Source organism: Chionomys nivalis, chromosome 5 (genome assembly GCF_950005125.1).
Source record: "Chionomys nivalis chromosome 5, mChiNiv1.1, whole genome shotgun sequence".
NCBI classification, from domain to species: Eukaryota; Metazoa; Chordata; class Mammalia; order Rodentia; family Cricetidae; genus Chionomys; species Chionomys nivalis.
The window spans coordinates 56,202,219-56,274,307 of NC_080090.1; the positions used below are offsets into that span (position 1 = coordinate 56,202,219).

The window sequence follows — 72,089 nt, forward strand, 5'->3', positions numbered from 1 at the left end:
GTGAAGTTAAAAGGAAATATACAGACATAAGAATTATAAAAGTCAATTTTATATTTTGTATATGTCTTTTATTTACTTTTCAACTCCCATCCTAAGATGGCATTTTATATATTGTATTTTCCTGTTCTTTCCCCTTCTCCAAATGTTGTGAAGTCACAGTTCTTTATCTTCTCCCTGTTGGGCATTTTTAACTCTTTGTCTTTGGTTGTGAAAGCCACTTTCTTAAAACAAAAGGCTCATTTAGTCACTCCACAGCTTGAGAATCTTTAATAATTTACTTGCTAGGAGCAGCGTGTGTTAGGGTTTATGATCATGAAATTTGGAGAAATGATTCAAGTGTTTTGAAGTATCAGATAAATCATTTGCCCCTCTCCTCTTCACAGCCCCTTGTATGGAATGGAGATGCCAAACTTACTTCTATGGTAAGAATTTGGCAAGTTTATAATAAATAGTGAGTAACCGAAGGTCATTGTCTCCATTAGGTGTTGCTTATAGGACCTGATCCTTTTTGTGCATTACTTTTCAGGGAGACAGATTTCTTGCTGGGTCAGAGACGGTCTAGACGCTTTCGAAATCGCCTTGTAATTTAAGATTTTCAAGATCTTTGGCCTTTCTGGTCTTAAATTTGTCATGTAGTTGTGAGATGGTAGTGTTCAAAGTGTAAATTATTGGTATTGGCGAAGGTTAAAATAATCCTTGACTCGTCTTTCAAGGCCACAGTGCAGCAGCAGGAGAGGAGCTGTGTCTTTTGCAAACTGCTAAGGTTGGCCAGAGGCCAGGCAGTGAGGTGAAGGGCTTGGTGGCTGGATGGCAACTTTCCCAGGGCATTAAGCTCTGCGGTCCTCCCCCCTGAGTGACTGTTATTAATAGTCCAAGTTTCTGGAGCGTCTGAGTGACTCACCTCAAAGAAACTTCTCAAAGAAAAGTGTGAAGCCGCAAGGTAATATTTGCTAGTGTAAGGTTTAGACATATCCTTGGGAGTTTGAACAAGACCACTTGAAAATTATACATTGAAAGTGATTATACCTTCATTTTACTTCTGAATAATGGACTGTCACTTTCTAAAAATTGGAAATAGCATTCCTTGTGCTACCTTTGTTTACAAAAATTTTCTCCATTCGTGTAAGGAGCTGACTTTACACCAAAGGCTGGTAACCTGATGGTTTCAAAACTGTCTTTGATGTGTATAGCTTCCTTCAAATGTCTTTTCTATTCATTTTCTTCTCTCAAAGAGAGACAGGAGAGGAAAAGCTGATAGTGATGATAATGATCACGATGGACTTGGATCAGAAGAAAAGGACATGAAGAGCTTTGCATGCCCTTCCTGGACTGTCTTTCATGTACAGTAAATTCTCACTCACAAGAGGATGAATGTTTAATGTAACACCTCCTCCTTATTAGAGGGTGTGGGGTGGTGGTCACATTTGATGGCTAGAGGAGACGTTATTTATACGCACTATGGCAGGAGCCAGCCTGAGTGGTTTATAGGCCGCTATGAGCAAACCCAAACAAATAACAAGACTAGATGAAAATAAAGCACAGACGAAGTCTATTCCACAGCTCCTTCTTGATTTTTTTGATAAAATCTCATGAAAAATGGAGCTGTTTTGAAAATTTTAAGTTAGTTGAGATTAGATGAGTGTATTTATGGTAGTGAGTGGTGCATATACAAAGTTAGGGTCGGGTGGGTAAGAATTACTTTACTTGATAAACATTACATGTGGATAATGTATTTAGGACCCCACAGATAGTGTGTGGACACATGCATCAGTGATGAGGTCAATTGTCATGAGGCATAACCTAAATCTCACAGATAAAATACACAATGTCATCTTCCTAGTTAGGATAGAGATGACTTTACTATAGTTAAAAACAAGCCCAAAGTCTCCTGTGCTTACCCAGAAGGCTTGGTTTTTGCTCATGGCATGAGTTTTTCACAGATTTGATAGATGCCTGTGTTCCATATTGTTGTACTTTGGGACCCAAAGCAACCCCTGTCTGAGACGTGGTTATGCTGTTTCAGCAGATAAAGACTAGCGAGGGACTTGGTAGATACCTGTTCCTGCCTAGAAGTGACATTTAGCAACTGAAACTATTGGTCAGTGGATTATATGCCCAAAAGGGCGTGCTGTGATGGCTACTTTGATATTAAAAGAAATGATTGGTTCATAGGCTGATGTGAGCCAATCATTTTATTTTGATAAATGGATATTCTGGTTTTGCAAATTGATTTTGTATAAGCTTACTTAGCTTTACAGTAAGCTTCCTAAGTTAAAATAGTTCTAGGGCACTGGAGAGATAACGATGAAACATAATTAATAAAAACTCAGAGACTGAAATTGGGGTTCAACCTGAAGACCTGAAAAGCAAAGCATCTGGCCACTCGCTTGTACCTCGACCTCAGTCTAAAATGACAATCCTGCCTCCAGGAATCTTGGAATGAGACTGAGACTGAGAGCTGTTTCCTCTCATTTTATAATCCTCTCTAGGGTTGGGATTAAAGGGATGCACTGCCCGGTTTCTATGTCAACTAGTGTGGCTACTGGGACTAAAGATGTGTGTCATTGTGGTCTGGTCTGTAAGGCTGGCCAGTGTGGCTGTTTTACTCTCTGAACTTCAGGACAGCTTTATTTATTAAAATACAAATAAAATGCCACTACATAGTATCTCTGAGCCGATCAGCTGAAGTCAACTCTGGAGTTCAGAGGACTCACCAAGGGCAGTGGGTTTTTTTTAGCTATGTCATCAGAAGATGCTAGCTGTGTGATAAATGGCCCTTTTAAACATGACCTTCCGATATAGTCTCTATTACTGCACACTTAAGTATATCAAGAGCCTGTATGTAGCCAATACATTCTATGTTGGGTTGATAAGAAAATTAAAAATTAGACTTAGTAGGAAAACTCAAGTAAAACTATTTAAAGAAAATTGCATACTAAATAAAAGTGTCAGCTCAGTTCTTTAAACTTTCTCACAGGACTATAGTGAAAATGTCCTGAAACAGTCAGTCAGTACAGTACTTCTCAGCACAACTTGAGAAATCCAGACATGTCTGCTCTGCATTGTGAATTCAGGTTTGAAGGAATGTTATACTCTTCTAAGAAGCGATGCTGAGGATATGTCATTTAGCTGTGCACCAGCTCAAGAAGTCTGAAGGGCAAAACTATGAGCCTCTTTCTCACTTAAAGTTCTTTCAACTAATTACTGGTTATTCAAAGAAGCAGTGCAAGGCAGTAAGTAGTAATTTTTGATGCAATATATTATTTTATGAACAAAATCATGAAATATTCACTTCCATGCCTATGTATGTATGTATATATGTATGTATGGTATGTTTTCTAGCTGATGTGGTAGTTCTAGTAGTTTGGGTGAGAGGGGTCTGTATAGGCTCATCTATTTGAATACTTGGTACCCAAATGCTAGAACTATTTGGGAAGGATTAGGAGGTGTGGCTTGTTGTAGGAGATGTGTCAATAGGAGTGGAGAAGGGACAGCCTTTGAAGTTTTAAAAACCTTGTCTCATTCTCAGTGTACCTTTCTACCTCCTGCTTGCAGATCAAGATGTAAGCTCTTAGTTGTTCCTGCCACCATGCCTTTACTCTACCATCATGGACTCTATGCCTCTGGAGCCATAAGCTCAATTAAACAATTAAATGCCGTCTTCTATGTGTTCCAAGTCATGGTGTTTTCTTCACAGAAATAGAAAAGTAAAGTAACTAAGACAGAAGTCAAAAAGATTATTTTGTAAACCAATAGTTTTATATTATCAAAGTTTCCCACCAGAGAGAATGAATTAGTTCAATTTAAGTGAAATTTTCTCCTCAAATCCAGGCAGTGGTGGTGCACGCCTTTAATTCTAACACTCAGGAGGCAGAGGCAGGCAGATCTCTGTGAGTTTGAGGCTAGTCTGATCTACAAGATCTAGTTCCAGGATAGGCTCCAAAACTACAGAGAATCCCTGTATTGAAAAAAAAAATCTCCTCAATAATCTGGGTGGGACTCATATAATCAATGCAAAGACCTTAAAAAAAATGAAATTTATCAAAGTAGAAGACATTTTGCCTGAAGACTAGAGAGTCAGCTCCAGTTCAAAAGTTTTTAATGCCTTGGCTGCCCCCACAATCACATAAGAAAATCTCTAAAACAAATTTCAATATCCCTTTGAAACTATTCTGTTTCCCATTGCAGAACTGACATGGATAATTTCTTTTAATACCAGGAAGCAAAGTGCTGCTATGATAGATATCAAAAAATTTAGATGTGGCTCTGGAATTAGGTAATAAGTAGAGACCAGAATAATTTTAGAAGCATGATAGAAATATCTGTTATTGGGTTTTCATAGTACTGGAAGGTGCTATTGAGTTGATGTGGGCAGAGAGGAGTCACCATCAGCCTTACCCAGCTGTGAATCCTGTGAGCTACAATAATGAATGACCTCTTAAGATATACCTATGGGTACAATAGTGGCATGAATATTGTGGAAATAATCAACCACTTTTTAAAATTAGACTTAAAGCCCACTCTACAGCAGGAAACACATGCCTTGTACTATATAAATTTGGCCAAGAGTCCATGATTGGGGATCTCAAAGGCACCAAGGGATGAACCTACTACTATTGTTCTGCTAAATAAATGTAGTATCAAGCTGCCTTTGACATTTATAGCTTTCTCCCCACAGACTAGTGCAACGCTCAGACCTTAGAGAAGTTTCTTTGTACAGCAGACAGTGGTTAACACAGACACTCATAGCTGGTTCAAGTGTATAGAATATGTGCCAGTGAAGTACCCAACACAAATGGAACACATATAACACACCCTACCAAAGACTCAGGGTCCATTGTTGAAGAGGGGCTAGAAGGAATGAAAGAGCCACATGCCACGGAGGACTGGAGCCAAACAGTGTCGCCTGGACATGTCACTGCGTTCATGAACTGATAGATCCCATGGTTGTCTGCAGGGTCCCTAGACAAGACCAAGCCTGTCAGCATTCCAGCGTGCAGTGGGAAGGGGTTCCTGAGCCTCCAATCACAAGTGAGGAACAGTTGATGGTGTCTTGGGGAAGAAGACATTTTCTTTAGGAGTATGGTCCCTAGGAGATTGATCACATTCTAGTGGACGACTTCCCATCTATGAGTACATGGTTAGCACAAACTAAACCCAATCAGTTAATCTTTTGAAAAGAGAATTTGGGGGTAGTAGGGATGTGGTAGTGGATCTGGATGGATTTGGGTGAAGAGGGGGATGATTATAACCAAAACATATTGTATGAAATTCTCAAAGAATGAATAAAAAACATTTTCAAGAGGCAAAAGAAGTGTTTGATATTGTCTTGAAGAGTTAGAAATATGAAGGAATCTTAGGTCTGATCCCAGAAGGAAATGGGGAAATCCTATTGGAAGTGGAGAAGGGCACCGTTTTTTGATAAGGAGGTAAACTTATCAAAACTTGGCTAAGATGTGTCTCATTGGGTACAAACTGTAAATGATGAAACACTTAATAGAGAAGATTTCCAATCGAAGTGTGGGAGGTTCAGTCATTCTGGCTTCTCTTTGCTGGGCATATTAAATAAGAGGGGCAGGAGAGAATAAGGAAGAAAACGTCTAGCAACAAGAGCCAGCCCCTGATGACTTAAGAGGTTTACACATTATCCAGATTGCAAAGAAGCCTGAAAAGAAGAAATGCACTGTGAAGCAAATGCGCTCTGGAGAGAAGGCCAAGGGCACATGAGGACACTCTTGGAAGAGATTAGGCATTCAACTCATCACTATCCTACCCATGTTGGGAGAAGCCAGAAATAGAGAAGGACTGCTCTAGAGAAATGTATGTGGGAAACTATTGTCTAGTTGAGTGACTCTTCTTGGTATATATAGGCAACCCATCATCTCTTGGAGAATTATTATACCTCAGAAACATTGGCATTTTGGTCTGAAATTGAACAGAGACTGGACAAAATAAAAAAGTGTTTTCATATTCTCCTAATTACATAGGCATGAAATGAGATGCTGGACTTTGCAGCTGCACACATGGACCAGCCTTCAGGAACAGAGTGACTCACTGTAGGAGCTGTGAAGCCAGGAGCTAAGGATGATAAAGCAGCTGCTAAGGGCACAGGTCCTGTAGTTGTGGGCCCAGATGATGGGTCTAAGAACCAAAAGGGGGCATTCATGGGCACTGAAACCCAAAGGGATTTTTCTTGCTTGGTTTTGAATGTGTGTGAGACCAAAGGCTGCTTAATTTCTTTGATTTTCTTCCCTCTGAGATAAAAACATTTATGTTTTACTTGTGTATTGTGGAATAATCTTTTTGTGCAATGTGAAGATGTGTTGCTCTCATTGATTTAATAAGGTGCTAAATAGCCAATAGACAGGCAGGAAAAGGTTAGGTGGGACTTGCAGACAAGGGACAGAACTCTGGGATAAAGAAGGGCGGAGTCACCAGGAGATGTGGGAAGGAGCAAGATGAGCATGCTCTACCTAGCAGCTTGGTAAAACATAGATTAAAAATATGGGTTAATTTAAGTTGTAAGAGCTAGTTAGTAACAAGCCTAAGCTATCGGCTGAGCATTTGTAATTAATAATAAGGCTCAGTGTGTACTTGGGAACTGGCTGGTGGGATAGAAAATTACACCTCGACTTGTGTGTTTTAGAAGCAAACAACTTATTTTCTGGTTCACCAGTCAATTATGGCAGAATTGTCCCTCTGTTCAATGTGGACCATACCCAGTGCCTCATCTATATTTATTTAGTGATATAGATGATCTAGGTGGTTACAGCAAGGAATTTTTAGATATTATTTAGAGAAAATTTCATATTTATAACTTGTAGTGGATTAAAAATTGGGGGATTTTGCTGGCTACTTTGATGTCAACTTGACACAAGCTAGAGTCATCTGAAAGGAGGGACCCTCAACTGAGAAAATATCTGCATACGATCCATCTGTAGGAAATTTTCTTAATTAGTGGTTGAAGTCTTTGGGGAGAGCTCAGCCCATTATGGGTGAGGTCTTCCCCAGCCTGGTGGTCCTTGGTTCTGAAAATAATTAGGCTGAGCAAGCCATGATTGGCAAGTCAGTAATCAGCATCCTCCATGTTCACTGCATCAGCTCCTACCTCCTGGATCCTGCCCTGTTTGAGTTCCTGCCCTGACTTCCTTCAATGATTGACAATGATGTGAAAAATAAATGATATGAACCTTTTCCATCTCAGTTTGCTTTTGATCATGGTATTTCATCACAGCAATAGTAACCCTAACTAAGACAGGGATGTTGTGATAGAAAGAATACATTTTTCATGAGGTATGACTTAGGAAGCAAGAGGACAGAATATAGTGGGTTGGTCAGTGTTTCTTCATAGCCTCAGGATGTGGACTTAATAATAACATGTATATTTGCAAAGGTAATAAGAATCTTATGGTTGGGGGGTATAGACCCTGAAAATAGTGGCAAGTGCCTTTGTAAGTGATGTAAAAGAAAATACATGGAGAAGTTGGTATGTGAAACACAGAATTAGGCTGCTAGCAGCCAAGGAAAGCCACAGACACTGCTATTACACTTTCTTCACCAGCTTCTTCCACCTTTCCCTCAGTCTATATCTGCTTATGTTACCTGCGGTGATTGCCACCCTTCTCCACTTGTCACTCCCACTCTTGTTGCAGGCACATAATTGATGGGTGACATTAGAGCATAACATCTCTCCACCCAGTTGAGTGAGAGGTTAAATTTTTCCCAATAGGCTCATTTTCCTAGGGCCATCTCCATCTGACAGGCCTTGCCTACCAACACAGAAACAAGAAAACTAAATGAAGACTTTTGTGAATGATAATTTCTATAGAACCACTAGTCTCACAGAGGAAAATGACTGCCCCCATGGCCGTCTATCTGTATGACCCCATTGCTCACATATAATTATATTCCTTAGCAATACCAAAAGGTTTGGCAAAGTTGCAAATCCTCACACCAGCAGAAAACAAACCTAAACAATGTGCTCACACTTTCTTTTTTTTTTTTATTAATTAATTAATTTAATTATTAAAGATTTCTGCCTCTTCCCCGCCACCACCTCCCATTCCCTCCCCCTCCCCCAATCAAGTCTTCCTTCCTCCTCAGCCCAAAGAGCAAGCAGGTTTCTCTGCCCTGTGGGAGGTCCAAGGACCACCCACCTCCATCCAGGTCTATTAAGGTGAGCATCCAAACTACCTGGGCTCCCACAAAGCCATTACATGCAATAGGATCAAGAACCCATTGCCATTGTTCTTCAGTTCTCAGTAGTCCTCATTGTCCATTATGTTCAGCGAGACCGGTTTTGTCCCATGCTTTTTCAGTCCCCGGCCAGCTGGCCTTGGTGAGTTCCCGATAGATCATCCCCATTGCCTCAGTGTGTGGGTGCACCCCTCGCCGTCCTGAGTTCCTTGCTCGTGCTCACTCTCCTTCTGCTCCTCCTTTGGATCGTGAGACTTCAGTCCAGTGCTCCAATGTTGGTCTCTGTCTCTGTCTTCTTTCATCGCCTGATGAAGGTTAATATTCAGGGGGATGCTTATATGTTTTTCTTTGGGTTCACCTTCTTATTTAGCTTCTCTAGAGTCACGAATTATAGTCTCAATGTCCTTTATTTATGGCTAGAAACCAAATATGAGTGAGTACATCCCATGTTCCTCTTTTTGGGTCTGGCTTACCTCACTCAGGATAGTGTTTTCAATTTCCGTCCATTTGTATGCAAAATTCAAGAAGTCATTGTTTTTTACTGCTGAGTAGTACTCTAATATGTATATATTCCATAGTTTCTTCATCCATTCTTCCATTGAAGGACATCTAGGTTGTTTCCAGGTTCTGGCAATTACAAACAATGCTGCTATGAACATAGTTGAGCATATACTTTTGTTGTATGTTTGGGCATCTCTTGGGTATATTCCCAATAGTGGTATTGCTGGGTCAAGAGGTAGGTTGAACCCGATTTTCCTGAGAAACCGCCACACTGCTTTCCAAAGTGGTTGCACAAGTTTGCATTCCCACCAGCAATGGATGAGAGTGCCCCTTTCTCCACAACCTCTCCAGCAGAGGCTATCATTGGTGTTTTTGATGACGTATACTGCAGCCATACTTCAGTGTGCCATAACCTGTGGACAGTGAAAAAGAGTCTGGGTCAAGTCAAGAGAAAAGGTCATGTAGCAGGCGCGTGTGTCATAACATCCTCGGTTAGACAGGCTGCCTAGCTAATTCAGTCTGTACACAGCCTTCTGAAAGAGGAAGAGCTGCTGTGGGAAGGCCTTGGGAGACTCTCAGTTTGGTGGTAAAACCAGGGGCAGGAATATCTTGAACTATCAGCTGAAACTCTGGGCAATTTTAAAATCTTTTATTTGTTTTAAGTTTAGGATTGTTAAAGCCACTTTTTATCCAGATGTCTTTGACAGTGACAAGACTTACAAAACCAACCATCCTTTACTCGGTGTTATCTAGGATTCTAGCCCTTCGCCTTGCTGAATACTGGAGAAAGTCATTCAATTCACTGCCAGCAATGTTCTCTGAGGCAAACAAGGGTCCTTGCCTCTTCCTTGCTTCAGATTTTTTATTTGTTTAGCTGTGGTTTGCAAACCAAGTTCTACAGAGCAATGTTCCATGCTTCATAACTAGAATGTTTAGTGCTAACATGTTTCACCACTATAACAGAATAATGAGAGATAAACTCCAATTCACAGAGAAAACACAATTGCAAAGTGAAGTAGATAGAGATTCCAGATGCTTTCATAAATGTTTGCAGCTCATCAACCTCTAAGTGAATGATTAGTTCATAAGAATAATAAAAATGTGAAATATTAATTAAGGTGATTGGAAATATACCTTTTAGATTCCTAAAACTGCCACTTACATGGGCAATTTAATCCATTGCTGTCTGAGTCCAGCTTTATCGTTCATAAGATGTGTATATAAAAGTGTTTAGCTGGGTAGTGGTGGCACAGACCTTTAATCAGGAGGCGGAGGCAATTAGATCTAGGAATTCAAGGACAGTCTGCTCTACAGAGCGAGTCTCAGACAGTTGGGCCTACACAGAGAAACACTGCCTTGAAAAACCAACAAAACAAAATAAAAACAATACTTAACATTGAATAGTTTTATTGAATAATATAATCTGTGTGAATATTTTAGTAGTAATTTGCATGTTACACACTCAAAAAGTCCATCATTTTAAACAATATAGATACTTCAAGACATAAGGCAGGAGAAAGAAATAAAAGGAATCCAAATAGAATAGAGTCAAATTATCTACTGCAGACAAAAACAATCCTGTGCTTAGGTTCTAAAGACTCCATTAGGACACTCTTAGATCTGAGAAACACACTTATCGAAGTATCAGAATATAAAAATCAGCACATAAAAGTCAGTAGTGGGTCAACAAGATGGCTTAGCTTGTAAAAGTGCTTACCACCACGCCTAACCTAAACTTGATTCCTATTCTCACAGAGAGGAAGGAAAGAATTAGCTCCTGACCTCCACATGTGTCCTGGAATGGCTCAATAAGTAAATAATAAATATATAAACAGACAAATAAATGGTAAAGCAGGTAGATTGTCTACATACCATTAGTAGATGTGCTGTGAGAGAGATCATGGGGTAACTCTCACACATGACAACCACAAAGTAAAACAAGCAAGGAAACAAAAACCCTCTAGAAGAAATCTGATGAAGGAGGTAAAGGATCTCTACAATGAAAGATGTCAACATAGAAAGACTTACCACGTTTATGAAGCAGAAGAATTAACATTGTGGAATGACTATCCCCCACCAAAATTCCAACAGCATGCTTCATGGAAATAGAAAAACAGAAGTTCACATGGATGCACAAAAAACTCCAAAGAAGAAAAGCACCCTTGAGCAAAAAAAGCTAATCAATTAACCAACTAACAAATAAACAAATAAAACCATTATTGGAGGTATTATAATACCTGATTTCAAATTATACTGCCGATCTGTATAACAAAAGAATTATGGTATTGATAGAAAAAAAAACAGATGCAGTGGTTTGAATGCAATTGGCCCCCTTAAGCTCCTAGGGAGTGGCCCTATTAGGAGGTCTGACCTTGTTGAAGTAGGTGTGACCTTGTTGGAGTATGTGTGGGGGAGGTCTCTGAGGTCTCCTATGCTCAAGCTATGCCTAGTTCAGACCACTTCCTGTTGCTTGCCAGTCAAGATGTAGGACTCTGAGCTTCTTCTCTAGCACCATGTCTGCCTGCATGACACCATGTTGCACCATCGTAATAATGGACTAACCCTCTGAAAATGTAAGCCACCCCAATTGAAAGTTTTTCCTTTATAAGAGTTACAGTGGTCATGGTGTCCCTTCGTAGTAATAGAAATCCTAACTAGACATCAGACATGAGTCATTTAGCAATCTGATTTTCAACAAAGGGGTCAAAAATCTGTGCTGGAAAAATAAAACAGACTCTTCCACAAATGGTACAGAGAAATTAGCTGTCCAGTTAGAGAAGAATAAAATTAGATCCCTGTCTTTTACTCACACAAAAATGTTTCAAAGACTTAATGCAATGACCAAAGTCTTGGATTGAGAGACAGTTGTGGGCAGCAACCCCATGCTGGGCATGTGGGAGGCGGAGTCTTTCTGCCCTGCCTGGCCAAGTGAATCAGTTCTCATGAGCAGGCTGAGAAATAAAGGTAACTATGACCATTTCTCCACACCCCACTGACTGCTGAGGCGCAAGTGACTATGATAAAGCACGGTATCAGTTCCATATGCTGACTTGTTGGTTGTTGGTAACTCCATGTTCTTACTTGCCATTTTGATGGCCTCTGTAAAGCTCAAGTTCCTTCAGCTTTGATCTTTGAGGAGTTTGTAAGCAAGTGTCTCTGCACACCGAGTGTGCAGGTGCTTTCAAGGTTGGCTATAAATAAGGAAAAAAATACATGTGATGTTTCTATCTTTAAAGACATCATAATCTAGCTGCACAGAAGACACTGGTGCAAATTAATCAAATTTTCGGAAAATACAAAACAATGTAAAGAATTTGGGACCAATCAGGGGAAACTATTGTCTGAATTTGTACAGATATAAAGGGACACAGATTGCATACACACACTGTTGTTAATAGATGTTAAATAAAGAAAATCACTCATTCCTTATTGGGCCATTACTGTGTTGAGACTGAAAAGATGATAAAATAAAATGAAACAAATAAAATGTCTAAATTTAAGTCAATGCAAAAACCCTTTTCTTTGTAAAAAAGGCAGAAATGTTGACAAGCATAAGAGGAAACACTTTAAATTTGACTACAAGATTAACTAAGAAAACTCCGAGAGTCTTCACTGGTTTGGTTAAGAGAAGGACAGCAATGGATGGACACCAACTCAATGAGACATTCACACGTGCAACTCCATCACACAAATTAGGAGGAGGAATTGGATAAATTAACCAAATTGTTTCTGCAGGTCAAAATTTTCAATTGCAATAATTTCCTATAGTTGAAGCTCAAGTTTTTAAGTAGTTACCTTCTGAGAAAAATCATTGCAGCTCTCCCTGAAGAGAATCTCTTCCATCACAAAATTCACTTTCCTGAAAGAGTGGCTTCATTTTGTTCTTATGGAGACCATAATGGCAACAGTGATTATGATTGCTGAGATTTCACATCTGCTGTGATGAATGTCCTCGGTTACCAACCTGAAGCGTGCACAAGATCTTCGCTACTTGCCGATCCCTGGCTGCTGTTCTCCCTATGCCTCGTTACCCCTTTTGCAATGTGCAGTTCAGTCTGGCTTTACCATTCACTCAGATTCAAGGGCGATGTGTAGTAGCAGTCAGCTCCTTGTTTTCTGGCCTGCTCAGATGAACTACATGATCCTAATGGCAATTTCATGTTACTTCTTGGCATATATATCCAAACATATTAGAGTCCTGGAACAAGCCAGAAGGAAAGGGAGAGGCCATGAGAGGAGTCCACTGTGACACTCTGAACTCATGTCCGACAACACTTTCCATTTCTTTCTTCTGCATGTAGTAGAGCAGTTTCCTATTAACTAATTGGAGCTTTGGCTTTAGGTGTTAGTGTGATTTGGGACACATATCCAGGGATGAATTCTTCAGTTGAATACATCAGAGAGACAAATACAAACTGTTTACCTTATCCAAAGTTTCTCTCTCTCTCTTTCTCTGTCTGTCTTTCTCTCTCTTTCTGCTTTCGTGGAATAACAAAATTTTTATGACTTGTAATTCTAATTAGGGTAAGCTGTTTGCATTTTAAAATACCAGTAATGCTTTCTTCATAATATTTGCATTGGGTTATAGCAATTTTATCATAAGTCAAGGCTTAGAAGGCAGGTCAAGGTGGAAAGCAGCCGGCAGAAGCAGGTGAGCTTTGTGATAACAATATCCCAGCAATGACTTAAGGACAAAGAACATGATGGCATCTGTGGGTCGCATGCTGGGTGTCATAGGAGGTCTGTCTTGCTGTGATACTTTTAAACTATTCTCATGAACAATATTTTGAGAAACTAAGCTATAGTCCTCGTCTTCTAAGGACACCACAGGAGGCATAGGAACTGAATAAAAGTTGAAATTTTGCCTCCAACAGCTTCCAGGAGTCTTTGAAAAAATTCTCTTCATAGTGATTCGGGTTAGATACAATTAGTGCTGTATGAAAGTGGAGAACTCTATGGCTATTTAAGGGGCATGATACTCAAATCATAGCAAAAACACTACACCTAGTAATACAATATAAATGAAAAAAATATTGTATATGAGTATGGACATATAAAGGAAGCTGGAAAAGACTCATGAATATCTTTGAGTCATATAAACAAATTTAATTAGGACATCTGATGGGCAAAATGCAGTTTTAATGAGGACATAATGTTTGCAATCAGGAATCCAACATTTTAAATATGATAACACTAGGGATGAGGTAATGTAAGCTAAGCTAAGACTCTGGCTTTGTCTCACTCCTAGTAGCCTAACTAATGTGTTTAAATCCTCTGATTAAATAAATCAGTTACATCATCTGTATCCTTATTGTTCTGATATGTATGGCTTGATGGAAGAAGTCAGCCATAGCTGGATTGATGGTACCAGCAGAAACCAGAGAGGGTGGTAGGTAGCCTTTCCATATTAGAAGAGGTGTTATGGATTTTCTAGTCAGTTCCCAACCAATTGTGTCTTAACTGAGGTAGTCTATAGAATTCCTTATGGAGGGAATTTAGAAGGATTAATAGTTTGGAGGAAAGTGATATTGCTTGTTTAAAGGCATTAGGGAGCTTTGATTTTAGTTCCCAAAGGCTTGAGTTCGAGTCTTGCTCCAATGTCATAAAGCTTTGTAAATCTGAGCACCAGAATTTCCAGGTATCTTGTTTGTAAAGTGGGTTGACAACAGACACCACAGAAGTCTGTGGAGGAATCATATGACTGCTGTGTCTGGGTTCATTGCTAATAATAATGTACAGAAACCAAATTGGCTTTCGGAGATGGGGATGAGTTTGCACTAATCTCTTCAATTTTAATTTAATTTAATTTTTGATTTTTCAGGACAGGACTTCTCTGTGAAACAGCTCTGGCTGTCCTGGGACCTCGCTCTGTAGATCAGACTGGCCTCATACTCACAGATATCCACCTGCCTCTGCTTTCCAAGTGCTGGGATTAAAGGAATGTGCCACCACTGCCTGGCCAAACTCTCAATTTGAATGCGTATTTGGCAAACGAGTAAAGTCACCAGTGAACCAAACATACCTCAGTAAAATCCATCTATTGCCAGCTCTTCAAGTCCTTTCCTGAGCCCCACCTTCTCCGTTTACCTTCCTCTTGTCAGACGTCTGTGTCATTAGTTTCTGAGCTTTCTATTTAAATATTATCTTTTACTGTCCTTGATTATCTCTTTGCTCTGCCTAAATAGATTGTGAGCTGTTTGAGAGTCAAAAATCTCATTTCATTATTTCCCTACTGTAGTTAATATTACAGTGTCCTCCTAAGATGAGTTTAATAAGTATTATTGATCAGGGACTGAAGCTTTTCCAGTCAATAGAAGCACTGTGTGGCCGGGCGATGGTGGCGCACGCCTTTAATCCCAGCACTCGGGAGGCAGAGGCAGGCGGATCTCTGTGAGTTCGAGACCAGCCTGGTCTACAGAGCTAGTTCCAGGACAGGCTCCAAAGCCACAGAGAAACCCTGTCTCGAAAAACCAAAAAAAAAAAAAAAAAAAAAAAAAAAAAAAAAAAAAAAAAAAAAAAAAAAAAAGAAGCACTGTGTGGTGGCTGATGTATTGGACTGCACTGAGTTGCTGTGTGCTATACTGATAAATGCAATGATATCAGTGTTGCATATCCTTCACTCAGGAAAGTATACTGAGAAATTGCTTTGTGAAATTAGGTGCATCTATGAAATCTTTACGGTTTTTATTATTATCTTTCATGATATCATCAGATTTGGGGTTATACAAAACAGTCTTCTTCAGTTGAGAACTTCTTTCTGTTTTTCACTCATACAATACATCCTGATTTCAGCTTCCCCTTCCTCCACTCCTCATACTCCCCCACCACCTCCTCTTCCCCCCAGATAAACTCCTTCTCTGTTCCCCTTCAGAAAAGAGCAAGCCTCTCAGGGCGATCAACTAAACATGGCGTAAGAAGTTATAATAAAGCCAGGCACTAAACCCATATCAAGGCTGAACGAGGCAACCCTGTAGGAGGAAAAGGTTCCTAAGAGCAGGTGAAACAGAGACATCCCCCACTTCCACTGTTAGGAGTCCCACAAAAACACCAAGCTACACAACCATAACACATATGCAGAGGACCTAGCTCAGACCCTTACAGGCTCCGTGATTGTCGCTTCAGTCTCTGTTAGCCTGTATGCGTCCTGCTTAGTTGATTCTATGGGCCACGTTCTCCTAGTGTCCTTGACTCCTCTGACTCCTACAATCCTTCCTCACTCTCTTCTGCAGGGTTCCCCGAACTCCACCTAATGTTTGGCCATGGGTCTCAGCATCTCTTCCCATCAATTGTTGGATGACAGTTGGGAACTTCTAAGGAGAAATGGCAAGATGAGCTAGGTCAACAAGCCCGATAACCCGAGTGTGATTCTTACAACCTGCGTGGAAGAAGAGAACCAACTCCAACAAGTCTATAGCACACCATGGCATGTACACACACACACACATACACACTGTAAAACAAATAAATACAAAAATAAAATGCTAAGTGCCTTAACATTCTGGAATACATTGAGCCTAAAGTCTGCTGCTGAAGGGTTTGATTTTTATCTGAAAGTCTGCTATCCTTGGCAACACTTTGAAATATTGCTTTCATGCCTACCCAGTATTATATTGTCAGATAATATTAGTTTAGTGGGTATTAAAGGAGCATTTATTGGGAATTATGTAGACTATCAGGGGTACAAAGGTAAGTCTGACACGCTATTTCTCCACAATAAACTCCTCGTCTAGTGATTAGATTGAAAGACATTAGCAAGAATGGAGATAGAAGTCTAGACAGAAAGCTGTTGCCATTGTCTGGGGCACAAAGGTGATGGTCCTTACTTTCCTTATTTTCCATGATTCTGTAGGTGCTCATTGCTAATTCTTTAAATATTTTTTAGTTAATGAGTATCCACTATATTCTGTGCACTGGGTACAGAGGGACAAACAAAGAGACTGTCTAATCCCTCTCCAAACAGGACAATGAAGAGGTGTGACAAGAGCTAGGAAGCTGATATAACCAGGTGTCCGGCAGCACAGGTGAGGGACTGTGAATTTGCCTCAGGAACCAGGAAGTATAGCCCCGAGAATAATGCAGGAAAGGTATGGGAGGAGAGGCAGCCAGGCATGCAGAACAAATAGCACATGGTTCTTTCTCCAGCATGTGGCTAGATTTCTTGCAGACGAGAACTGAGGCGCCTGGGCTACTATGGCAGACAGTGAAAGGCTCCACCGAAGGAATTCCTCAGCAGGTGAGGATGGTAACTCCTGACACCACAGCACAGGAACATACACAGATGCATACAGGATGTACTCCAGAGGGCTCCACGGCAAGGCAGCCTTCTGCTCCAGTGAGGAGGTTAAGCACGAGTCTCTGAAAAGATGGAAGATGAGTGGCTACTTGTTTTCCTTTGAGTCCTGTGATAAAAGCTATAAGGGTACAGGTGATATCAATGCTTGGGAACATGAGGATAAAAACCACAGTGTAAGATTACAGACTGGAAGAATATAAATAAAGAGAATGAGAAATACTAGACTAGTAAAGTGGCTACACCCTAGAGTTCAATCAGTTAGGTGACTCATTCCTCAATAGGATTGTGTGTGTGTGTGTGTGTGTGTGTGTGTCCAGAGAAGAAGTAATAGCTCTCAAGTTTTAAATGAGCTTTGAAGCTGAATTGATTTGATGTTCATATGGTTGAGCCAGAGGCGGGGAGAGACTCAGTCACCAAGCAGTCCATGGCATGACTTAAAGAAGGCGACAGGCCACAGTCTATACTGGAGTGTGAGGACAGAACAGGATAAACTAGAATATTGTGTCCTGTACTCATCCTGAGTCTGAATTTTGCTTCAGTATATAGGGTATATATTCCTGAGAAAGAAACTATCGTTCTTGGTTTCCTCATTTATAAAATGGGTGATAATAGCCATCTTTAAGGTCTGAGTTTCTAGACGAGACTCATCTAAGTGCAAAATTAATTCATTATTGTCATCGTTATTATTTGTTACATATATCTAGAGCCACAGGGGAGACCTGCTCTGAGCCCACTGAGGCCAGTGTGTATGAAGCTGCCCATGAAGTCAGGGTAACATCGTCAGTGGCCACAGAGAATGGCTCCAGCGGAAAGGATCTCAAGGATGCACTATTGTAAATATTCCCTTACCTTTTCATAGTTAGGAAGAGAATTGATCACAGGGACTAATGGAACAGAATGTGCTATTTCCCTTCTTTAGGTTAGGTATTCAAGTTCTTCTGCTGAAGAGTAAAGATAATAAGAAAAACTTACATGTTTGGAATCTGTTATACTATCAAACACAAGAGATCAACGCAGCTTATGTTGTAGCTAAACTGCACCCTCAAGATAAGCTTGAACACGTTGCAGAATGAGATGAGGTGGAGCTTTGATGGTCAGGATAGCACATTTCTGCCAATGGACTGAATGGGTTATCAGGATAGCACATTTCTGCCGACGGACTGAGTGTCCCGGGGTCTCCTCAGCTGAGAGGACAGTGGAGTCTACTGAGGGTGCACCTTCTCTAAGCAGAAAGCTTCACAGAGCATGCACTGCAAAGATGAACAGGCCATGAGTCTGCATGGAGAGCCCCGGAGTCAAGCAAAGGCAATTATTGTCTTGGTTGTCACGGTCGTTCTGCTTGCTTGATTTATACCGAGTTTCTCAGAAATCCTTCTAGAAGACAAACCATCAGAGCATTGCCACTGAAGACATTGAATTGTCTAGGTGTTGTTGTGCTGGGCAAGGTCCATGAGAATGTGAGAAAATGGAATAGCATCCCCAGGACTTGCAGGCCACCCAGGTGGCTCTGCAGACCTTCAGCCGCATCCTCCAGATGATCGCACCACACCAGTTCCTTTTGTTCAGGGGCAACATTTACACTATTAGAATAAACAAGTCAAACATTTCATCCTGTTGTGTATTTGGCTGTAGAAGCAAGCACAAAGCAGTTGAGACAGTACTTCTCTTTCCTTCCAGAGGAAACCCTCAACTCCAAGCTGGTGCAGCAGAAACAGCTGAACTATGGGTAACTAGAAGGCTTGAGTTCAAGTCCACTCCTACTGGTGTGCTCGGGCAGCTTACCTCCTGCTTCAGGGAGCTGAGTCCATTTCTAAAACGGTAGTACACCTACCTGTCTGCAGAGGCTGTATTAGACAGAGTAGGCTATTTCTCTTCTTTAGGTTAGGTATACAAGTTATTTTGTGGAAAATTTAAAGTAATAAAAATAACCTGTTTAGAATCTGTTATAACTACCAAATACAAGGGATAGGTCAAGGGCACAAGTACCTACTATGCATGTGATTTTTTTTCTCCCTGCCACTCACTGAACCACCAGATAGGGACTTGATGAATTATGTTGCCATGTAGGAGGAAGGATTGCTTATTGGTTCCCAGCCACCCAGCTAGCTTAGATCTGAAATAATTGCACAGAAACTATATTAACCAAAACACCACTTGTCCTATTAGCTCTAACTTCTTATTGGCTAACTCTTACATTTTAATTTAATCCATTTCTATTAATTTGTGTATCAACACAAGGTCGTGGCCTACCAGCAAAATTTCAGCATGTCTATCTCCGGTGGTGGATCCATGGTGTTCCCTGACTCCACCCTTCTTTCTCCCAGCATTCAGTCCAGTCCTCTCCGCCTACCTAAATTCTGTCTTATCAACAGGCCAAGGCAGTTCCTTTATTCATTAATGGTAATCACAGCACACAGAGGGGACTCCCACATCATTGTCATGCTCAGATCCTAGAACCACTTATTTATTTATTTATTTATTTATTCATTCATTCATTCATTCATTTATTTATGAAACAGGGCCTAGGTACACAACCTAGGCTGGCTTCAAACTTATAATCCTCTTGTCTCAGCCTCCTGGGTGTGAGATTGCAGATGTGTGTTCTCACACCTGACATCCTAAATCTGTCACTGTGTTTTTTACTGGGTTATTTTCCTTACTCGTCTCCCACCTGAAAGCTGGAGTCGGGAGTCGGGTCTCCCCATGAGTGGGAGAATACCCTCCCTTCCCTAGCTTGCTCAAGCAGCTCAGCTACTGGCACGGCCCTTCAGACCCTTCTTCCTTCACCTGTAGTGCTGTGTTACCGTTTGTTCGCCAGCCTGTGGAAATCTATCCACCTTGGAAACAGCACACTGTCCCCTGTGTTTCATGCCTGTGCGCTTGACGGCCCGCAGCCTTCTGTCATTCATTAACGTTCCTGGGTTTTAGTTCTTGTCTCCTTGTTGAGATTTTTAAAAAAAAATTCTCAGAGAGAAAAGAAAAAGAGTGCGATGTGCTTTTTGGTTTCTCTTGGTTGGAGCCTGCAACATGGACAGGATCAGTGACGTCTTGCTGCTGTTTGCCACATGAAGACACATCCACATTCAGTTATCAGCTTACTACTAACAATGGTTGTCAGTCTGGGAACGGCTGAGTCCACAGTTTCTCTGTCTGCCTTTTCTGCTTTTTCTGGCCCCTTCTGCAAGGCACTGTGAATTTTCTCAAGGTTTATTCCTTCCTCGTGCTGGAGAATTAAGAGCCCGCCTTCCCCTGGTGAATTCCTGTGAAGGTTTTCTCCAGCACAGGCTGTACTGTTTATACTGAGAGGCTTCAGCTTCCTCCTGGAAGCTGTGAGCAGAACCAATCCGCATGACGTGTTCTCTTGTGGCAGGGAACAGACAGGTGTGACACGGGCATGTTTGGCTTCCAAGAACATCTTTCTGTGGGGTACGGGCTAATGAGTTCACCTGTAAGCCTGCCAACAAAAGAGGCCCACAAACACAAAAAAAAATGGGTTGATTAATGTGGCTCTTGTACCGGCTGAAATCTTCAGCCACGAAGCACATCTCAGATGTGGAATGAAGCCCATGCCTGGTAGAGGGGTAACACGCAGTTTTGAGTCAGAGATCCCTCAGAGAACACGGACACCTAGCCAAGCACTTCACTCTTTAGATGTGTGAAATCAAGGGACCATTTCCTTGGAGTCTGCAGAGTTAACTTAATTCACATGTAGGTCTACCTAGCAATTCTGGGCCTACTGTATAGGCATAGCAACGGTGCCCATTGAGGCTGATGATTTTGGGAGGGGGGCCTGTGAGTGGGAATTGTTTCCTTTATTTCTCCTCTGTGGAAAAAGTTGCTCTATAGCAGTCGGGGGTGGCGATGTACCCCTGTAACCCCAGCCTGAAGGAACTGGGAGCAGGGGAGTCTCAAGTTCAAGGGCAGCTCGAGGGATGAATGAGAACCTGTCTTGACAAACTACACGAAGTGAAACAAAACAGTAATTATAACACCATGAAGTAAACAAAAGAAAAGACCATCTCTGACCAGCTGGGACCAGCCGGGACCTGCCGGGACCAGCCGGGACCAGCCGGGACCAGCCGGGACCAGCGTACTAGTGTTCCATTCTCTGTAAGCATCCTCTCCGAGTTCCTCCATCTCTTCCTCTAGTCTCCCGATACACTTTGTTCATACTTCTATGGCGTCATCCCCGCCCCACACCCCATGTGCGCACACACTTGCAGTTAATTTTAGAAGTCTTTCCACATGTGTCAATTATTCGTCAGCCTGAGCCCCTTTGTCCTTCTGTCTGCAGACTATTTGGGGATTACTCAATGCGGTTTGATCTCATTTGCACCAAAGGTTGCTTAGATTCTCATTTCAATATGACTTTTCATTCATAAAAGAAAAACGGCACTCAGTTTTCTAGGATGGTGACATATGCTTTCCAAGTCTGTGACAACCTGACTGCCATGTTTTCCAGCTCACCTATCACTAGTGAATAGCTTTTAAAGTGGGGAAGTGAGTAATCATCACTATTTAATGATGTTGGGAAAGAGTGAGAGGTGGGCATTGAACTCCCAGAACTACTGCACATCACAATGCCTTACCTCTTAATGAAGCCTCAGAACTGCCAGACCGTGGCCACACCAGTTTTCAGAGACTGATTGTTTAGGACTCTGATAGGTCTCAGAAAACACGGGGAACAACTGCTTTCTAACCGTTGTCCTTCACAGAGGTAACTAGGCTCCTTCTGAGAGTGTAGGCTTGTGTTCCAGAGGAAGAGGCAGGAGGTCACACAAAGGCAGAGTCGAGAACTTGACAGGGCTCAGTGGCCTCTCACATGAACAATTTAAAGTTAAGCGTTTTAATTGGATTTCAGTGTTTCGGGTTATTTTGTTTGGTGAAAAGAGCTAGGCTGTGTGGAAGCTACTCTACCTTTGAGGTTCAGGGGCTATCCCAGGTAAAGAGAGGTGGAGAGGGAGGTCCAAAAGGAGAGCTTAGGGAGGGACTTCAGATCTGGAAGAGCTAGAAAAGCGACCTAAGAGAGCTGAGTCTGTGCTTGAGAATTAAACTTGGGCAACGCAGAGAGCAGATTTCTAGTTACTGCCTTAGATGCTAGTTTCTCAGTGGCCACGTGACGGGCTGAGCATGTGTACCGCTCTCTCTGGGGAGAGTGAGAATCTGGAAAGAGCAGGTAATTCTGCATAATAAATGACAGCCTACGAGGCGGCCAGTTAGATGAAAGGATCTGGTTTTTATAATCTCATTCTTTCCACGAAGCAAACAGATGGTCACCTTTCAGCTGGAACACTGGCCTAGGGCTGAACCGCTTGGCAGCCGGCTGTAGCTTTTGTTTCGTGGGATTTAGAATGACTTTTATTTTGATGGGAAACACAATGCTAAGTGTTGGAACTGGGGAAGGAGGAAAGATATAAAGAAAAACAAGGCAGGACAGGAAAGCTACATTCCAAGGAATGTCATAATTTATGCTTTCCATATTGTATGTATGGTGTGTATGCATGCATGCATGCATGTTTGCAGCTGTGTAGGCTCGCATGCGTGTGGAGGCCTTGAATAGATCTTTTGTGTCTTCCTCAACTGTTGTCTACTCCAGGGTGGCATGGTCTCTTGCTGAACCTGGACTGTGTAATGCCAACTACCGTAGCCAGCTGGTTTCCTCCAGAAATCCCCTTTCTGCCACCCAAGTGCTGGGATTAAAGGTAGGCAGCCATACCCGCCTCGTATTTGCATGGGTTCTAGGAATCTGAGCCCTTGTCCTCCTACTCATTGGACAAGCACTTTATCCACTGGGTCATGCAGCCCTGCATTTTGAGAAACTTTTTTTCAGCTTTGATTACTGGTAGTCAGTCATTCATGTGTATAATTTACCAAGCTGAGCAAGTAGGCATGTACTCTGGTGACCGAAGCAAGGAGGCCCCAAGACAAGGGGTGTGAATAGCTAGCCAGCACAGTGGCTAGTCTTCTAAGTGCTTTTAAAAATTGATAGAGTTTTGGTTGGTTTTCTGTTCTTTTTGAATATTTACGCTTTATTTCATGGACATTGGTGTTTTGCCTGCATGTATGTCTGTGTCAGACCCCGGAGGTACAGACAGTTGTGAGCTGACATGTGGGGGCTGGAATCGAACGTGGGTCCTCTGGAAAAGCAGTCAGTGCTCTTAATAGCTGAGCTGTCTCTCTAGCCCCTGGTTTTCAGTTTTTAAGATAAAAAAAGAAAAACAAAAACAAAATCTGTAAGTCTCATGACAATCTTGGCTGTGTGAATAGATTATTATTCTTACAATGACTTGAACTCATTACCATGGTGGTAATGCAGAGACCATGGAGGAGTGAGGCTTATTGGCTTGCTCCCCATGACTTACTTAGCCTGCTTTCCTATAGACTACAGGACCACCAGCCCACAATGGGCTGGGCCCTCCTCCATCAATCACTAATTAAGAAAATGCCCTACAGGCTAAGCTACAGCCTGATCTTACCGAGGTGGTTTCTCAGTTGAGGCTCGCTCAGCTCGGGTCAAGTTGACCCCAAACTAGCCAGCACACACAGGTTCTGCAAATGCTCCACTTACTCCTCCTCACTGACTGGATTCCAGGAAGATACTCAAGTCCTTAACAGTGTGGCTTCCATAAACAACTGAGCAGAACGAATTTAACTAAAGCACAGAGAGGCTTTGTAAGGAAGGCAGATACAGCTGATCTTATGGCCGCTGTGATGTGAATAACTGCTTCAGTGTGGCCTTCACTGGGCAATGCTTTGTCTGGTGAATAGGAGAGAAGACTCTGTAGGCGTGGTGTTAGAGAGGCCCGGGCAGGCAGTAAAAATCCATAAACAGCGTGTCTAGAATTTTAAGTCTTCTTCCTTCTTTTTATTTCCTTTCTATTTGTGCATTCTTCTGGAGGCACGAAAGAGATGTTGGTGCTCAATATTTGCTTCCATCATTGTTCTGTTGTTTATTAACGAACAGATAATGAGTTACACTGTGACATTTCAGGCCTGCATGTTGAATTCTTTGATCACCTTCAATCCCCTATTAGTATATCCTGCTCCCTGGTGCACGGTTTTCCCTTCCTTTATAGCCAAACCCTCCTACTTTTTTTTAAATCTCTATCGCTTTCTTCTTTTTTGTCTAATTATTCTTGTTCCATTTATACATGCACATAAACGTATAAATACAGCCTGCTGTACTAAGTCCGCTTAGTGTTGTTCATATGGATATGTTTTCAGGGTTGAGCACTTAGTACTGGATAAATAATTAGTGGCTCCCTCTCATCTGTCACAGACATCTTTTTAAAAATTTACTCTAATATATTTGAGGTTAGCACCTAATACAAGGGTTTTGTTATGGCTCCTTCATATATATATATATATATATATTCATGTATATATATACATATATGTATGTATATATATGTATATACACACACACAGATCATACTTCATTCTAATTTCTTTCTGTCTCCCGCTGTCCTCCCTGCTTCACTCTGTCAAATTTATGTCTGAGTTCAAGAATTGGAGTCTAGAGACAAAAATGTGTGGATGAAGAAGCAGGATGAAGGGAACACACAGTAAAATTGTGCACATACAAGTGTGTGATGGTCCTTGAGTGTGTGTGTGCACATGCATGTGTATATGTGTGTGTTCATGTGTGCTTGTGTGTGTGTATGTGTGTGCAATCCCCAATTCCTTGCCAATGAACCAAGAGTTCAGGGTGCTGTAATAAATATCGATAAAAAAATAAATAATGGCATGCCTTATAGTGTTGGTAAGAGCTACCAGTTCTTTCTTAGGGCATTATGGCTGCATGCTGAGCCTCCAAGACCCGTTGGGTGAGGCCCATTTCTTGGAAAATTCTCTTTAAGCTCATAGGTTGCTTTATATCTCTTATCATGCTGCTTCTGTTATCTGAACTGCCACTTCCTCATCTTAAAGTTCACTGCCCTCTATTGAAATGCCATCTGCCCTTTCCTTATAAAGCTGTTCTATAGTATTTCATTTGTTTTTCTGACTCTTAGAAAGTGGCTATGCTAACCACTATACCACAATGCTGCTTATCTCATTCTTTTAGTTCATGGTCCTCTAAATTTCAAAGTCTAAAATGTAGGAACTGTATCTTACTGAGTGTCTGGTTTCTAATAAGCATGTTTTATTGTTTCAGTAACAGATGAGTGAGTGAAAGAATGAATGAATGAATGAATGAATGAAGACAAACTTAAGTTCCACCTGTTTCTCCTGTCACGGGAAAGGTGAATACAATTCCTGTTCAAACCTCACTTTCCGAGAAACTGGAAACTAGTGTGTATAATGCACACTGTTCTCTTCTCTTGCTGCATTTCCTGGGTTCTTACATGTCAATCATGTGATTGCATTTAGTTGTAACAAGACCATGGTGTGGGTATTATTATTTCTATGAGTAAAGAAATAGAATCAAGAGAGATAGGTAATTTGGCCAAGACTGTGGTGCTGGGGAGTGGCAGAGTCTGGGGTGATACCCACAGTCCACAGTGTTTCTACTCCTTCAGTGAGGCAGGCCAGATCTGACTCAGTTTCCTCAACGTCACCTTTCCGCCTCACTCGCTGCAATGCCTGTTATTTCCTTAGTACATGCAGGCCCTGGAAAATGGGAATCTTTTGCTCTCCTTTTACCCACCTTGTTTTAAGTGGCAGTATCTTGTGAGGTTCCTGAGACAGGGATTCTTTCTTCATTGGATGTAGGAAGCCAAGGTTTTGGAGATGTGCCTAGTATTATTATATAGGTCTTTCTGCCAGAGCCTGGGGTAGAACCTCTGTCTTTAACCACAGTGTGAGGCTGCTTTACCCAGAAGAAAATGCCCCAGGAATCCCCTTAGCAATCATTTGTAAAAGAGTGCAGAGGATTCTGAAATTTTAAGAAATATAACCTAGATCAGAGGTTCTCAACCTGTGGGTTGTTACCTCTTGAGGAGTCAAATGACTCTCAGGGTCGCCTAAGACCATTGGAAAACACAGATATTTATATTACAATTCATAACAGTACCAACATTACAGTTATCAAGTAGCAACAAAAATAATTTTATGATTGGGGGTCACCACGACATGAGGAACTGTGTTAAAGGGTCACAGCAATAGGAAGGCTGAGAACCACTGACCTAGATAAATGTCCGCATTTTAGACATTTGGCCTAGAAAAGGCAGGATTCATGCTCAAGACATGTAGAGAAGGTTAGCAGAAAGAAGGGAGCTAGGACACCAAAACCTCCTCAGCAGATCTGGGACTCGTTCCTGACTTGGGTGCTCAGTCCTTGCTGATCGACAGATAATATAAAATGTAAATGATCCATATCCAAATGGAGCTGGTGATATCTTCCTGTCACAGTCCTTGGCCTGTATACAAAGGGTGGTTTTTCTTTCTGTAGAAGTTCCTTTCCTTCAGTTGGCACGGTCTCCTCTTACTGGATCGCCTTCTGTTCTTTCCTTGACTGTGTATTTCCATCTCCTGACACGTCCTCCCAGCCACAGGCCTTTCCGCCCCACATCCCATCTTCCCACCAGTGCTCTGTTGCCACCATGGATGTGGGTGCCGCGTACGCCAATCAGTACCATTTGTCTCCTTTCCTGCTGGGCTCCACATGTACCCAACTAAGGCCATTTCCTGGTTGTCATCCTGCACCAGGACTGCAATTGCTGAAATATTAATGGCACCCTCTGTGAAAAATAACACCAGGAAGCTTCTCATTATAAATTAAAACTGCAGAGAAGCAGCAGCAATGAAATAGAGGAACTTGGCAAAAACACATCATTAAAAAGTTCTTAAGAATTAAGACAGAGGAGGACATCTTTAGTTCTCTCTTGCCCATCCTGACACTGGGACCTTGCTGCAGGAAATGTAGCCTCTGCTGGCTGAGAGTCACAATCTCACCACCTAGCTGGGGCATATAGCCAAGCGTGCCTACCCCCTTGCCGCTGCTGTTCTAGATGCTTTCCTGAGCCTACTCGGAGAGAGGTTGAGGGAAGGGTAGCAGAGGTAAGAAAAGAATAAGCAAGTGGTGTAGGCTAAGGGAATACGAGCTTCTTATGGCTACAGTATTGTGTGACATAGTGGGGTATGGACAACTGGAAGACATCAAGGGGAAAGTAGCTAGATTCAGAGTCAGAGAAACGTGGTCCCATCCTTTGTCCAATCCTCATGTGACATGAGCGCTTGGCACCTGGTGTCTTAATTATCTGATTCCTCCAACCACATCACATCATGGCCATCATTATGTTCTTCGAGCCTTGTCCCAAACCACAACGTGAGGCTGTATTTTCAGAATGAGCTAATGAATGACCGAAAGGGGAGGGGAGAGGACACAAAATGACCTTTGATATTGATAGTGAATATTGATACTTTTATTTATTTTTTTATTGTGAGAAAGAAGGTACAAGTGGCTAAGGAAAGAGATGTCACCAGAGAGAGAAAGACAGTGTCATCCCCACAGAATTCACTTCCAAGCTACATGGGAAAGGGGGGTGGATCCTTCAGGACCAGTCCAGATAGGTGCCATCTCCTGTGGTTCGTGGGGATGCGCCAGCCTTCCTAAGAATACTGGGCATGTCCCAAGCTTCTGATGACCCAAGATCCCTTTTCTCCTGGTCACTCTTGTCTCCCCACGTTCCTAATCGGACTCCCGTTCTCTCATCTTCCGCTGTTTCTATCTTGAGACTGACTCTCACAGGTTCTCCTGGCCCTCACGTTCATTTCCATTTTTGGGTGTGTTGACATATGTCTTTGAATGGAAGAAGTTCTTTCAGCCTGACGCCTCAGCTCGGTCCTCAAACCCTCCCACCTCCCCCTTTCACCTCCAAGTCCTCTCTCTCCTGGAGCATATGGATCTTCTCTTGGATTTCTATGTACGTGTAACCCCCACAGAAGGAGGGAGTGGGTAGTTCCCTTAAGACAGAGAGTACTTCTCCACCCAGGTGAGGTCTCTAGGTGTCACTCAAATGGACTTAACTGTAGAGAATCTTTATCTCAACTTCTCCCTTCTCTCTCCCTCCCTCCAAGCTCTCTAAGCTGAATTTGATGCTCAGAACAGCAACAAGGCGTTGGCAGGTGCTCTGGGCGGCAGGCAGCAAGAACGCAGGCGCTGTATATGAGGTATGCAAGGAAGCCATCAGCAGCAACTGGAGAGGGTTGTTATGGAAAGTGTTGAAAGTGAGAAACCAGACTGAATTGTGGGTTTGTTCATATGTATAATCGTGGTGAGAAAGTCCCAGGCAGCTGACACCGTAGCTCCCATCTCAGGGAAGAGAGCGAAAGAAAGAACTGCAGATGTTCTAACCGATATTAGCCTGCGGAACAGGAACCCCTCAGGACGCCCGGCCCCTCGCCCTTCACCCGGGCCTCTGTAGGCGGCAAATCTAAACACTTGCGAATTCGCAGTCGTAGTCAGTCATCCGGCACATTATGAACTTCCACTGGCGATCCCTGTGGGATGAGAACCAGACGAAGGTCAGTGAGAGCGGAAAGAGTCGCTGCGGGCAGGATCTCAGAGCTGCAGGGGCGCCTCACCTTGTTCTTAGAAGATTTTGCAATATAACAACTCCAGCCAACCAATGGGTCTGAAGGTTAGTTGGCCCCTTACTGGCTATAGGCCATAGGGAGGCTCTTATTCATGGCTCTTATTCATGGCTGAACCTCCAAGGTGCCTCCAGGATTTACAAGTTCATGGCTCAGAGTAAAAGCATTTATTAGCACCGTCTCCATTTCATTGCAAGAAAAAACTTCCTCCTAAAAGGCCTTCTATTGTCCCGCCAACCCTTCCTTTCTACTGAGTCAGTAGTCTCCATGACATGGGCTACAGGAGGTGCATTGTGTTTCCCCTTTGAAGGCGCGTGTAAAGTGAGTGGCGACAACTCGAGACACCTTCCAGTGGGAAAGAGAAAGGCTGCTCTTCTCCCCTGTTGGAAATGGAATGGCCTGTTTAAGGGATGGGATGGATCTGAGATGGTGTAGAACCGCTCAGTTTTGAAAAACAGGGTGTGGGTACATGTGTTTGCTGAGCTTAGGACCATATTCTTTTTTCAGCCACTTGAAGGGACTATCTACGCTGCAGAGCACTCCCGCGGTCTCATACTATTTAGCCATGGCAGGCACCCTTGTCGTTGTGAAGCCCCTTGTGCTTCCAATGTGCCCAGCCCTGCATCAGATGCTCTACCACTACGTGTTCCTTCAATAATCCCCACCGTGACTCATTGTTTTGTGAAGAAACAGGCTCAGTGAACTAAGATTGCTTTAAAGGATTACAAGTGGTAGGTGATGATATCAGGTTTCAAGTGTGCTGGCCTCAAATCTTGCTCTTTCTCCTATACCACTCTGCTTCCCTTGACAGGTGACTGTAATGCCACCAGAGGACACAGCTGTCGTGCGCTTTGCATAATCCCTATAAAGTGTAAAACTTCTTGCTCCGTAGCCAACCAAGCCATTTCTTCCAAACACTGTCCTTTTTCCTCCTCCCCTTTCCATCCTCCAGGTGTCTAATTCATTTGGTGTCTCCCAAACTTTACACAAGGTAGTACCTGCATCCAGCTTCTGAATGAGAAGTGTGTGGGGATGACCATGCTATTCTGGGCGGGGGGATGGGCGTGGTAAGCGAATAGCCCAAGGTTGGCTTCCTAATTCTGAGTCTGTTTTTCCAGCTTTTTCCAGTTTTGTCTGTGCAGAGCATTGGGGATAGTGTTGTTCTCCAGCACACATTTTTGAGGACCTAGGGGAATGAGCTGTATGCATTGATATTTGTTTTCGTAAAATCATCCACAGGGGATACGGCTTGCTTTAGATGATTAAAGAGCTGGTGCTGTGTGTGTTTTCTTTTTTTTTTTCTTTCTTTTTTTTTTTTTTCAAGACATGGTTTCTCTGTGGTTTTGGAACCTGTCCTGGAACTAGCTCTTGTAGACCAGGCTGGTCTTGAACTCACAGAGACTCACCTGCCTCTGCCTCCCAAGTGCTGGGATTAAAGGCGTGCGCCACCACCGCCCGGCTCCTGTGTGTGTTTTCTAAGCGAATTTAATTATCACAGCTAAGACGTGCGTATCTATGCAGGAAGAAGATAAGGAAGATCTTGTGGCCCGGCATTTGTCTTATTCTTTTAAGAGGCAGTTAACAGATACTGGGAGAAATTTAGACTTTGTCCTAAAAGAATCAAGGGGTCCAGACAGGTTCTGCTTTCCCTTCCAAACAGTACCTTTCAACTAGGGGTTCAGGGGCTACCATGGTATATTTGTCATGGCTTCAAAGAGTTTAAGGTGTGACAGTGGGTTGGCCTAACACCTAGAGACTCGCAGGACAGACACCCCCAACAAAGAATCGTCTCTGTCCAGGGTAGAAACTATTCCAGGAGGAGACTTCCATGAGCTGCACAAGGAAGGGAATTTGAAGGTATTTGTCCAGTGGAGGTGGGGGCGAGCATACCATCCTGAACAGAAAGGAAGAAACGAAAACTGTGGACCTTCAAGCCACTGAATGTTAGTAACTGCAACAAAATTACACGGGCATGCTCCATGCTCGCCCTTCCTTCCTTCCTTCCTTCCTTCCTTCCTTCCTTCCTTCCTTCCTTCCTTCCTTTCTTTCTTTCTTTCTTTCTTTTTTTAAAAATCTGGCAGGAGGAGAGATTCATTTTAAAACAATCCAGACACACCATATCTCAGTCTTCAGTGAGTCTATACAATTTATGTGACTAATCATTTCCAAGCCTGCAAGAACTGGCCATTTCAACTGCCGAAAAATACTTCACACCAATTTTGGGTGATATTCGTTCTTTGCTGTTTTCATTTCCTGCTATATTATTAACCAGAAAACTCAGAACCAGTTTCCTCTTTAACCTGGGGAATCTTTAGGAGCACTGGACACTGGTACTATCTTCTGAACTTTGGCAGACATTTTGCTGTTCAATGACATTAGATTTCCGCGTTCTTTGAGTTCTTGGGTCTGTATTTAAATATAGTTGCTATGCAGCACACCACTCAATTGTTTCTCCTCAGTAGGGTGAGTTTATCCTAAGCCCTATTCCTTTTTGAAACTGTAGATGTTAGGAAATGGATAACTAAATAAGTTAAAATCCTATCTCTAACAAAAACAAGTTACATATGAGAACTGAGGTTTTCTCCTGTGGGGAAACAAGAATATTTGTTTGTGGAGCCTGTGACATACAATGTGCTTTTCCAAAGCTATTTTGTATTTTTAAAAGTTATAATCCACATTAAATAAGTTAACAGCAGTTAATTGAGATGTAACTGCATTTGAAAGCATAGACACAAAAGATAAATGGCACTCAAATTGCTCATAGTCTGTTAGCTAATGAGATTTTGCTGTCAGCTCTATTAGGTTTGCAAAACCCGCGTGGGTGATCTTTCTGGAATTCATTTTTGTGTGACATCATTATCACCTGATTAAAAGTAGTCACATCAGCCCTTAAGGTTTGAATTTCTCTATACTTTTTCATGATAATGGAGAACTAACCACAAGGTCTACATGAAGATCATGTCTACAGGAATTTTGAATTTTGTTTTCTTATGGTTTGGGTGTATTTGAGAGAGGACCACAAAAGAATCATGGGAGAAGTGGGAGTGGGCTGGGAATGTAGGTCGGTGCTGCTTTTCTTGAGTTACTCAAATCTTCTTTTCATTCTAGAAAGATTCCCACTTCATCATGGAATGAGTTACTCCTTTTTCATTTCTGGATGTGATTAGTTAGATCACATAGTCCACATATTAATGTCTGCCACAACATCTGTGTGCTGTAAACAAGTGTCCAATGTAGTCATAGTTCTAAGTAGTACTAAGAGGTAAGGGTTGTGGGGGCTGGTTATGTCAAAAAGATGCTTCCCTTGTAACTGGTATTAGTGCTTTCCTAAATAGGTTCAGTGCAACTGTCTTGTCCATCTGCTGTATGGGGACACAGTGAAAGGTCCCATCTTTGAAGCAAAGAGCAGTCCTTACCATATCTCTGTTTCTTCTTTGATCTCATATTCCCCAGCCTCTGGGACTGTGAGGAATGGATTTCTGGTTTTTATAAATGGTCCAGTCTCAGGTGTTTTGCTCTAACAGACTGAGCATAGCAAGAGAATGAATTTTGTGTGTTCTTCCTTGCCAATCCCCTCCTCTTCTTTTCTCTCTCCCTTCCTATAATTCTAAGTGGGGAGCACACAGCGAGGCACAGGACTAGAAAGGGCCCAACGCTTTCAACTGTTCTAACCTGTTCTTGTTGTGCCAAACACTTTCTGAAGCCCAGTATAGGCATTGCTCAGACCATCAAGGGATGCCAATGTCCATCAAGTTCTGGACTCTGCTGTGGAGTAGGCTGGTATCTGTCCTCCTTGGAAAGGTCACTCTGCCTTGCGAGGCAGATCCTGAGGACTTCTCACTGGCTCCTTCTACCTAACCAAACCCACAGTTAATCCTTGACTAAGTAGGAAACTAGAGTATGGAGCTCAGCGAGTAAAAATATCCACAGTCAGGATCCTGGCATCTCTAGCTCTGAGCCTGCTGGAAAAGGGGTGACCCTCCTCACCTTTCCACCGCAGAGAAAGTGGTTGTTGCTCCCCGGATGTAGTAGTCATAGTTATAGGAAATCATGTCCATTTCTTCCCCATAGTGGCTTGGGTATTCTGTTGTCAGCCTGTGTGGAGAGAACAAAGGGTTGGAGCAAACGGAGGGCTCACGTGAAGGAGAGGGGGAAGATCTTGGGCAACCGGAACTGGAGTTAGATTGTTTCCGCCAAGCCCAAATGATAGGCATCTTCTTCCATTTCTCATCTGCCTTTCCCTAACCGTTGTCCTGTGCACTCAGCACATGCGGTAGCAGCAGCTCTAACTGGAACACTCGCAGGCTCCCAGTCTCTGAAGGCATGCTGAAGTATTTCCATTCTGTTCAAGTCAGCCTGTTTCACATTGGATCGTGCCTGACTCATTATTAGATCATAAAATCAGTTGAACTGATTATGGTTAGCTCTCTAAATGCTTTCTATTGATTGTCAACCTGAAAGGGTCTAGAGCCACTGTGGAGACAAATCTCTGGGCTTGTCTGTAAGGGAATTTTCTAGATTGGATTAACTGAGTAGGAAGATGAACCTTAAATGTAGATGGTGCCATCCCATGGGCTGGGCTCTTAAACTAAATAAAATAATGGAAGCAATTCATCAGTATTAATCCCTCTTTGCTTCCTGACTGGATACAATCTGGAGCTGCCTCCACCTCCAGCTGCTATGACTTCTCCGCCATGATGGACTGTACCCTGGCAAAAAGAATAAGCCTTTCCTTCCTTAAGTAGCTTTTGCCACAGCAATGAGAAAAATAACTGATATACTAGCTTCAAAGAGAATGCGACAGAACAGAAAGTATCAGGTCACATGGTGCATTGCCTGCAATAGAGTCTGTATGTGAAAACTTTATTCAAGTGTATATATGCACTTACTCTGTACAGATACTATGTGACAGTTTAACACACATTTCTTTTTTTTTTTTTTTTTTTTTTTGAAACAAGGTTTCTCTGTAGCCTTGGAGCCTGTCCTGGAACTAGCTCTTGTAGCCCAGGCTAGCCTCGAACTCACAGAGATCCACTTACCTCTGCCTCTGCCTCCCGAGTGCTGGGATTAAAGGCATGTGCCACCACTGCCTGGCCAACACACATTTCTTCTCATGACTAATAACAGTAATCATGTTTAAAATAGCTGGCTAAAATGTGAGCTTTGCAAAGATACAGCTCTATCCGAGGCCATTGTTTCTCTGGCAGCTCATATAGTTCCTGCTTCTTGGCAAATATTTTCTGAATAAATAAATGGCTTTTGGAGAGTAATTTAATTGGTTTCCTCGTCTATTAAAATGAGAGTTCTCTTGTTCATTTTCACTGCAGCTAGTGAAAGTGTGTGTAATATAATTACATAAGGCAGGTAGGGAATCATTAAATACTATTCTCCTCCACCACCAGCATTGGCGCCTCCACTCCCTTTTCTTACTCTTCCTGTTTTAGTCTCAAAGATCGAATCAATCCTGGAACAGATTTAGACTCCTCTGGTTCTCATAAAGAAAAATCAAAAACAAAAACGAAAACAAAAACTGCATGTCTTTTCTGAGACAGGTCTCATATAGGCTACCAGACCTTGAGCTCACCCTGTAGCAAAGATAGCTTTCAACTTTTCACGCTTCTGCCTTTACCTCTCAGGGGCCAAGATTACACACACGCACTAGCACTTCTGAATTCTGTCTGTATCCCCAGGGCTGCTCAGGAAGCAGCTCGTTTGTGAGTGTCAGTAATCCCACTTGATTTGGGTTTGTCAGGCTATTGAGTATTGAAGATAGGATGAGCTCCCTTTCTGTGGTTAATGGCCTTTCTCTCAAGACTGTAAGGATTTTCACAAGATCCCTGTTTACAAATCAGAAGGGTTGATGGGAAGGTCTACAAGGAGTACTTAGGTACAGCAAGACCAAGGTCAGCCCAGGGGAAGTGGGACTTAGAAATCTAAACTCTCTCTTTGGGTTCTTCTTAGTCATTCCCTGGCCTGAACGGCTCACTCTCTTCTATGCTTTGCCTTCTTTGAAGACATTATCACTAGACCTCCTTACATACCAAGCCTCACCCGGAGCGGTTGCATGTATTTTTACTTGATATTTTATGAAGGGAAAAATTTAAATCTCTTTTATGCTTATAAAGAAACCCTGAAACAACACTTCTTTTGTCTAACAACAACAGAAATCTAGCTAAGTGCTTTATCAAAGAACCTAATAAGGCCTCATTTGGAGTCCACTGGCTTGTGGTCTGAGGATTCGGGGACAGGTATAGGACAGCTTGCCCAGAGACAGAGGGGGCTGTTAAGAACAGGCAGAATAAAGCAGGATTTTGAGAGTGTTTTCTGTATTTCATAGAACATATTCTAGAACTTTAAAAAGCAGCATTTAGACACGACGCATAAAACTTAGTTACCAAGCATTTTTATTTCTACTCTAGCAATATTGCATTAGGCTCTGCCCAATTACCCAAACTGGTTGGCTCTTGTTTCCATTGACCTCAGATCACTTGGATAGTTAAAACATTTGGGATAAAGTGGGGAAGAAAAGCTTGCATTTAAAATAAACACCAATGAGTATTAGGTTCCAGAGGGGCAAATAGTTCCGTAATGTTTTTTTCCGGTGGGGATTCATTATTCACTTTATAGAGACCAGGTGGGGTCTTCTGTTCAGGTGGGCAGGTTTTTCTAGGAAGCCTCTCTATGGCAGCAGAGTTGGCTGTCCTCCAAATGTCTGGAACTTCCCGGGGAGGGTGAGGGGTGTGTCCCTGGTATGTTTCCATCTTGGTTCCAGTTAGGTTTAGCTTTGATTTTCAGTTGTGTTTTGTTTTGTTTTCATCATAAAATCAGAAGACTGAGTTCACACCTTCTTCCAGAACCTTGGATTAAGAGAATGGTAAAGAAGGCTGGGAACCAAAAATGTGGAAGTAGAAAAGGACCCCGTCATTGCAGATACGGCCGATAGCAAGAATTTCTGTTTCAATTCAGCCTAGCATTCCATATTTTTAGTTCAATAGCTATATGCTCATTTATTTCTGAATGGCATCACACATACACACACAATGTCCTAATGAATAAAAACCCTACTAGTAGTTCTTCTTTAAACTTACAGAGCTAGAACTGAGACAAAGTGCTCACACTTTTCAGAAAGTTAAAAGAGGACAAAGGAAACAGGATGATCATGTTTTACTGGACATGGTCTTGGCTTCCTTAAGGGTAGGAGAGAATTCAGTGTGGTTTCAGCTTTCTTATGAATTACTATGTAGTTTCAGACAGCTTTTTGGCAAAGTCCCTCAAAGAGAGGATTCTCTCACATTTCTAGCCCAGATAAAATAACCAATGAAACCTGAGGCTTGGTAAGATAAAGGGGAGGACAATATATTAAAGAAATAAGCTTATTTTAAAAGTACTCTTGAGCAATATATGGGACCATATTCTCTTTCAGTTAAAAAAATCACTAAGTGTAGGTATATGCATGTGTGTGTGCATGTGTGTATCCACATGTGTGTCTGTTCATTTCCCCTACCACTTTCAGTAAATAGTTATTGCTCACTTTTTGTTCCAAAGCTTGGAGAACATGGTATCTTGAGCTTTGTAGCACTTCTTGTGTCAGATAGGGATGAGCAAGATGGAGAGAAATTAAATAATGCCTTAATTATGAGCAGCCAAAAGTTAGTTTGAACTGAAGGAAGATTGACACAGGACTTTCTCATCCGTGATAGTTGAAGCACTGAAATTGTCAACAGGTGCAAACGAACTCAATTAACCACATCTAACCACATCACAGGGTGACTGGCAGAGAGATCTCTTTAAAGCATCACTGGTACATGGCACCATACACATCTTTTATGAGCTAGTTTTCAAGGGGATAGAGGAGACACTCAACAAGTACAGTCTTGATGTGTCAAGATTGGCTTACCTTTCATACTTAGATCAAAGAAGATACTAGTTTCTGACAGGAAGTCACTGGGGACATTCCTAAACACCCCAGTCTATTCATGATCAAGCTGCTTGTATAAGGCCTTCCCAGGCAACAATAAGGAAGGAGGATACTCCAGGGTAGATGACTTTGTTAGTGCCCTAATGTTTTTAATTCATGCTGCATCGTGACTTGTTTGAACTATTCTTGCAAAGACAGAATGATAAAAACCCAAATGGTCATATGTGTAAAAACAATAAAAAATTAAAAGACACAACGTGAAGAGTCCATGTTTTCCGCAGTCACATAAGTGCCCTTCTTGGTGTAGACAGACTGAATTCTGGGGACTTGGGCTGTGACAAACATCCAGTGTTCATGCCTATCCTCTGTGGCATTTGGGGGTTTATATTTCAAACAGTTCAGATATGTATCACCACACAGAAGAAGCATAGTTCCCGGGATGGCTGGGACTTAAATTAGAAGAGGAAAGTCCCTGAACTTTTTTCAAATTGCTGTTTTGGAAGTGAGCCTCCAGCTGGTGCTTCAAGGGCTGGTCAGCAGTCAACATTTGTTTTGATTACTGTTGACTGTCATCAGCCATATTATCTCCTGGCTACTCTGGCCCGCACATCAGTAAGGACAGCTTCACCTCCAACTTCTCCCTTCCACTAGCCAAGCCCTTCCCCCCACCATTAGCTGTCGATTGTAGCTTTGCCTACTGCTTGATCTGGGCTCTTACTTTCTTCCTGTGTTGAGAGGCAGGTAGCTGAGCACTATACAAATATACAAATAACAAGGGATCTGGAGGTTAGCGAAACCTCTTTGAATCAGGCTCACTCCTTTGAAGAAAATGACAGCTCTGTACCTCAGTTTCTCCACGAGCACAGGGAAGATATCAATAGATGGAGCAATAGAATCATTCACTGTTAGGAGCTTATCCTAACTCTATGAATTGAAGTCATTTTATACCCATGCACCTTCAGTAGCTGACTGGTTAAATGAATGAAGAAAGGAAAGTGGTTTCTAGAATCCTGTGGATGGAAGTGGGCTTATCTGTAATTGAGAGGTTTGCTTTGTTCTAAGTAGCTCACAGCTTGGGTGAACCGACTCCTAGACAATCAGCCACATCCCTGAAATTTCTGTTTTTTGAAGTCTGAACACAAGGGACGTATCTCCGATATGCAGGCCGCAAACAGACATCAACATCATAAACAGGGGTCAGTAACTGTGCAGCCACTACGGCTGATGAAAGGGACAAAAGGTTTTGCTCAAGCTCAGAGGAGCTGTGTCTGCCAGACGGAGTGTGTGCAGTGTGAGGAGCTGGTTGTTAGCGGAGTAGAGGAACCTTCAAACTCAGTGTGCACTTGTTTCAAATGTAGCTTTCCGGCTAGTTTTCTTAAGATGTGGGTAGCTCCATCTCTGCAATTATAGCTCCTAGCTTGCTCAGGAGATTCAGTGTGGAAACTTCCCCTTCACCAGGCCTCTGGGAAAGGTGCTACAGGAGACCACTCAAGCAGGGTGGGATGACAGACTCCTAGATGGAGGGCCTAAAAGGTCATTCCTGAACACCACATCACAAGAATGGTCTTGCCAACAAACCTCGCCTGGCGTTAATATCTGAACAACAGGCTGTGAGTTAAATGTTCTCTTTGACTGGATCATTCACAGTGAAAGGGGGGAGACAAATGCTCTCCTTGACCGAATCTTGTTGTGGGCTAAAGATGTCCAGGAATTCAGCAAAGCTGCTCTCTGCCTTATGACCTGGACACAAGGAGGGGTGGGGGCAGTGGTGGAGAAGGCTCAGTCTGACTGCCATGGCAAGCCAGGCTGAAAAGTGATGTGAAGGTCACTTAAACAGGTGACGGTGGTCCAAATAGATCATCCAACAAGCCTACTAAGCAGCCTTAGATCCAAACAAGAAACATTTAGAGAGAAAAATCGTTGCTCAATTCGAAACCCTCCATTCCCAGGATGCATGGTCCCCACCCAGTTGGCAGACTGATTGGGTTGTGACCTGCAGCAGCTGGAGCTGCTTGAGGGCAGGGGATGAGCGCAGAGGGTCTCTGGAGGCTTGTGGCTCCTTTGGTGACATGTGTTTGTTGTTTGCAGACCACTGGGCTACGAATTTGGATTCTCTCATCTAAATAAATATGCACTACATTTATATATTCAAGTAGTCCAGTGGGAACCGATTAGTAATGGCATGTCTGCATCTAACAAGAATGCACTTTCTTGCCAGGTTTCAGTGATGCTGCAATATCCAAGGAGACTCTTCTCAGGATGAAATCAGAACAGTACCTTGGTTCCCAGCAAACAAATAATCCCACAGGCATCTGGGAGTTGGTGATGATTTGTTTTTTTCTAGCCTAGAATATTTCTGAGTCTCTAAACGTTTGGAAGTGCAGAGAAGCCAGACATTCTCTTGACAAGCTTCAGATGCATGCTGCAGAGAGCGTTCGGAGTAGAGGAGAGGCTAGATATAGTGGAGCACGCCCGTAATCCCAGCACTCCCAGAACATTAAGGCAGGAAACGTTTGCTGAACATTTGAGGAAATCGTGATCTACAAAGTAAGTTCCAGACCAGCCAGGGAGACATAGAGTTTGCATCAAACACGGACCCAGAGACTGGAGAGATTATCTCAATGTTTAAGAACTCCCACTGTTCCTGAAGAGGACCACAGTTCAATTCCAAGAGCCCATATGGGATGATTTACAACCTCCTATAACTCCAGATCTAAGGAATCTAATGGTCTTCTGGATTTCATGGGTGCCTGGATATTTGTGTGCACAAGTATGAGCACACACACACTTAAATTAAAATAAATCTTTAAAACAAATAACAATAAAAACAAGACAAAGTAGGAGGAATGGTCTATCCCTTCATGTATCTCATTCTGCTATTTAATTCAGGTCTATTAAAGTGTTGTAAGAGAAGTTTACAAAGCAGAGATTACCAGCATTTTGCTGTGGGGTGGTAGAGTTGTTGTCAATTCACTATGTGGGGCTATTAAGAGGATCAAGCAGAATAATGACCACAAGAAATGTGTCTTTTTTTTTTTTATCAACTATTAAAAAGCCACCCTGCCAGTGTCAGTCTCAGTGTGCCGACTGCTCTGAGGGGCTTGCAGGATGTAGGTATTCTTTTGACAGCTTTTATATTAAGGGCCAGGCAGTGTGCTGAGATGCTGGAGAAGTGAGAATTTATGACCTTGGGATTTCATTGAATTTAGAAAGGTATAATATAGCAGCATGACTCAGGCAATTTAAAGATCCCGCTGAAGTGTCTAGACACCCTTCGAACAGTGAGTCATACGCTGTCTTCTATGGTGTTTGGCGCATGCTCATCCTGCCCCTTCTCTGAGGTCTCCCTGGAAAATGCACCACTTCCATAGGCCACCAGATGAACTCTCAGCTCTGACGCTATGCTGTCTGAGGTAGAGTTAATCACACTGAAGCCCTCATTTGTGGAGTCTGCTTCTGAACCGACTTGTGATGTCGTTCTCCTTACCCTGTCATTCTGACCAATGGTGATACATCTGGACCTGGCGTGCGGTGAGGGAAAATGAGGAGTTGGGGGTTGGAAATGCAGAGTACAAGATCACTGAAGACCGGGGCTTAGGGATAAATTTTATGAAACCTGAATGTTTATGTCAGTTCAAGGAAAGTTGCTCATCTCATTTTGATCATTGTTAACTATCAAGGCTCTCTGTTCCTATGCATATTTTTATAATCATTACATTCTTAGTATCATAAGTGACGAGCTACATCTAAGGGGGAGTTGTCTAAAGAGAGACAGGGCATGTAATATTTATGGGGAAGCAACCCAGATGACAACTGCAGTCTGGGGCATCATTAGATCAATAGCAGAACTTGGCACAAAAGGATTGATCTTTATCAGGCCTTGGCACCCAAGTGAACAGGAGAAGCTTCAAGCATCAGTGTCAAAGTGTTGACACACAATACAGAAGGCCTGAGAAGACGGGGCTTTCGCCTTTGTCCCAGCCATCTCTTCGTCCATTCTCAACCTCTGTGGTCAGTCAGGCTTTCTAAGGCCAGGGAGCGCCAGGCATTTATCTTGATGGCTGAAAGCCTTGGGCCCTAAGCCCATTCCCTCTTGTTCTGTTTGTCCAGGACCCCAGGCAGCAGCCATGACTGTCTGGCTACAGCCCCTGCAGGTTCTCTCACTCATCCTGGCAGAGACCTCAAGCTCTCACTGCAGTGGAACTGTGGCTGTCCCAGATCACTCTTCCTCTTCCTGGGGAAGAACAACTCAATGCAACCCCTGCTCCTCTGCACATCCAACTCCTTTCACGTTTTCTGGTTTCTGCAAGGCACACTAGGCCTTGCAAGATGTTTCTGCATAGTGTCTGCCCCTGAAAGGTCCCTTAGATGGCCCCTCCTGCAGTTGGGAATGTGGATTGAACACTACTTTAAAACAGGTCAGCTTTGTGTGATCACAGTCAGTAAACAATGACAGGCTCCTGTGATCTCATAGAACCCTCTCACTATAAAATAATTGATCAAATGTGAGAGTCTGGGGTGTGCCTGATGTCACTAGAAGGATGTGGGATCTGGGGAGAGAGGTTGAGTAAAGGGCTTCCTGCATAAGCATGGAGACCTGCATTTCATCTCCAGCACCCATGTCAAAATCTGAGCACAGTGGCTCACACTAGTGATCCCAGCACTGGGGAATCCAAGATAGGATAGCTGAGGCCCATTGGTCAGCCAGTCTAGACTAAACACTGTAAGACCCAAGTCCCAGGGAGAGACTCTCAAAGAAAACAAAATGATGCCTTGTTACGAGCTATATTCCAGGTAGTTATTTAGCATCCAAAATCATGTGCACCTGCATCTGAACACATGTTCATCCACATGCAAACGAACACACATATACACACAGAAATAAAAGTTCTTTTTAAATGCCTTTGCATGCATCAGCACAAAGATCTCCATGAGTACAGAGCTTATAAGGCAGAAGTGAGAGGGTGGGGATGGAGAATAAAAAAGTCTACTTAAGTTAAAAACAACAACAACCTATTTTCTGGAAAAAAAATTACCTTCCTCCGCACGTCCCCCAGAATCACTTAACTGCACCCCCAGCTGACAGATATTAAGAAACCGCTTATGACTGGGAATGTGGTACAGACCTGGAACACTTGACTAGAATGCTGGAGCCCCAGGATGGCAAGAAAGCAATAAACTTCTGTCCAAGGTTCAATCTCTCTTCTCTCCTCTCTCTCTCTCTCTCTCTCTCTCTCTCTCTCTCTCTCTCTCTCTCTCCCACTCCCCCCGTGCACACACACACACACATAAACACAAGGGAGGAAGAGAGAGAGAGAGAGACTAAGATCAAAGCACTCAGCTAGACAGACACTGGATACAAATATCAAGGTTTTTTCTTATACCAGGTTCTCAAAGTCTAGGTGGAAAGAAGCATTCATAAGTAAATAGATTGTAACATTATGTTGTACACCTACATCTGAGCCTCAACTGCCTGAGGATGCCTACCCTCTTAACTACACACTGTAAACACTCCTCTGGGTCAAACACTGACACCATCTAGGATGTATTTCTTTGGAAAATAAAAATTTTGTGATTGTGGTAAATCCATCACTAGGCTGATGACTCTTTTCACTTGCTTATTTAGATACATTATTCTCCTTTTGACGGGCTTGGAATGCCTCGCTACAAAGGATGCTCACTGCAGTGTCGGAAGAGCCATTCTCTTGGCAGATAGGAAGGGGGGATCTGTTCATCCCTAGTCTCCCTCTCTGCTTTAGAACCCAAATCCTCTTTGAAGACTGGAACCTGGATTGCCCCTTGGCTAACAAGTGATTACAGTGTGAGGACTCATCACAACCTCAAAGATCTTTCGGGGCTTTGAACTTTAACTTGCATTTCAGGGGTTCTGAGAAGCATGCTCATGGGTGTCCTTGGGGAGTCTGAAGACTCCGGACATTCTTCACACACTTTTGCATAAATAGGGTAAGTATGCTTGCCTTCCAGCACACTGTCATTTTCATCAGCTTTTATGGAAACACAGTAAACAAACATCACCACCATTTCATCACTGTCAGTGGTGCCCTGAGGTTTCCAGAGAAGCGAACATAACTTTCCAAAGACAGGGCAGTTTCAGTGGGGCGTGCAGCAGACACTGCAGTGAACGGCAGCATGGAGGCTGCAGCTAAGGATTCCCCTTCCTTTACCAGCCCTCCTGGGGCCCAGTACAGCATGCAGGTTTTTAGTCTTCAACTCAGGATCTGCCCCTGCTGAGTCAGCAGCCCTTGGCACACCAGTTTGCCTGCTGAGGCAGTTTGGTGGAGCTAGAGGTCTCTGCTCCATCATGCTGCTCCAGACACTGGCTGACTTTGAGCCCTAAGTTCACTGTCATTACAGTAAGAGGAAAAGTGCTAAGTTTTTTTTTGGGGGGGGGGGGGTGGAGGGGTTGTGGGTATGTCTCTAGAGACATCGTGCACATCTGGGGTACTGTGAAGTAGCACTGCAATTGCAGAGAGCAAACAGACCCCTCAAGGCTGCCCTCCCAAGCATCCGACTACAGAGAGACAAATTACTTGCCGAGCTTCAAATGTTGAAGGTTTAAATGCCTGGATTGTTTGTGGACCAAGAATTTGGGCTGAGTTCTGTTGTTAACACCGGGTGTGAGTTAGTGGGGTAAGCACATGTACATGTGCTCTCCTAGACAATTGGAAGGCAAGGTCAGGAAGCACCTGGCTTCAGTTCAGGAAGAGAGAAGGACATAGGACATCACAGGCTGTGGCTGCCAGGTGACTCAGGAAACACCAGCATCACCTTGTTGTTGCTGCTATTGCTGTTTTGCTTTCTGTCTCCAACTCTCTATCAGACTGTGCTCCATGAGAGACTTGATTACTCCTGGAGGTGCTGCAGGAGTATGGGTCCCAAACAGACCTGAATGTGTGGTGAAGTTATCATGGCAGAAGGAAGAGGCAAGGGCAGGAGTCGGCAGCCTTCAGCTGCTGGGCGATTGGCCAGTCACTGCCTTCCTGCATTGTTCTTTCTTTCTTACGGTAAAAGAGGGGTAAGATAACGTTGGGTTGGATAACCCTTTCCAGTATGAGAGTATTCCTCTGCCATTCATTCTCTTCTATAGTCTAGCTGCTTCTTATCAAGCTGGTTTGTGACACCTTGGACTTATTTGAAGGACCAGATCATCATAGGCACCCACCACCCCCAGGAGCTATGAGGGATGAGATTTAGCTCCCAGACTCACCAGCAGGAATATGGACATCTCTTGCTGTAACGACAGCAGTAAAATTGCCATTCCCGGTCCAGCACTGACTCGAAGTATCGGCTCTGGAATCCAGCCACCAGTCCGTTGTTGGAACAAGTCTGGTACCTGAAGAGAAGAGAACATCAGGGGAATGATAGATGCAGACCCCTTCCTCAGTCCCTCCTGACACAGTGACACACTCTCTCCCTGATCCACATCCCTACAAGTTGTTCTGTTTGATGCAAAGGACAGATGTTGTAGAGTAGAAACTACATGCTCATCATTAAAGCTCAAATGACTCAGCAACTTTCAGTGGAAGGAAGTTTGGGATACTTGGCGCCTGATGACTCTCCATAAATATACAGTTAAATGAAAAGATATTTATGAATTTTACAAATCAGGATGCTATAAGCCGTTTTACTTGAATTTAAACTAGAAAACTGACACAAAACTAAGATGAATTGTTGAGCTCCAAATAAACATTTATTTCACTGTCTCTCAGCACAGCACCAAAGTATAGATAGGGGAACCTAATGGGAAGTCTGGGATCATAGTTAGCATTCTCCTTGTATATCCAGAAATCTTTCCACCACCTTATAAGTGGGTCTCTGAACTCCCCCCTCTAGAACCTACAGAGGTGCCAGAGATATGGAAAAAAAAATCCCCACAGAAAATCCACATACCGAGTTCAAACTGTCTCCAAGGGACTCTTTCCTGCCCTATCAGTCCTGATTCCTCCAGTACAGTTAGCCCTCCACTCTGGTCCTTCGCTAGAGGGAAGTTTTACCTTCTTCTGCCTATAGGGCTGGTCTTGGTACCAAACCCTCTCATCTTTAAGGCATCTCCCTTAGTGAAGAACAGTAAGGTTTCTTCCCCCTTCAGTCCATCTCCAGCACGTCTTCCCATCCTTTCCCCTAATCACACACTTTCTGCTGGGATGATATTACCTTTTCCTCCTGGCTGCAGAGCTTCCTCGCCTTATGAAGGGAAAGCTTTTGTAGCTTCTTGTAAATTTCCACATGCTGTTTTTTGTTATTCTAACTGATTGCCAGAAAAAGAGTAGTGGTTGGTTTAGTGCACAGTTCTGAGTTGGGGAAGTCCTAGAGTCTGGTGCTGGCATGTGGTGAAGACCTACTTAATGCACCAGAACATGGTGAAGGGCATCACAGGTCACAATAGAGCAATGTGCCAGTTTGGGTCTTTCTTTCCCTGCTTATAGAGCAACTAATTTCATCATGGGGTCCTTACCTGTTTTCTATTACCTTTCAAAGGACATACATTCAAACATCATCTGCACATGAATTCAAGGATCAAGCTTACAATATAAGAACTTTAGTGAACATATTCAAATCATAGTACAAGCCCCTCCAAATCAGGTCTTCAGCTACTTCCATGTCCTTCAATTTTCTAGGCACCTGGACCATCAATCTATCCCTTCTCATGTGAAACAGGAGACAGCAGCCGATGGTACATAGTACAAAGGCTGTCAGATTAACCTTGTTTTCCAAACAAAACTAAGTTTCTAGAAAATATGGAAAGGGGGTAATGAGTTCCCTATGATGACTACTGAGGGAGACTTTGAACTGTAACACCGGGGCATCTAAGTGACATGTTTTTTCTCATGGCTGGAAATTAACTCATACATCTGTCCTTTTCATTCATTTATCATTTATGTGTACATTTATGCACATGTATATTCAAACATACACTTTTATCCATTCAACAATTTATTACTGCTCCATTTTAACCAGTGTACACTGTGATGAGAAAGAAATTGATAGGTAGGTGGGATGTTTGCTCAACCATGTTTCTCAGGAATGGCAAGAAATTCAGGGTAGAGAACTCACCTCTATGAGATCAATAATGAAACCCAATATGTAAGTTGAGACAGATGGCTTTTGATTATGTAGCCCTTTATACCTCAAGAGTGTAGTCACTATGGCCTTCTACATGTGCCATGGATTACTGTTGTCATAGTGTGATGGAAGAGCAACATTGTGGTCTTCTAGGTGGCTGTAGCCATCTCAGTTTCTTATCAGTATAGGTATATGGGTACGAGGAAACCAATATAAGCTCTAAGAGTCATGGTCAAAGCCTAAGGTCTGCAAAGAGAGAAGACAGAGCACACTGGCACTCTATGTGATTTCCTGTTTTGTCATCATTAAGCAACCACCTTCCTCCAAAACAGAACCTTTTACTCCCCATCTGAGGTGTGGTTTTATCCACCACTGTGTTTTGTGTACTCAGATCCCTACAAGGAAAAGTTCCCACAGTGGTAGGTTTTAAAAATTCGCCTCTGTCTCTCTGCTGACAGCCAGCCCATGACCTTGTGAGAAGTGGGCCACCTCAGATAAAGCTTCCCTGTGAAGAGCAATTGAACCCTACATGCTTCTAGCCCCCAGAACATTTGGAGAAAGGTAGCCAAACAATGGTGCTCCTACCCAACTTCACTAAAAGGTCTTCATAGTTTTGGAGTGCAGACCTGTTGTGAGTTTGATGGTGTGGAATTGTTCCTTCCAGAACTGGACCTTGGTCAGGGTATGTACTCACAATGTGAAGATGGGCATGGCAGAGAGAACCATAGGCTCTGCTTCTGGACTGGTGCTCCATTGTTAGCTGAGCCATGCGGATCAGTTGTCAAGCCGTCTAATGACCTAGATTTTCCCTCTGTAAAATGGGCATAATCATAGCGTATACTTGTACTTCTCTGAAAACCAAATAAGACAATGCACAAGGAATTCCGAGGATGCTGGAGTTTGAATGCTTTGTAAATTACTTACTGTTCTGCTTTGGTATAATCTACACGGTGAGTTGGAGTCTACTTTGTGAGAGCTGCTCCCTTGTAGAGTGTCCACGAAGCATCACACACATTCTCTGAGTTGTTGTGCCCCTGGGATGGAGCTCACTGAGATTGGATGTCTTGGCCACTCTATACAGTCCTCTGGGAAAAGGTCATTTAATTTTTATTTTGTAACCCTCATAATGCCTGAGGTTTGTCCAGTAAATGTTTGACCAGCTATCTCCCTGATATCAGGGATAGACTTAACTCCTGAGGGGTTATCATTTGAGTCTTTGAAAGGCTCTGAAACTCTCTGTAAGTAGTTTCTATGGAAATTGGAGCAATGGTTCATTTGTTTGTTTCTATCTTCTGTTTCAGGAATAGCCTTGTTGGGGGATGAAGGTGCAAAATGGGTATCATTTTATGTAATTCTCTCATACACTGCTTATACTCTCAGTCACCTTTCCAATGGTGACTTATAAAACAAAGCTTATGTCAACACTGGGCACAGCTGCAGAATTGCAGGCCTGGGGACAAGGCAGGCGAGAAGAGGTGAAGGCAACTGACAAGGCTGAGAGAGGGAGCTGGAAGGTTTTGTATTGTTCGACATATTCCACCTCAAGCAAGAAAAAGAAACAGCGGTACAATGGTATGGCAAGGCTCTGGTGCCCTTCTCTGCACAGGCTTGTTGCTTTTGAATGGTCTGCAGAATACAGTATCAGCTCCGAGGCTCAGCTTTCCTGCTGAGTTGTGACATTGACCCTAAGTCCTCAGCAAACTCCAAGGAAATGCTCCCCTGGCACACGAGGGTCTGCTATCCTACTTCAGAGACCATCCTCTCATTCTTTTTCATGATCCCTTTGAGAATCAATTTCAGCTTCAAAAACAAGAGCAATATCAGTTGTGCTCTGCCTGAGACTGGGAATTTTCTGGAAGGGAAGCTGTGAGGTTATTACTCTTTCTGTAACCGACATTTACAGACGTGTTTGTAGGAAAATGGCCTTTCTGGAAATGATTTATCTCAAGACCATCACCTTAGTAGCAAAGACAAAATATTTTCCCTTATGTCTGCAATGGTAAAACAGAAATCACGGAATCTGTAGGTGGGGAGTCTCTTTTCCACTTAACCTGAACATGCTCTATTGTATTGAACATCATCTCCATCACAGTGAGGACTCAGTGAAATGTACCTGAATGAGTGAGGTCAAGCTAGTAACTAAGTAGAGAAGGATCTATAGCTTGAGCTTGCTTTATACCAACACTTTCAGGCATGCTCCTTCCAAGGACGTACAAAACAAGCCAACACAGCAGTTATTGTCCTTCTGTTTCTGTCAGTACCTCAGCCAGACTTTCTGTTATTATCCAGTCTGGGATGGTCAGAGGTGGGAGGTGGGAGGGCAGCTTTTCTTTGCTGTTTTTTAAGTTCTCTCTGGAGTTTTTGTTTCTCCTTTGGTCTCTGCTAGCCCTGTTCAAAAGCGTAGAAAGCCCAGTATCTCAGTGCATTGGAAATGGGATTAATTTGGATATAGAAGGAGAGGCCATGTTGATCAGCGCTGCTCAAAATACTTTTAAATTGGATAGTCCAGTCATGTCGGTCTTGCCCCTCTTCATCAATACACATGTATTTTATGGACTGTTAACCATCTCCAGCCCCATGGTCGGGATGGACTAAGAGCAGTAGACACCAGTGGCCAGCTCCCTGCATTGTAAGGACCCTGTGATGCAGCCTTCTCACTTTCCCAAATCTCTTTCTATTCCTCAATGTGGATAATTATAACACAGAACCAAGCTTTAGATTTTAGTTTTGTTTTTTTCTGGAATAGTACTTTGGTTATCACTTGCCGTTTAAAACACAGTCCACAGAACTTTAGAGCATCCATTAAATCTTTCAAAAAGTGTTCATTAAAAGTTTGCTCTGTACACAGTCTGCTCTCCTTCGTAGAGCACTGGTACTGATGGGCAGATGCTCTGATGGTGAAGACAGTGCAAACAAGAAGCAGAGTTGGACCAAGGATGGAAGAGCAGAGAAATGGGAAACTGGACAGGGTGGCAAGGTCATGACATGGTAAAATAATGATAAGGTAATGGGTACAGATAAAAACCTAGGAGGCTGGAGAGATGTCTCGGTGATTAAGAGCACTGGCTGTTCTTCCAGAGGACCTGGGTTCAATTCCCAGCACCCACATGATGACTTATTACTATCTGTAACTCCATACATGCCTGTGAAACACCAATCAATGCATACAAAAAATAAAAATAAAATAAATTATTAAAAAACTTAGATGGAGGATAAGGCTGCTTAAAACTATTATTAACCTATAATCCTTGGGGCCTCCTTGGGAAATGGTTAGAGCTGTACCCCCTCAAGGAGACATGCACAGCCTCAGAGAGTGGATACCAGAGAGTAAGGCAGTTCCAGCCTCCGTTCCCTAGTCAATGTCACACTTGTAATTGAGATGGATGTTTTCTTTCCTTGTGATGTATTGATGCAACCATCACACGTTTCATTTAAAATCATCTTCATCCAACTGCCTCCAAGTGTAGCAATGCTTTTTGAAGGCAAATACCATATCCCTCATCATCAATGATGGGGCCGTGGTCTTTGTAAATGATGCCCAGCTGTATGTAGTCTGCTCTTCCTGCTGTTCCTGGATATGAGTTCTGCTTCCTGACTCCATGTTTAAGGCCTGCTAGACTGTCTACTGGGTATGAAGCATAAATAACCTGTCAGATGGAAAGATCCATTATAGAAAAGCAGTCAGAAGGGACTACTCAAAGGGCCTCTGAAGAGATCCACGTTATTTCATGAGATGTTCTTATATCCTGAAAGTTTCTATGCAAGAACAGCAAATGGAATTAGCTGTGGGGTTCATGATCTTCAGTTATTAGAATACTTCTTAACCTGTTGGTCTAATGCCCCCTCAATAGCTATTACACTGTGATGAGTATTCAAGATGCTTAAAGCTGCGCATTTACTATTCCTAGAGTCTAACTGAATTACACGCTCCAAAAGCCACGTGTCCTGCCACCTCTGCTTTGTACCTTACCAGCTGTGTGTGATTTGTCTCAGTGAGTCTCAGTTTCCACTGAGCGTTCCCAATACTGTTGTGGAGACCAAACAAGACTGGACTGTGAGTAATTCAAGGACACAGATTTATGTTACTAATCTTCATATTCCCACAGTCTAGCAAAGTTTATAATAACAACCACTAAATGGGCAAACAAATGCACAAATGGTAAAGGCTGTAAGCTCCAACACCACGCAAATTAGAGCATTGGTCATCCAACTTTTGCTTAGTCTGATGATGTCATTGGCTTTTCAGTTGCTTGACTCTGAGCTTTCATTTCTAATAGGTGGTGTAAGGAGATGGTTCTACATTCTCTTCACACCCCTTCTAGTCTTGGGATTCTTGGATACTGTTACATTCTGTTTGACTTTGAATTTCCCATCAAACAAGTCAAGCCTGAATTCTTAGTTTTTAGCTTTTCACTTTGAAATAAGCTTAGGATTAAAGATAAGATTCACGTCTGTCCTTCACCAAGCTTCCCAAGAATAACCTCACATAACTCGAGCATGTTTCTCAATACTAAGAAATAATATTAACCGAACCCTAAACTCTAGAAATTACTATGATTTCATCAGTTTTCCCATTAATGTCATTTTATTGACCTAAGAGTCAAGCCACGATATTATGTGACACTTAGTCCTTATGCCTTTGAAACAAAGAGTTTACTGTGAAATGTTTTAGTTTACTGAAACAAAATTACAGAAGAATATAAATCTAATAATGAGTTCATCTTGTGAAAACAGTCTGTGTCAACCATGCTCTAAACATGCTTTAGAGATTCTTGGGAACCTTAAAAGTCCACCCTGCATGTTAGTGGATACAGAAAACCAAAACAAAATGCTGGACACTGCCTTTTAAATTTGGAAATGCAAGAAATCAAAGACATAAGCAAAATAGTTTGCCCCGGAGAAAATCTTCGTTGAGGTTAGTGGAGGTACTATCTGGGATTCAGGCTGCCTCAAGCACCAACTAGAATGATTTGATCTTTCAGTGTGTATTTATTGAGGGCCTGCTATGTGATAGAATTATTCTAGGTACTGGGAACACAGAAGTAAAAAAGACAAAATTTCTAAGTTTACAAAACTTATATTTAATGAGGGGAAGAAATAATAAGGAAATACAGATCTAGCAGTAAGTATATTCAGGAAAGCACATACTGAGGGTATAGAGGATGAAGGACATTGGTTTAATGGAAGTGAGCGCTGTGCATTTGAACACATGAGCACCATGAGCTGGAATGATCGCTCGGCTCTGCGCAGCATAGCACACTGCAGATTGTGGAAACCAAAGTTCCTGACTTACACCGATGCTGACATAGCCCTGTGGAATAGTTGTCCTTCCTTCTCTTTTCACTTATGTGGATTGTCATTGATTAATTAAGTTGAAAATTCAGCTCTAATAAAACAGATGCTTTTAAAATGTCCCTGCAGATTCTCTGAAGCACGGGGAGCAGAAATGACACACTATAATACAATACTCTTCCTCCACATACAGACTTCACATAAACCTGGAATAAGTGCCCAAAATAAGTTTCGTCATATTCCATAGCCACTAAGTTGCTATTGACTGCCAGAGGTTAAAGCGCTAGATGTTTGTTTTCGATGCAGATTTAGTTTTGAATTCCCTTCTTCTCCTAGAAGCATCATGCTTTTTACTTCTCTCACCCTTGCAGAAGGAGTTAAATTCCTAAGGGACAATACAGCTGCAGGGTGTGGAGAATCCTAGCTCAGAGGACCTTTCACCCTTGGACAACTCAAGCTCACTACAGCTTCCAGTTTCATCTTCCTCCACATGAGACTTGGCCTATAGTATACACCATCCAAAGTCAAAGGAACCCCCTGAGAACACCCTGATACCCCCACCCCCAGGTAAACGTAGTCATAGAGGACGAGGTAAGGCCGCCTGGAAATTTCACTGGTAGAAACAGACACCCTGCTTTGGAATGCCCTGTTCGAAGCGTTCTGCGTAGACACCATAAGTAGACACACTCAACTCTGAGAGCAGCGTCCTGTAAAGATGGATTCCCATTAGCAAGTTCTTTTCAGCAGATCCTGTGTCTTGTCAAGTTTGTGTTTATCCCTCTTAAAATAAACCTGAAAGCTAATTTACTTACACAAGACAGCCAAATTGCAGAAAACTCACTGACACTGCCTCCCCAGAACAGAGTAACAGCCTGCAGCTAGCAGGGGATGGGGGTGGGACGAGACGTAATTGCTCCCCCAGCCTGTGAGCAATTTCCTTCCTTCCAAATTTTTCACTGAGACTGGAGTCTGATCATAAAGTCATGATCGTCTAGGAGAAAGTGCCTGGGGCATAATTGGTACCAGTTCTGGGGCATCTGGAACATGTGGTGAGGAAGCTGTTTTGCAGGGTCCTGACTTTCTAGCCCTGTGATTGGTGGAGACGGGGAGAAGAAGACAACGGAGAGTGGAAAGAGAAAAGGAGTCCAAACATCAAAAATACACAGGAAGAGGAGGGGAGAGACACTGTCAGCTTCACACTGTTCCCCCGTAGACAACACAAAACAAACAAAACCAGTTCTTTTGTTTGTCTTTGCCTCTCTTCAAATAGTTTGGGAGGGTCATGGTAAAGCAACCGCAAATGGCCACGTTTCAAACTAGACAGCATTTAGCTTTTCTCCTTAGTTGGGTGAACACAGAGACCAAGGGACTGTGAGCACAAGCCAAGCACACTCAGAAGTGAACAGCTGCTTGGTGGAACCTATCTGGGGGTTCATCCTCCAAAGGAAGCAGCAGAGAGACACCTGAGGGGCTCAAGTCACACTGCTTTTTGTCATTAGCATCAGAACCAAAACTCCAGCCCTGTCTTAGAGCAGGCCTCTTCTGTTTGGGGTTGAGCAATATTCACTAAGCACTAACAACCGGGTTAGAAAGAGGATCAATTTACACGATGGTCCCCTGGGGTGGGTGGCTTGGACAGACATTTGCAACTAGGTCATTTCCACCCTTGAAGCCAAGCAATGAGCTGGGCTGCTAAGAGACACTGGTATCTGTCCTCAAGACAAGCTTGGTCTCTGAGGCATTTCTGTGTCTGAAGGGGTTTTGGATCATTAAATCTGTTTGTCAGAGACAGAGAGGCTATGTGGGGATGGCCTAACAAAGCCTGTCCAGGTGGCCTTGGTCTGCACCTGCCCCTGTAATTGCTGTCTCTTCGAGCTGGCAGGTCCTCTCCTCAGGAGCTGAAAACAAACTGACACCTCCCTCACCAGGGCTGGGCTTCTGCTGGGGTCTTGGAGATCCCACCTTCTCCCAGGTGGGATCAAACTAGCTTGCCTGTGCTTCTGGGCCCCAGGCTCTGCTGACAGAGTCCACTTGAGGTGGAGGCAGCAGGCTCAACGCGTGTTCTTTAAAGCCGAGACTTCCTGGATCCAAGGCTTGTCTTTCTAGCTGAGGAAAACTACCTCATCTCTCGACCAGAGTTTGGATACCTACAGCATGATTCATAGACTCGTTTTAAGCATTAAATGAGATAATTGTGTTAAGTTTGGTATGATGAGTGGCCGAAGCTCTCAATAAATGAGACTGTTTTTACAGACGCCCCCTTCTGTCCAGCTGCTTCACTAACCTGAGCCGTTTTTCTTCAGGATGGGTAGTGGTATTGTCACTACTCAGGTTTTACATTGACCCCTTCCAGTCCTCCCCTCCACCAGTGCCTTGCAGGAGCCAGACTCACAGTTGTCTTGCTGGGCAGACAGCATATATGGCAGCCTTCGGGCTACCTCTTCCCTCAGCCTGACTCTCTCAGGGTCAGTCTCCACCCTCTCCCCAAGCCCTAAAATTAGGGCTGTATTCAGACAGCTGTGAGTGATTGGTCTAGCCAACGCTGGCTGTTGAGACCAGTTTCTCATCAAATACCAGGGCTGGGACCGTCACACGAGAGGCACAAGCTGGGACCAATTCTCCTCCATTGCTTAGGACCTAATCCTCCTTGATTAGGATAAAGGGCAAATGGCAGGAGAGCACCTCTAAAACCCTTTGGTAAACTGTATCCTGGCAATAGAGGCCACTTTAAATTGTGAGAGGAGGGGAGAGAACAGGAGGAGAAGTATAGAGAAACACAGAGAAATTTTAGTACGAAAACTTCACAGCTCTGTTTCCACAAAGCAGCAGAGAGCTGTTTGACTTTACTCCCCTTGCTTCTATGTCTCAGACCCTTCTGCCCAATCACTTGCTCTGAATCAATATTTAAGTCTCTTATGTGCTGAGGATCCAGCTGTTTATTTTCTTGACTCTTCTGGAGTAAATGTTTTTGGAAAACAATAAACCATTACCAAACGGAAACATCATTCCCATGTCAGCGATGCTCACTTACTATAAGCTCCTTAAGAAATTTCAAATTTTTTTTTAATTTTTTTTTTTTTAGTTTGATAAATATTCTGCAGTCACACGCCTGACCCGCAGGCCACACTAAGCCCAGAGATGGCCTTTGAGGAGTATAACCACAGAGGAGTCCATCTTCCATGGACACACCTCACTCATATTTTCACCTCACAACGTCATCTACGTTGTTACAGCCCTGCCCACGCGAGCATGCAACAGTGTGTTTAGGCTATGCCCAGGCAAAGAGCAATGCTAACCCTCGTGGACCGAATTTCTCCCTGGAGGACAAGCACTGACGCCCATCCCAAGTGCACCGGCTGCTCCTTACCATTCCATGCCAGCTCTGTTGATCTCCTCCCACCAGCACTCCGTGGGCTCCCCAAGGCTTTGGGGTGTGGGCATGCAGGCATAGTTCCATTGTCGGTCAGAGCCTTCCTTCTTGCTAAAGATGCTCCTCACAGCTACCACCACTTGGCCGTGGGGGCACTGGTAGCTGAAGCCCTGCCGGTTCAGATTCACCCAGCCATCATCACTATAGTCGTGGTACTGCTGGTATGGGTACCCATAGTCTCCGTACTGGCCCCAGGCTGTGGTTACCAGAGGCAGAAGCACCCACAGAAGAGTGAGGTCCATGCCGCCCGACTTTTGGCAAAAAAAATAAAATAAAATAAAGTTACCCTAAGCTGTCGGGGCTGACTTTTATACAGCCGCCGCTGACATGTGGCTCCCAGATGTGGGTGAACTGCATCCAACTGCAGTGTGTCATTGCTCAAGCGAAAGCTTTTCCACACGGAGAAATTGGCCTCGCTTGCGTCCAGCTCATTTTAAGGTGGAATTCTAGGAATATGCGAGAAACATGTAAATCAAGAAAACTCCCTGGAGAAATCACCTCACAAGAGGATCCAGGCCAGCTGTTCTACTCCTTCTCAGAAACACCTAGGAAGGACCATCTCGGCAGTGTGTACCCCCTTCCGTCCCACTCCCCTCCTCACTAGCCAGCCTTGTCTGATCTCCAGCATAGCCGTCTAGAATCATAGGAATATCGAAGTAGTGGTTTCAAAATAAAAACAATGGCAAGTTAAAGGGACACAAGTGTTCTGATTCCTGCAAACCTGTGTGCCTGGTTTCCTTCGAGTTCTTAGCTGAACGTCTTTGAATTTGAGGTAGAAGCAGTTATATCAGTTTTCAGGTCTGTGGTTAAAAGTCCTAACTTTATGCTGGAGAGGTTGTGAGGTAAAAAAGGGAACACTTCCGCATTGCTGGTGGGAATGCAAGCTGATACAGCCCCTTTGGATGTCAGTGTGGCGATTTCTCAGAAAATTAGGAAAAAGAAACTTTCCTCAAGACCCAGTAATACCACTTTTGGGTATATAGCCAAAGGATGCTCAATTGTACCACAAGGACTGTACTCAACTATGTTCATAGCAGCATTGTTTGTAATAGCCAGAACCTGGAAACAACCTAAATGCCCCTTGACCAAAGAATGGATAAGGAAAATGTAGTACAGTTACATGATGGAGTACTACACAGCAGAGAAAAATAATGACATCTTGAAATTTGCAGGCAAATGGATGGAGCTAGAAAACATCATACTGAGTGAGGTAACCCAGACACAGAAAGACAATTATCACATGTACTCACTCATAGGTGGCTTTTAAACATAAAACAAAGAAAATCAGCCTACAAATCACAATCCCAGAGAATGTAGACAACAATGAGGACCCTAAGAGAGAATACATAGATTTAATCTACATGGGAAGTAGAAAAAGACAAGATCTCCCGAGTAAATTGGGAGCATGGGGACCTTGGGAGAGGGTTTGAAGGGGAGGGAAGAGGCAGGGAAGGGAGCAGAGAAAAATGTAGAGCTCAATAAAAATCAGTAAAAAAAAAAAAAAGAAGTCCTAACTTGCAGACAGGAGTACTATTGGTTCACGCAGAGAGCAGCTGGGCACTGTCTCTGTACTTGAGCGTCTGACTGAGCTGCTGGAGTTGATCTCTTTAGCTCTAGTTCCAGCATTTTAAATCACGTGGGCATCTCTTTTTAAATTTTTTATTTGAATTTACTTTTTTATTGACAATAGTTAAAATACATTATATTTTGATTATGGTTTCCCCTCCCAGATCCACCCCACTTCCCCTTCCACCCATACCTACACCATTTCTCTCTCTCTCTCTCTGTCTCTGTCTGTCTGTCTGTCTGTCTCTCTCTGTCTCTCTCTGTCTCTGTCTCTGTCTCTCTCTCTCTCCCTGTCTCTCTCTTTCTCTCATTAGGATATAAATAAGAACCTAAAAAAATAAAAATCAACAATAATAAAATAAAGCTAAATAAAATAAAAACAAACAAACATAAGAAAAAGAGCTGAAGAAGAAGCTTGAGAAACAAACAGATGCAGAGACACACACGTTCCCACACAGAGAAATCTCATGTGGACGTCTCTTAGGTGCACAGCAGTGTCCAATACTCACGAAGCTTTCATTGCACATTCTGCAATCACAGTTGTTGACCAATTATATCTGAAAACCCCCAAAATCTTCTTCAAATACAGTTCTTCCCTAGACAGGAAGGATTGTAGCCTTGCAGGGGACCCACGCGCTATACTGAAAAACAAGTTTTCCAAACGATTTGTGTTTACACTCATCCAGGAGAAGACTGAGTCTCCCTCTCTCTGCAGCCATTAATTGCCTGTAGGTCTTCATCGAGGGGCGGGGAACTTGTGAGACGTCCGCCATTGACGTAGGCATGTTACCTGGTCTTACCTATTGTGCAATCTTGTTTAGGTGAGAGTATTGTTGAGATCTCATGGGTGCAGCTTTCCCATCAAATACAGAAATCACTGTCTCACAGCGGATGTCTTAGTGTTCTGGTCCTTGGAATCTTTTCACCTCCTCTTCCATGATGCTCCCTGAGCCTTCAGTGTAAGGGTTGTGTTATAAGTGTGTCAGTTGTGTTATAAGTGTGTCACATCCAATTGTTCTCTGCATCTTGTATAGTTGTGGTTTTTATAATGGTCTGTCTGGTGTTTAGGTGTGTGTGTGTATGTGTGTGTGTGTGAGGGCTATGCTTAACAACTATTTCTCAAAAGAGATGCACAGCCCAGAAAATATCATGCTATAAATCTCACCCTGTTCTAGCTATAGAACATTTACTGATGACATTCATGCTAGACTGAAGATAAGGTAGCCTTAAATGAGAAAGGAAAACATGCATGAGAATAAACACACACACACAGTATATTGCGTATTAACTTGCTCTCATTCATGGTCACTAAATAAAGGGAAGGAGTGAGTACATTAGCCTTGGTTTTATTCTCAGTCCATTTTCTTTATACTTCTATAAGTAACTGACCAGTGCTGGCACCTGATGTCACATTAGCTTTGAATGACCTCTCTGACTTCTAATGTACCGTCACAATGATCCTAAGTCCTGTCAGTGCTTAGGAATTACTTGAGAAGATTTTGAAAACTGCTGTGGTCTGAGTCATTCTTAGGCCAATAGGATTGGAAGCTCATGAGCAAGACCCAGTGGACACCGTCCTTTAAGGCCCTCCCACATGGCTCTCTTGTGTAGCCAAGATTGAGGATTCTTTGTCATCTTGATTCTCGTGAGCAGTGCCCAGCATTGCCCATCAAGAGCTCAGAGACAGCACAAATCACAGTAAACACTCTTCCTCCTCACCCAACATTTGTGTTTCAACCATTTCCAGGCCTTAGTTGCACCCTCTCCAAACCCGCTACAGCAACGTCGAATCCTATCTGACCCGGCTTAGTCATCCTGACTCCAGAGCCCAGGCTTACCACTGTTGATCATATCTTCTCCTGGAAACAGAAGGAAACCAAAACATTTCCTCTTAGAACACTGATATTTATTGGACTGAAGAATATTCAAACACAGAGAAACTTTTTGCCTTTCTGCCTTCTGCCTTATGACAGGACATTAATCATTCTTTACAGACTACGGTTTATCAGCTCCGAGCCAGGAGCCCGCGGGAACTGCAGACAAGCCTTGCTTCATTGAATTCTTCCATATATTTGATCCCCACAGTTTCCTTGTGTTTAGTCATTCTCTTATGTCTGTCTCTACCCTAAGATTTATTACCCTTGTTTGCAAAATATAAAAGCATCTTAGTTTGGACAGTTTTCTGGACTTTACAGTCTTGTGGAAATTTTCCGCAGACACAAAGTTAGTAAAGCTGGTGTGCCTCATCTCTTGTTAATCTGACTTAAGTTAATTTATAATCATAACTAAAGGTTCTGGGTAAGAGAGAGCTGAGGTGAAGCAAGAGAGGTGAGGTCTCTCCTGCTCATACTCAGGATGCTCTGAAGAGATATAGCCAAGGGACATCCAAAACACTACACAAGTCTTTTCTCCGGCTCCTCTTGCTTCTTTTTCTCTATTTCTTATTTATCAATAGCTTTATGGAGATCTACTCTCTATCCCACCACTTAAGGTATATCATTCAATGGCCGTTAATATATAGTCAAAGAGTTTCATAACCATCTTGACAATCAGTTGGAGGCCATTTTAATCATTCATCAAGAAAATCTAGACTCATTCATAATCACTATTTCTCCTCAGTCCTTCAAGTCCATGGCAACAGATAATCTCCTCCTATTTCTGTAATTTTTTTTTTATTTTGGAAATTTAAGTAAAATCATTCCAAATGTGATTTTTTTCAGGACTGAATTTTTCTCATCTCTTAGGTTTTGAAGGTTCACTCAAGTATGGGATGTGTTTGTGCTTCCTTCCTTATTCTACTGTGTGGACATAAGAGCTTTGCTTGCCCATTCATAAGGGCAACAGACATTGGGTTGTTTCCGTTTGTTGACGCTTACGCTGAGCGAACGGCAACTCCATGTTCAACCTGATGAGGAGCAACCAGAAAGCCTTCCAAAGCAGCTGCATCATTTTACATTCCTGACAGCAACAGAGGAGGGTTCCAGTTTCTCCACATCCTCGCCAGCACTTGTCATTGCCTGAGCTATAAAAGCTGTGGCAATGCACAGGGACTTTGGTAATGCAGTTTTTGGAACCTGAATTCACTCTGATCTGGCAGTTGCTTTTCGCATGATCCATTGCTCTTCTGTTGTAGGACTCAACATTTGAGCATTTGGGTTTAGTCCAAACAGCTACCAGTGAGGTGAAAACTGAGCATAGTGGAGGCGACATGAAAATCGGGAGCACTGATACTGAACTAAGAAGCTGGAGAGGAAGGTAGACGGCTATGTACTTATTACCTACTTTCCATGTGATTGAACAATCACTCTTCCAATGCTTAGAAGATAACCATTTTGTGGCTGAGAAAAACAAAGTTAAAAACAATGGTAACTTGCCTCCATTTTTACAGGTAGCACATTGCGCAGAGAGACTTGAATGAATTAGTTTGGTTCTCTTACTGAGGGGGTTAGATTACCCCAGGCGCTTTAAGAGTCACAGTAGCACCAGGGACACTGCCCAGAGCCCCAGAGAGAATAGGGCCCCGTGAGAGAACCTAATGACCTTGCATCAGGTTTTTTCCATTTTTTTCCCTCTGCTTTAGATCAGATGAATGTCTGCTGTGGAGCTGCTCCAGCATGTTGTGGGACTTGGAGCCTCACTCCTGGCCTCTCTCGTTAAGATTTCCATAGCATTTCTATTGCCTCCACTGAAACAACCGGAAGTTGTTTCCAAAATTGTCAAAAGTCTCCTGGGGTATAAAATCGTCTCTGGTTGAGAATCACTGAGTTAGATGAAACCTGTAAGCTTTGTTTTATCATTTGTAAGATGGGAGATAGTTGTAGTGTTTGTCCGTCACCATGAGACTGTTCTGAGAGGGGACCACTACAGTAATACACAATCAACCGAAACGTAAAGCTGTGCAGCCCAGGCCCAGTGGGTAGATCTACCAAACGTTCCTGCACCTAAGGCTCAGGGTACATCGCGGGAAAGGGGGCAGAAAGATTGTAAGAGACAGAGAACCAGGGAGTTTGCTGTGATAACGCGTCTCCTAGATTGTCAGATGCGACACTGGTGAAATCTCGACAGTGTGACTGCTCACATGTGAGATGAACAAGGACAACCACAACAGACATGCAGAGTGGACAGAGGAAAGCCCACGAGGCCTGTACAGGGTCCTACCGGCAACCAAGGAGCAGTGAGAGCAGGAGAAATAGTCTGCCCAGGGAAGAGCACTGATTGGTTATCCAGTACCAAACGGTCAGCCCTGAAGACATACGTACAAATAACATTATTCAGACTGAGCAGGTTATATGTAGGAATATGTGTATAACATATAAATATTGCAGTAACAACAATTTTGAAGAGGTGATGAATTTGAAGAGAGCAAGGCAGTATATATGGGAGGGTTTGGAGGGCAGGAGGGAAGGGTGAAAGAGTGTAGTTTTAGTATAATCTCAATAAGAAAAGAAAAAAGAGTGCTCTGAGAACCTTATTAAATCATGGTCTTTCTAAGACTTCACAAACTGTATAGCTTGATAGAAATGAAAACTGGCATCATGACTTCCGAGAAATACTAGGCACTGGGGTTAAGGGCGTCATCAAGCAAATGAGGGTACCAAGCATCCTTAGGGTTCTGCAGTGCAGCTGGGCATCCTTACGCAGAGAAGTAACTGCAGGGTGAGTGTGACCTCCCAGAGTAATCGTCTAGAGGCAGCCGTCGGGAAAACATGGACTGAGAACTCAAGGGAGAGTATGGCAGCCATGAATTCAGGAGGCTCCGGAGTAGCAGGGAGGTGGAGATGCCACTTTCTTGGAAGAGAGGAAGCAAGACTATCCAAGAGTGTTGGAACAAATGGTGATAACAAGTCAGATGAGCTGAGATGCCTGGAGCAGGAAGTCCCTGTGACTCGCTGCTTAATAAGATGGCTGGGGTCTGGTGGATGAGAAGAGACCAGAGATGTACAGATGTGTGGAGACCATTGCTTTAGGAACTGTAGTGTTTCCAATGGAACACCAGAGAGCAGAATGCCTGGTACAACCTGAAGCTCATGCTGACAAGAGAACGTGCTGACAGTATGTCCAGCAGGGAGATCTAGATTCAAAAGTGGGGAGAGCAGGGAGGGAGGCTGTTCAAGCAGAAAGCACTAATGCGATGACATTCCGTGACAAATTTCCTAATTCAAAATCATCTTTAAAATAGCTTAAATTTAAAAATGGTTAAAATTATAACAATATCTTTTATTGTGTGTATATGTGTGTGTATATCTATCTATCTATCTATCTATCTATCTATCTATCTATCTATCTATATATATATATATATATATGCAGGCACCAGAGAACAAAGAAATATTTATTATTTTCTGGAGTTAAAAATGATCACAGTACATATATGTGTTCATAGACACAAAATCTACCTTTGATTGTTTCCATTAAGTCAATTTATAAGCACAGACTTTGAGAGGGGCAGTGGTGTCCACAGCTGAAGAACAACGGGTGAAGAGGTCTGTGCACACACAGACCCACATCCCTAGTCCAGGCTGAAACCTCAGAACCCTCTCCCACACTGCTTTGGTTATCAATTCCAACAAATTAGACAAGTTTCTTCTAGGACATGACATTTCGTTACTAGGTGAATATCTCCTGTAGAGGGTCCATCTTAGCTTTGGAAGAGGCAGGTCATATGTTTACCAACTTCTACCCTCTGATCATTCTACAGATAAGGTGGTGAGGGCCGGGAGTTAGTGGAAGAAGAGCTCACCCCAAGGAAGGCCGGTGCTTCCACCATGTCAATGGAACTGTCTTCTTCCCCTGTTTCTAGTGTACTCTGATCACACCTGGCTTGCCCTTCAACTAAGACCCACCTTCATGGTCATGACCTTTTAAGTAAGATGGGTGAGCATTCTCCCATTGTGCTAGCTCCTCTCTTCCACATCTCATCAGTACTGTACTTCCCATTGGTGGGTTTAAAATATTGTATGTGATCACCAGAGAATCTTCCTGTCTTTGCCAGTTCTCATCAATTACGCAGTCACTCAAAACAATTAAGTCCAGCTGGAGGGTGGTGGCCCACGCCTTTAATCCCAGCACTCAGGGAGGCAGAGGCAGGGCGATCTCTGTGAGTTTGAGGGCAGCCTGGGCTACAGAGTGAGTCCCAGGACAGCCAGGGCTGTTAACAGAGAAATGCTGTCTTGAAAAAAAGACAAAACAAAAAATAAATAAAAAGAAAAGAATTAAAGTCACAGAGCCCTTCACATGCCTTACTCTACAGTTAGATTACCAGGTCAGTCCTACTGAAATGAAATCCTCCAGCTGTTAGATATCCTAAAGTCTAGGAGCATGGGCCAATGTGTGTTTGCTTCCTGAGAATGTTTCTGCTCTCCCCCAGGGCAAGGCAGAAGGGGGAATGGCTCCTCTGCCTGTGTCCCTGCTGTTGGTCAAAGTACAGACGTTCCTGTGGCTTTCAGGATCAGGCCACCTGTCTTGTGCTCACAGGCCACCCACGCAGACAGTGACAGAGCAGAACTGAGAACTGTGGCAGAGGCAGTGGCGCAGCCTGCCGCCTGCCATCTCTGTCAACAGCCTGGAGTCCAGCGCTCTGATGTTCACGAGTCCTATTTTCTAACCCAGCTCCTTTGAAGGCTGCAATATTAACACCTACCAAGTAATTTCGCTCCACACCAGGAGGCTGCCTTTACCTAAGCTGAAGCAAGAAAGACATTTTTACTGCTTTGCTGTAGAAATTTCAGCACTCCACCATCTGTGTGTGTCTATATGTACATATGCACTCATACATACATGCCTATACTTTACTATCATCAGGAAAACTGAAGGCTACAATTCATGTAGAGTGCTCAGAACAAAGCCAGTCCCTAAAACAGAAACAAACACTCCATCTTTTCTTTGCTTTCTAGATTTATTCCCTTTCCTGGACTGTGCCCCAGGAGGCTTTTCTGTGTTGCCTTTTATGCTCTAATGTCTTCTGGCTCCTGGGTGGGCTTGCGCCATTAGGAGCTTCGTCAAATAGAAACTCAGGAGTTCGGGAGTCATTCTGCGATTCTCCTGGTTCTCACTAGACCGAGCCCTGATTAGCAATGACTAGGAATCTCTTCCTTCAGCTTTAGGTGTGGTCCACAGACCTACCCTCCACCATGAGTGCTTCTACCGGGTTCCCACAGCCCTGCTTTCTCACCCTGCCACATACGGACTAAAGGAGTGCTTATGGTTAGAGTTGAATTTGCAGTGTTCAGCTTAAAACTCAGTTCTTATAGCATCTGTTCAAATCCAAGCTGTTGCAGTCTTTTCCCTCCAAGAAGCCGAAGGTAAAATGTTTTCCTGAAAATTCACAGAGAATCCATATGCTTCATCCTTGCCTTAGTTATGGTTCTATTGCTGTGAGGAGACACCATGACCAAGAATACTTACAAATGAAAGCGTGTACTTGGGGGCTGGCTTACTGCTTCAGGGGATGAGCACATGACCATCATGGCAGGGAGCTGGACTGCAGGCAGGCAGGAGCAGCACTGGAGCAGCTGAGAACTTATAGCCTTATCCACAAGTTGTAGGCAGAGAAGTGTAGTGGGGAGACTGGTCCTGGGGTGGTCTTTTGAAACCCCAAAGCCCACCCAGTGACACAGCTCCTCCAGCAAGACGTGTGCTCCTCATCCTTCCCCAAACAATCCACCAAGATCAAGCATTCAAACATATGAGCCTATGGGGTCATTCTTATTCAAACCACCACAGTCCTAACACTGTTGGTCAGGCTTCCCCACTAGGCCATGTTTCCTTGTGCTTGGAGATCTTCCCAAACCAAACACACTGTGCCTACCTGCCTGCTTGTTAGTGTGTCTGACTGTTATACACACATCTACACCTGCTTTATTTAATGTCACTTCCTTAATTCTTCAAGAAACATGTCGCCCCGACTTTACAAATGAGACCATTGATGCTTAAAGGGAAGTCTGTTCAAGGTTACCCAGCTAAGGGACAAGGTTTGTTCTGAAGTGTTTTAGGACACAAAGCTTGGGCTCTCAAAACAAATCATCTCTAGATGATTGGGGATCATTCTAGAAACTCATGCTGCATCTTCCCAGCCCCCTGTCACAGACTCCTGCAGAACCTGGAAAATGAGAGCTATGATGAACTTCTCTGTTCTCTAAACAAAAAGTTTAGAATATATATAGATATGTAGAGAAATACATATATAGATATATCTTCTCTCTGTCCCCAAGACATTCCCTACCTCTGGCTTTGTCCTCAGGGAATTTTTCCTAACTTGCCTGACGCAGACAATCCATCAGCTTCCCCCTCTGCACAAACCTCCCTCAGAGCCTTTATCACAATTGCAACTCTCTACCTGTTTATTAAATCATGTGATAACATCTGATACCTTTCACTAGGCTATAAGTTCCAAGGAGGCCAATACTGTGTCTTTCAGGCTAGCGTACTGTTCCTAGGACACTGCTAACATTCAATGAATATCAGTTGTCCACAGGCCTGTGAGGCCATATGAACCCTTGATACCTTTAGGAGCAAGGAGTGAATTCTATCCGATGTCTACCAAGATGTGAAATTCAGAATAGGAAGTAACTCTGGAAGCAAGGACTTTCTGACTTACCATTCATTAGCAAGTGACTCCGGACTATCTGAACAGATACTGCCCACTGAGCTAGACAGTACACCATTTGAAAGAGGGGTATATACTTTTTGTGTGCACAATTGTGCTCCTAGAACTTAATTCATAGATTGGCACACTGACGGCAGATGCTGGATCAATGTCTTCTTGCATGGATGAGTCGACAGGCCAGTAGAAGTGAAGGAAAGACACGCTGTCCTCCTCTTTCCTCAATCCATATCTGCCTCCTCTCCTAGATGCTTTTAGGAGTCACTGAAGCAGGGTTGATATAATGTGGCCTTCTGGCTAATGACATTACAGAAAAATTATCAACAATAAAGCACACCATGTGGTGATATCAAAAATGAGAGGACTTCAGGGAAAACATTTCAGTTCATGGGGTGAAGACTACAAAGGGCCAAGCCCTGTTGGCCAGAACAGCCAGTGGTTTCATATAGAGAAAAATATCAACTGGACAGAAATGCAAACCCTACCTTTTAAAAAGTGTGCATGTGTGCATGTGCATGAGTAGACAGAGGCAACCGTAACTTACTTAGATGGTTTATATGTCAAAGTACCTCTTTTGCAAAGGCATGGTATATCCGAAGGCTCATTTCAGCCAGACATTCAAAATTAGGTGGTTTATAGTGCACAACCCTTCACAGCTAACACAACACTTTATCCTGATAAGTTCAGAAAATGAATTATAAATATATAGTCTTAGGGCGCTGGGGGCAAACCCTCAGGGCAAGTAGGCAGGCGAGACCTCCTTTGTCTCACTGGCCCGCCTGCACCAACCAAGGTAGGCGCTTTGTTTACGAACTACCCAACCTGCACGGAGATCTGATCTCGGCACCAGGAGAGACAGCAGGGCGGTGAGTTTGTGACCAGTGGCGGCGGAAGCAGCCCTGGACAGGGAACTCTGAAGTTCCTCATCCCCTCCCTATACTCCCCGGGCTCCCTGCAGGGGCTCTACCCCCCCATACTGCCTCTCTCTTCTTGTCCCACCCAGCTTGCATCCAGAACCCTTCTTCCTTCTGTCCCCTTTCCTCTTTGGGCACATAACACCATCCAGCTCAGTCTGTCTGGCGCTGGGGGCAAACCCTCAGGGCAAGTAGGCAGGCGAGACCTCCTTTGTCTCACTGGCCCGCCTGCACCAACCAAGGTAGGCGCTTTGTTTACGAACTACCCAACCTGCACGGAGATCTGATCTCGGCACCAGGAGAGACAGCAGGGCGGTGAGTTTGTGACCAGTGGCGGCGGAAGCAGCCCTGGACAGGGAACTCTGAAGTTCCTCATCCCCTCCCTATACTCCCCGGGCTCCCTGCAGGGGCTCTACCCCCCCATACTGCCTCTCTCTTCTTGTCCCACCCAGCTTGCATCCAGAACCCTTCTTCCTTCTGTCCCCTTTCCTCTTTGGGCACATAACACCATCCAGCTCAGTCTGTCTGGCGCTGGGGGCAAACCCTCAGGGCAAGTAGGCAGGCGAGACCTCCTTTGTCTCACTGGCCCGCCTGCACCAACCAAGGTAGGCGCTTTGTTTACGAACTACCCAACCTGCACGGAGATCTGATCTCGGCACCAGGAGAGACAGCAGGGCGGTGAGTTTGTGACCAGTGGCAGCGGAAGCAGCCCTGGACAGGGAACTCTGAAGTTCCTCATCCCCCTCCCTATACTCCCCGGGCTCCCTGCAGAGGCTCTACCCCCCATACTGCCTCTCTCTTCTTGTCCCACCCAGCTTGCATCCAGAACCCTTCTTCCTTCTGTCCCCTTTCCTCTTTGGGCACATAACACCATCCAGCTCAGTCTGTCTGGCGCTGGGGGCAAATCCTCAGGGCAAGTAGGCAGGCGAGACCTCCTTTGTCTCACTGGCCCGCCTGCACCAACCAAGGTAGGCGCTTTGTTTACGAACTACCCAACCTGCACGGAGATCTGATCTCGGCACCAGGAGAGACAGCAGGGCGGTGAGTTTGTGACCAGTGGCGGCGGAAGCAGCCCTGGACAGGGAACTCTGAAGTCCCTCATCCCCCTCCCTATACTCCCCGGGCTCCCTGCAGGGGCTCTACCCCCCCATACTGCCTCTCTCTTCTTGTCCCACCCAGCTTGCATCCAGAACCCTTCTTCCTTCTGTCCCCTTTCCTCTTGGGGCACATAACACCATCCAGCTCAGTCTGTCTGGCGCTGGGGGCAAATCCTCAGGGCAAGTAGGCAGGCGAGACCTCCTTTGTCTCACTGGCCTGCCTGCAACAAGCAAGGAGAGACATCACTATAACACCAGGAGACTAGCACTGCAGAGAGCCATCACTGGGAAGGTACATCAGTAGGCAAGGAGACCTGATCCGGTAAAAGAAGATCCAGAGGGGAGCATTCAGAGAAAGAGATGGGCAGGCGCCAATGCAAGAATTCACCTAACAATCTGAAAAACTATATGAAACCACCAGAACCCAGCGACCTCCCAACAGGTGGACATGAACACCTTAATCATGAAGAAGTAGATAAAATTGACTTTATGAAAGTGATTGACGCCCTTAAACAACATGTAAAAAATGCCCTTATAGAAATGGATGAGAAGTATAACAGAAAGTTTGAAGAATTGAGTAAATCAGTGAATGATACCCTAGGAAACCAAGGAAAAACAATCAAACAGATAATGGAAACAGTTCAAGACTTAAAAACTGAAATGGAGGCAAAGAAGAAAACACAAACAGAAGGTCAGCTGGACAGGGAAAATCTAGGTAAACGAATAGAGACTACAGAAGCAAGCATAACCAACAGAATACAAGAGATAGAAGAAAGAATCTCAGATTCTGAAGATACCATAGAGAAAATAAACACGCTGATCAAAGAAAACAGCAAGGCCAACAAATTCTCATCACAAAACATTCAGGAAATATGGGACACAATAAAAAGACCAAACCTAAGAATAATAGGAATAGAAGAAGGAGAAGAAGCGCAGCTCAACGGTCCAGAAAATATATTTAATAAAATTATAGAAGAAAACTTTCCCAACCTAAAGAAAGATATACCTATGAAGATTCAAGAAGCATACAGAACACCGAATAGGCTGGATCAAAAAAAAACATCCTCTCGCCATATAATAATCAAAACACAAAGCATACAGAATAAAGAAAGAATACTAAGAGCAGCAAAGGAAAAAGGCCAAGTTACTTATAAAGGTAAACCTATCAGACTTACACCTGACTTCTCTATGGAAACCATGAAAGCCAGAAGGTCCTGGATAGATGTACTGCAGAAACTAAGAGACCATGGATGCAAGCCCAGACTACTATACCCAGCCAAGCTTTCGTTCACTATAAATGGAGAAAACAAAATTTTCCAGGATAAAAACAAATTTAAACAATACGTAGCCACAAATCCAGCCTTACAGAAAGTAATAGAAGGAAAATCACTAACCAAGGAGTCCAACAATGACCACAATATCTCAGACAACTAGAGACCCTTCACCAGCGCAACACAAAGAAGGGGAACACACAAAATTTCCAACTTAAAAAATGACCGGAGTTAACAACCACTGGTCATTAATATCACTTAATGTCAATGGACTCAACTCTCCTATAAAAAGGCACAGACTAAGAGATTGGATACGAAAACAGGATCCAACATTCTGCTGTTTACAAGAAACACACCTCAACCACAAAGACAGGCACCTACTCAGAATAAAGGGTTGGGATAAGGCTTATCAAGTAAATGGACCTAAGAAACAAGCAGGGGTGGCCATACTAATTTCTAACAAAGTTGACTTCAAACTTAAATCAATCAGGAGAGATGGAGAGGGACATTTTCTACTCATAACAGGAACAATTCATCAGGATGAAGTCTCAATCCTGAATATCTATGCCCCTAATATAAAAGCACCCACGTACGTAAAAGAAACATTGTTAAAACTCAAGGCAGCCATCAAACCGCACACATTAATAGTAGGAGACTTTAATACTCCTCTCTCACCAATGGACAGGTCAAGTAGACAGAAACCTAACAGAGAAATAAGAGAATTAATGGAGGTAATGAATCAAATGGACTTAACAGACATCTATAGAATATTCCACCCAAATAGGAAAGAATATACCTTCTTCTCTGCAGCTCATGGAACCTTCTCAAAAATCGACCACATACTCGGTAACAAAGCAAACATCCACAGTTACAAAAAAATATTAATAACCACCTGTATCTTATCAGATCACCATGGATTAAAGCTAGAATTCTGCAACAATGCTACCCCCAGAAAGCCTACAAACTCATGGAAACTGAATAGTCAACTACTGAACCATTCCTGGATTAAGGAAGAAATAAAGAAAGAAATTAAACTCTTCCTTGAAGACAATGAAAATAAAGAAACAACATACTCAAACCTATGGGACACTATGAAAGCAGTTCTGAGAGGAAAGTTCATAGCACTAACTGCCCACTTAAAGAAAACAGAGAAAGCACACATTGGAGACTTAACAGCCCACCTGAAAGCTCTAGAAAAAAAAGAAGCAGACTCACCTAGAAGGGGTAGAAGACTGGAAATAATCAAACTGAGGGCTGAAATCAACAAAATAGAGACACAGAAAACAATTGAAAGAATCAATGAATCAAAAAGCTGGTTCCTGGAGAAAATCAACAAGATTGATAAACCCCTATCCAAACTAATCAAACGGCAGAGAGAGAATTTGCAAATTAATAAGATCAGAAATGAAAAGGGAGACATAACCACAGACACAGAGGAAATTCAGAGAATCATTAGATCTTACTACAAAGGCCTGTATGCCACAAAACTGGAAAATGTAAAAGAAATGGACGCTTTTTTAGATAAATACCATTTACCAAAGTTAAACCAGGACCAGGCGAACAACCTAAATAGACCGGTTAGTCGTGAAGAATTAGAAGCTGTTATCAAAAACCTCCCTTCCAAAAAAAGTCCAGGACCAGATGGTTTCAATGCAGAATTCTACCAGAACTTCCAAGAAGACCTAATACCTATTCTCCTTAATGTATTTCACAATATAGAAACAGAAGAGTCATTGCCAAATTCCTTTTATGAAGCTACAGTAACTCTGATACCAAAACCACACAAAGACACAACCAAGAAAGAGAATTACAGGCCAATCTCACTCATGAACATCGACGCAAAAATCCTCAACAAAATTCTGGCAAACCGAATCCAAGAACACATTAGAAAAATTATCCATTATGATCAAGTAGGCTTCATACCAGAGATGCAGGGCTGGTTTAACATACGCAAATCTATCAATGTAATCCATCATATAAATAAACTGAAAGAAAAAAACCATATGATCGTTTCATTAGATGCTGAAAAAGCATTTGACAAAATTCAACATCCCTTTATGATAAAAGTCTTGGAGAGATTAGGGATACAAGGGTCATACCTAAATATAATTAAAGCTATATACAGCAAGCCGACAGCTAATATCAAATTAAATGGAGAGAAACTTAAAGCCATCCCACTAAAATCAGGAACACGCCAAGGCTGTCCACTCTCTCCATACCTCTTCAATATAGTTCTCGAAGTTTTAGCAATAGCAATAAGACAACATAAGGGGATAAAGGGGATTCAAATTGGAAAGGAAGAAGTTAAACTTGCATTATTTGCAGATGATATGATAGTGTACATGAGCGACCCCAAAAACTCCTCCAAAGAACTCCTACAGCTGATAAACGCCTTTAGTAATGTGGCAGGATACAAGATCAACTCCAAAAAATCAGTCGCCCTCTTATACACAAAGGATCTGGAAGCAGAGAGAGAAATAAGAGAATCATCACCTTTCACGATAGCCACAAACAGCATAAAATATCTTGGGGTAACTCTAACCAAGGAAGTGAAAGATCTATTTGACAAAAACTTTAAGGCATTGAAGAAAGAAATTGAAGAGGATACCAGAAAATGGAAGGATCTCCCTTGCTCTTGGATTGGGAGAATCAACATAGTAAAAATGGCAATTCTACCAAGGGCAATTTATAGATTCAATGCAATCCCCATTAAAATCCCATCAAAATTCTTCACAGATCTTGAAAGGACAATAATCAACTTTATATGGAGAAACAAAAAACCCAGGATAGCCAAAACAATCTTATACAATAAAGGAACTTCTGGAGGCATTACCATCCCTGACTTCAAACTCTATTACAGAGCTACAGTAATGAAAACAGCGTGGTACTGGCATAAAAACAGAGAAGTCGACCAATGGAATCGTATAGAAGACCCGGATTTTAACCCACAAACCTATGAACAACTGATTTTTGATAAAGGAGCTAAAAGTATACAATGGAAGAAAGAAAGCATCTTCAACAAATGGTGCTGGCACAATTGGATGTCAACCTGTAGAAGAATGAAAATAGACCCATATCTATCACCATGCACAAAACTCAAGTCCAAATGGATCAAAGACCTCAATATCAATCTGAACACACTGAACCTGATAGAAGAGAAAATGGGAAGTACCCTACAACATATGGGCACTGGAGATCGCTTCCTATGTATAACCCCAGCAGCACAGACATTAAGGACAACATTGAATAAATGGGACCTCCTGAAACTGAGAAGCTTCTGTAAAGCAAAGGACACTGTCATTAAGACAAAAAGGCAGCCTACTGACTGGGAGAAGATCTTCACCAACCCCGCAACAGACAAAGGTCTGATCTCCAAAATATATAAAGAACTCAAGAAACTAGACTTTAAAAGGATAATTAACCCAATTAAAAAATGGGGCACTGAACTGAACAGAGAATTCTCAACAGAAGAAGTTAAAATGGCCAAAAGATACTTAAGGTCATGCTCAACCTCCTTAGCGATCAGAGAAATGCAAATCAAAACAACTTTGAGATATCATCTTACACCTGTCAGAATGGCTAAAATCAAAAACACCAAGGATAGCCTTTGCTGGAGAGGTTGTGGAGAAAGGGGTACCCTCATCCATTGCTGGTGGGACTGCAAACTTGTGCAACCACTTTGGAAATCAGTGTGGCGGTTTCTCAGAAAAATTGGGATCAACCTACCCCTGGACCCAGCAATACCACTCTTGGGAATATACCCAAGAGATGCCCTATCATATGACAAAAGCATTTGTCCAACTATGTTCATAGCAGCATTATTTGTAATAGCCAGAACCTGGAAGCAACCTAGATGCCCTTCAATGGAAGAATGGATGAAGAAAGTGTGGAATATATACACATTAGAGTACTACTCTGCGGTAAAAAACAATGACTTCTCGAATTTTGCATGCAAATGGATGGAAATAGAAAATACGATCCTTAGTGAGGTAACCCAGACCCAAAAAGAAGAACATGGGATGTACTCACTCATAATTGGTTTCTAGCCATGGATAGGGGCCACTGAGTCTATAATTTGTGATCCTAAAGAAGCTAAACAAGAGGGTAAACCCAAGGGAAAACATATAGATATCCTCCCAGCTATGGGAAATAGTCATGACTGATGGGCAAAAAATTGGAATCTTGGGGGTGGGGTGGGATGGGGATGAGGGGTGATGGGGAGAGAAAAGTGTGAAGGAGAGGATGAGGGGAACTGGGGGAATCGGGGTGAATGGGGATAAAGAAAGGTTGGATAGGGGAGCAGGGAAACTCATACCTTAGGTAAGGGAGCCACCTAAGGGGTGACAAGAGACTTGAACTTGGAATGGCTACCAGATGCCCAGGGCAATGT

At 43.1% G+C, this 72,089-nt stretch overlaps 1 protein-coding gene across 1 annotated transcript; it reads right to left on the bottom strand.

The window, feature by feature from the left end:
* Positions 1–27,339: 27,339 nt before the first annotated feature.
* Dpt (dermatopontin) lies at positions 27,340–54,634 on the bottom strand. Its single transcript, XM_057770226.1, has 4 exons — positions 54,187–54,634; positions 43,672–43,797; positions 32,513–32,620; positions 27,340–28,432 (listed from the first exon to the last, which is right to left on the bottom strand). Exons 1-4 carry the CDS (start codon positions 54,489–54,491, stop codon positions 28,366–28,368), a joined length of 606 nt encoding a protein of 201 aa, XP_057626209.1. The 5' UTR covers positions 54,492–54,634; the 3' UTR covers positions 27,340–28,365.
* Between the last annotated feature and the right edge of the window lie 17,455 nt (positions 54,635–72,089).

Excerpts from the sequence above, each read along its gene's own strand:
- Dpt (XM_057770226.1), bottom strand. The coding sequence starts at position 54,491 with ATGGACCTCACTCTTCTGTGGGTGCTTCTGCCTCTGGTAACCACAGCC. Across the intron at positions 43,798-54,186 it reads AACAGAGCTGGCATGGAATG|GTACCAGACTTGTTCCAACA; the intron begins GTAAGGAGCAGC and ends TCTTCTCTTCAG. Across the intron at positions 28,433-32,512 it reads ACTTTCTCTGCGGTGGAAAG|GGATCGCCAGTGGAAGTTCA; the intron begins GTGAGGAGGGTC and ends CTCATCCCACAG.